This window comes from Bidens hawaiensis, unplaced genomic scaffold (assembly GCF_021521415.1).
Source record: "Bidens hawaiensis isolate Kalapana, Puna unplaced genomic scaffold, B.hawaiensis_p1.1 tig00056008_1, whole genome shotgun sequence".
NCBI classification, from domain to species: Eukaryota; Viridiplantae; Streptophyta; class Magnoliopsida; order Asterales; family Asteraceae; genus Bidens; species Bidens hawaiensis.
Genome location: NW_027500101.1, coordinates 1 through 67578, shown reverse-complemented (window position 1 = coordinate 67578; position 67578 = coordinate 1). Strand labels below are relative to the sequence as shown.

General features: G+C 38.3%; 4 pseudogenes; 3 read left to right on the top strand and 1 right to left on the bottom strand.

Moving 5' to 3' along the window:
- Window positions 1–7213: 7213 nt before the first annotated feature.
- On the bottom strand, window positions 7214–8923 carry LOC143601291 (anthocyanidin 3-O-glucosyltransferase 2 pseudogene; annotated as a pseudogene).
- A 19471-nt stretch (window positions 8924–28394) lies between these two features.
- LOC143601290 (anthocyanidin 3-O-glucosyltransferase 2 pseudogene) lies at window positions 28395–29892 on the top strand (annotated as a pseudogene).
- Window positions 29893–32071: 2179 nt separating this feature from the next.
- LOC143601289 (anthocyanidin 3-O-glucosyltransferase 2 pseudogene) lies at window positions 32072–33539 on the top strand (annotated as a pseudogene).
- A 15067-nt stretch (window positions 33540–48606) lies between these two features.
- LOC143601292 (anthocyanidin 3-O-glucosyltransferase 2-like) lies at window positions 48607–50356 on the top strand (annotated as a pseudogene).
- The last annotated feature ends 17222 nt before the right edge of the window (window positions 50357–67578 follow it).

The window sequence follows — 67578 nt, the reverse complement described above, 5'->3', positions numbered from 1 at the left end:
CGCGTTTGCTTTTTGTTATGACAAAAACTCAGTAACATACACAAACATGATTTTAGGTTACGCACAACACGGGATGGGTGAAAAAGCACTAGATTTGTTTAAATCAATGAGAGAAAATGGTATATGGCCCGATTCGGTAACAATAATTGCAGTTTTATGTGCTTGCAGTTATTCTGGTTTGGTGGATGAAGGTCTTAGGCTATTTGAATCAATGGAGGTTGAGTATAATATTTTTCCTTCTGTTGAACATTATTGTTGTGTTGTGGATATGTTGGGGAGAGTTGGTAGGGTGTCGGAAGCGTATGAGTTTGTTGAAAGATTGGGGGAAAATGGGAATGATTTGAGGATCTGGGGTTCAGTTTTGGGTTCTTGTAGAACGCATGGGGAGTTTCGGTTAGTGAAAGTTGTTGTGAATAAGTGGTTGAAATGGGTTTTGGAAATAAGAATGCGGGTTATCATGCATTGTTGTCTAATATATATGCAGAGGAAGGAAATTGGGAGTTCGTTGATAGATTGAGGAAAGAAATGTATGAAAAGGGGATAGTTAAGGGGGAAACCGGGTGCAGTTGGATTGATAATGACATGAAGAAGCAATGGTAAAAGAAACCTAAATGGGCCAAGTCAAGACGAGCTTATGACTAAGGGTGTAAATGAGTCGAGCGGAGCCGAGCTTATGACTAAGGTTATGCTTTTTTCTCAACTATTAGAGGTGACAATTTCATCCCATCTACTTATGACTAAGGGCATAAACTAGACTAGGCGAGCTGAGCCCCGTCTCGATAATGTTCAAGTTCGGCTTGTTTAACTTGCAGAGAGCTCAAGCTTGAGCCTGGCTTGTTTTGAGCTCTATTTCTCAAACTCGAGTTCGGCTTGTGAGTATTCTCTTTTTTTCAAGGTTGAGCTCAGGTTGTTTATTATTTTTTGCAACGTGCATGCGTCGTCTTTTTTAAAATAGTCTAATGAAAAGAAATCTGCAGTGAATACAAGAGCAATTTAGGTGGTCTTGTAAGTTTTATAAAGGTTTGGATACTCTGTGTATTTAATAAATGGGAATAAAATCCACAGTAAACACGAGAGCAGAAATCATGGGACACACAACAAGAGACATAACAGGTTTTTTTTATTACTTTGATGCAGATTGAAGATGCTCCAAACAACCATTATGATGACACATGTGGGCGTTACTTTTCATGTGATTTTCGCCAACAACGCGATGACATCAGTTAATTGGTACATAAATATAAGGTAAAAGACTCCAAAGAAACCATTCATGGACCAAAACAAACATGGCAAATAGAGTTGTAGAGCTAGTATTCATCCCGCCCCCGGGATTGGTCACATCATGTCAACCATCGAGATAGCAAAACTACTTGTGAATCGAGACCAGCGCCTCTTCATAATGATCCTTGTCATCAAGCCTCGTGGCCTGGATTCGGGCCGGGCTGTCGCCCCTTACATAGATTCATTAGCTAAAAACACCATCGGTGGTCACATTATCCTTTATTCAACTCCCTCAAGATGAAACCCACCGATTCATGACCCAAATATCCATTTACTTTCTCAAGTGAATATATCAGAAGTCATTGCAAGTATGTTAGATATGCTGTTGTTGACTTAAAAAGTCAACCGGGTTATGGTCGGGTTGTTGGGTTTGTTGTTGACATGTTTGTACCTCCATCTTTGATGTGGCTAATGAGTTTAATGTTCCGACCTATATGTTTTTCACTTCTAATGCTGGTGTCTTGGTTTTATATCTTATATCCAAGCACTTTGTGATGATCTGAATGAAGACGTTATTGAGCTGAGCAACTCAGATACTGAGGTGTCAGCTCCAGCTTTGTAAAACCGGTGCCTACCAAAGTGTTTTGGAGTCTGTCAATATCGGTGAACTGTTCGTGAACCGTTCGGCGGGAAGTTCGTTTATTTAATAAACGAACGAACATGAACAATAAATTTGTGTTCGTTTAATTAAACGAACGAACATGAACACATGTTCCGTTCGTTCATTTATGTTCGTGAACGTTCGTTTATTTGTATCTGTTTATTTATGTTCGTTTATGTATTAATAGAAAATAATTAAATATTATTTGGATAGGTCATCTGCTTAAAGGTTTTATATTTGTTAATTTTGTGTTCATTTAAGTCTTTTCCTTTAAGTTCATTTATGTTTGTTTGTGTTCATATATGTTCATTATGTTCGTTTATCTTTGTTCAGTTATGTTCGTTTGGATTTTAAACGAACGAACATAAATGTCCATTTTTAAATAAACGAACATGAACATAAATATTTGTTTCGATCAAGTGTCTGTGTTCTTTTAAAGTTAAATGAATGAACATGAACATGCCCTTGTTCGTGTTAATTTGATTTGTTTACATGCTTTTATTATTCATATTGATGAACGCATCGCTCTCAATCTCTAGGCTCTGCCGATTTTATTTATGTTCGTGAACACATTAATTTCCTTAATAAATGAACACGAACATAAAATCTCGTTCGGTAAGTGTTTGTGAACCGTTCGTGAAAATATTATTTTCTTAACGAACGAACATGAACGAGGCCTTGTTCATGTTCGTTCGGTTCGTTTACAGCCCCACCTGTCAAGACTAGAGAAGGATTGGATTTTGTTTTGCGGGTTGTTCAGGAACCTAGAAAGGTTAAACCAGTCATGGTTAATACAATCTTGGAATTGGAAACACACGTGATGGAGTCGTTTGCTGATGTCAGCATCCCGCCCAGGTGCGGATTTAGAGTGTAAACGGGTGGTTTCCCGGAAGCCACCCAAGTTTCGAAATAATAGTGTATTGATATATACCTTATAAATTAGAAAGGAACCACTCTGTTTGCCCTAAAAGCATTGGACTAGTTGGTAAGTTGCTTGTTTTGTAAATGGAAGGTCAAGGGTTCGATTCCATGCAGCAGCAGAATTTTTAAATTTTTTTAAAGTAAGCCTTATATCAATTTAAGATTTTATAAAGCACACACCTAATTCATTTGTTAAATATTTAATTGTTTTTGATGTTGTTATTGTTAAGTTATTTGTTAAATTTTAGTTTTAATAATTTGTTAGTTTGTTAGTTTTTGTTAGTTTTTAATTTGTTAGTTTGTAATGAACTTTGCCCGAACCATCGAACGGACCCGAACCTCGAACCGACCCAGAATTTTTAATACCCGATTCTATGAAATTAAAGCAGATAAAAGTAGTGCACCACTTGAAAAAAAATTTTGGATCCGTCACTGATCCTGCCAGTGTACCCCGTGGGACCTATACTCAACCCAGAAGGTCGTTCTTGGTGCCAAGAAACCGTCTGACGAAGATGTCATTTGATGTTGATGTCATTAGGTGGTTAGATGGTTAACCGCATTCATCGATTGTGTTTTTGTATTTTGGGAGTTTGGGAAGTTTTGATGAGGTCTAAGTGAAGGAGATAGCGAACAGTTTAGAGCAGAGTGGCCACCGGTTCGTATGGTCCCTATGTCGACCTCCTCCTGATCAAACATCAAGGGTCCGAGAGAGTATGAGGATTCGAATGAGGTACTTCCGTAAGGGTTTATGGAGTGAACACGTGGAATAGGAAAAGTGATTGGGTGGGCCCCACAGGCGGTGGTGCTGGCTCATGATGCGGTTGGAGGGTTCGTGTCGCAATGTGGATGGAGCTCATTGTTGGAGAGTTTATGGTTCGGTCTGCCATCAGCAACTTGGCCGATGTATGCTGAGCAGCATTTGAATGCATTTGAAATGGTGGAGTTGGGATTCATAGTTGTCAAAAGTGGATATAGCGGGCGCTATAGCGCGCTACGTAGCAATGCGGCTATAGGCTGCTATATGGTAAATATCGATCATTTAGCGGTGGTAGCGTTGTACGGAAATTTTTATTTTTTATTTATTTAATATACGATCATATAAAGTGGTCTTTTGGCTTTTTAGGGTTTTTTTAATTCAAACTTTCTCTCTCCTTTTTCAAACAACCATCGACGGCGATATCAGGCCCTCAATTGGTCTGCTTGCTCCACCAATTAACACAATTGGTCCTCAGTTCAGGTTTTCTTCTTCTTCTTAAATCTTCATCGATTAGGTCTTTAACATCTTAATTTCAAGTTTTTTGTTTTTTTGAAAGGAAACTGAATGAAAATCTAAACGCAAATTCGAAGTAGAGTCAACAAAAAAAAGGACGAACCTTAGGCTTTAATATAATTTGTGCGGGTATATTTAATAGGGTTCTTGACCTGTTCCATCTCACTGCTGAAGTTCGTTTTTACATGATTTTCTTCTAAATTTGGTAGGCTTTAATATAATTTCTGACGGTTTATTTAATGGGGGTTGGACCGTTGGTTTGGTTGGTTCAGTGATCAGAGTATTGAAATTCAATATTTACTGTACACTTTTAGCACTAGTTTAAGTAGTTATTATAACAATTAACAAGTAAAAATAAGAAATTATTTGAGTGTTTATTTAATGAACAAGCTGCTGATCGTTTAAGAGAATGAGATATACCGATCCCGGTTGGAATTACACGACTAAGGTAGATGGGACAAAAAATTCAGTAAGATGCAATGTTTGTCATTCTGTTTCAAGTGTTGGGATTACAAGGCACAAACATCACCCTGCACGGGATTCCTCGGACGTGGCAAGATGTACCAAAGTTCCCGCCGAAGTGAAAAATTTATTCCAAGAGATGTTTGAGAAGAAGAACAAGCAAAAGAAGCAATGAGTAAAATACCACATTTTGATGATGTGGTTGATTTAGAAGAAGATGAAGATAAAATTGAACTCCCTAGTAAATCAAAGGGAAAGAGGTCCGCTTCATCAACCGATGCGACTAATGCTTCTAATAAAAAAGCATAAGGCCCGTTATATTCGGTATTCAAGCCATCTACCACAACCACAACCAGGATATAGTTTCAGAAATGATTTTTTTTCCCTTTTTATTTGTTGTTTGATTTTTTTTATGTTCTTGGTTTTTTAATTTGAATTCGATTACGCCACCTATTCTTGGTTTCTGTATAATTACATGCTGGTTAGAATAAATTCCGTTTTTCATTTAATTTATAAAAACACTAGTTTTTATCTCCCGTATTATAGGAGTTGTTTAAAATTTTCGTTTATAATATTGTGATTGTATTTTTTTTGGATTTTAGCTTATTTATTGTAATAAGTTAATAATATACTTAAAACTATTTTGATTAATTTATGTTGGGTTATTTTCATTTTTTCAAAGAAACGTTGAATGAATTATCTACTTAATTTTTATATGTATTCGTTTATGTTCATTTGTTATAACTTGGATATTATTTTGTGAAACTTTTCATTTAAGTTAAACTTAAAAGAAAAAGAATCGCTAATGTAACTAAATCCATACTTAGAAATTAAATTAGGCTTTGATTACGGGGTTTGTTTTTACATTTTACGTTTCTAATATTTATATATTTTTTTTGTATTTTAATTTTATTTATTGTAAGGAAATTAATAATGTAATTAGGATTTGATAATTAAAGGGTTTCACAAATAAATGAGATGTTATAATCCGTTTAAAAGCTATCTGGGTTTGATGGGACTCATGACCCGCTTATTTGTTTTTATTATAAACTTGTTTCATAATTATAAATAATGTTTTTTTTTTAAATCGGATATTAATTTTTAGTATATCCCTATTATATAGGATTTTCATATCAAATATTTGGTGAGATTAATTTTTAATATAATGAGATGTTATAACTCATTTAATGGCTATCTGGATTTGGTGAGACCTATACCCTTGAATTCATATCAAATGCATGAGAATCCACCATTTACAAATAAAGCAATCTGGTGAATTGAGAGAAAATAGGGAGGTTTCGTTTATATATATTTAAGATGGAGAAAGTGAATATGGGGCTATTAAGCATCTAACCTTACATGTAAAACCATCAAAACTATCGAGTTTTAATTAAAAGTTTTCAAAAACCTGATTTTATTCTTTCTTAATTATGTTTTATCTCCATTAAACTAGCTAATTCAGAGCCACTAATTCTTAATTTAACCCTCATTTAAATTAACAGCCCCTAGTTCTTAATTCATCGAGATGAAAATGAGTAAAAAAAAGTACTTTAACAGCCTTTATCTAAATTGGAAAACAAAAAGTCAAGTCTCCTTTTACTTTTCAGATAAAAAAGTAGAAACCAAAAAATAGATTTGTGATCTCAAATTTCAATTACCACTCACATCATTTTATTATATTTTTAATTATCTTTTTATTCTCGTCATATTAATCTAGTGTTTTATTTCTATTTGTTTTCGTCAACAATGATGAATTAAGAATTGGTCAATTTGCTAATAATGAAGCAGATACATGATCTAGGAAAGGAATAAAAGTAGTTTTTTAGAAACTTTAATAAAACTACGTAGTTTTGATGGTTTCACATGTAAGGTTGGGTGCTTAACAACCCCATATTCACTTTCCACATTTAAGATATATAGGGAAAATTAACGTACAAATTAAATTAACGTGCTAAATGTGAGAACCAGACAATGCAATTATATTTTAAATAGTGTAATTATGTAATTACATCATGGTGTAATTACACTATGTTATCATTGCACTACATTATAATTACACCATGTTGTATATATAATTACATTGCTTGATCCTCACAGTTAGTACGTTAAGTTAATTTGTATTTGATCCAAACCCATTGAGCAAATTGATAATATGTAATGGATAAGATCTGTTCAATTATTATGATTTAGAAAATATATGAGCTTTATTGTAAAAACGTTCATGTCCTTATAAAGCTTCAGAATGCCTCGAGAGATACTGTAGGGGCTTCATCCACCCCTATAATACCCCGATACACTTGAGGTAATAGTAAACTTATTACATACCACAAGGAAGATGTCTCTTTAAACTACTTAGAATCACTTTAAAAAAAACAAATTATTTAAAATAAAAAGAAGCGTCAAGTAAGAAGCAAGAAGTTCAAAATATACAAAGAAAGCCAAAACAAATTACCACCACCAACTAAAGCGAACCGAGATTACACTTACAAAGAAAATTTAATTAAAATAAATTTGCACCTCGAATCCCAGACACCGCTCGCCCGTTCCCTTAGTTTTTAATTTTACAAATTTGTTACTTTTTTTTATTTTTGAAGTGTTAAGAAACGCTTTTGGCCCTTTTGTGTGTATTTGTTTTGTTTCGTGTTTATCCATAGGACAACAAAAATGTACCCAAAGCTCTTATTGGCATTTTTCTAAGTTACACATTCAAAATGGCTACAAGTGGCCACTCAAGGGTTTATCAGACGCAAAAACATCATACGTACATAAACCCAATCAAGAGTTTTCTCCTACAAATTCTTGAATAAGACGACCAACGGATGCATATGACGAACCACCCTCCACCACTGCAGATCTACTCTTCTCACTCATCTCTTTCACTTTTGTTCTAACCTCGTTATCCTCCATCACCCTTCTTATCCCACTTTCTATCTCCTCAGCAGTCACAATGACTGATTTAGCCTTTGGAAAATAAAAGTCGTTCATGTAATCCAACTTTATCTCCACCGCCAATCCTAACTCCACCACCATTTCAAATGCATTGATTTGTTGCTCAGCATACACTGGCCATGCTGCTGATGGCACACCAAACCATAAACTCTCTAACATTGAGTTCCATCCACAGTGCGACACAAACCCTCCAACTGCTTCATGAGCCAGCACTGCTGCCTGTGGGGCCCACCCAATCACTTTTCCTATTCCACGTGTTCGCTCCATAAACCCTTGCGGAAGTACCTCACTCGAATCCTCATACTCTCTCGGGACCCTTGATGTTTGATCTTGTGGCGGTCGGCGTATGGACCATACGAACCGGTAGCCACTCTGCTCTAAACCATGCGCTATTTCCTTCACTTGGATCTCATCAAAACTCCCTAAACTCCCAAAACACAAAAACACAACAGACGAAGTCGGTTGATGATCCAACCACCTAATGACATCATTGTCAAAAGGTTTCCTGGCACCTAAACGACCTTCGAGGTTGAGTATAGGTCCCACTGGATACACCCGCGGGATGCTGGTGTCAGTAGACAACGACTTCAGCGTGTGTGTTTCCAATTCCAAGAGCGTATTAACCATGATTGCTTTAACCTCTTTAAGTTCCCGAACAAACCGCAAAACAAAATCCAATCCTTTTCTAGTCTTGACAGGACTCCAAAACACTTTGGTAGGCACCGGTTTGTTAAAACTTGGAATCAACACCTCGGTATTCGAGTTGCTCAGCTCAATAACATCTTCATTCAAGTCATCATAAAGTGTTTGGATATAAGATATAAAACCAAGAAAACCAGCATTAGAAGTAAAAAACATATAAGCTGGAACATTAAACTCATTAGCCACATCAATCATGGAGGTACAAAACATGTCAACAACAAACCCAACAACCCGACCATAACCCGGTTGACTTTTCAAGTCAACAACAGCATTTCTAACATACTTGCCATGACTTTTGATATATTCATATGCGGAAGTAAATGGAGCTTCGGGGTCATGAACCGGTGGGGTTTCATCTTGAGGGAGTTGAATAAAGGATATGCGATCATTGATGGTGTTTTTAGCTAATGACTCTATGCAAGGGTCGATATCCTGGCCCGAATCCAGGCCAGGAGGCTTGATGACAAGGATAGTTATGAAGAGGCGTTGGTCTCGACTCACAAGTAGTTTTGCTATCTCGATGGTTGATATGATGTGACCAACCCCAGGGGACGGAATGAATATAAGCTCTGCAGCTCTATTAGCCATGTTTGTTTTGGTTCATGAATGGTTTTCTTTGGATTCTTATCATGCATCTATATACCAATTAGCTGATGTCATTGCATTGCTGGCGAAAATCACATGAAATGTAACGCCCATGTGTGTCATTAGAGGGGTTGTCTGTATCAAAGTAACACAAAAAAAATGTGTTACGTCTCTTACAAAATTTTGACTTTTAGAAAACGTAAATGATTTTATTCCCATTTGTTAAATTCACAAATTATCCAAACCTTTATAAAAAAGAAAATATTTCAATAATATAAATCTTCGAATAGAACAATTTACAAAATTCTATGCATTTAAAATATGTTTTGACCGACTTTTAACCCATTTGGGTTATTAACCTGTCTTTAGAAACACTTTTCTTTTGCATTTGATCGTTAAAAAAAACACAACCTAATTGACCCACTTATAAGTAAGACTGTAGACGAGCCAAGCTTTTCGTGAGCTACTTAAGATCGGCAATTGCAAAAAGTGTGACTTGATTACATTTAAATAAGGTTTTCCCTTTATTAACATAATGTCTGTTAGGGTTGATTTATTAAAACTTTTATATTTTAAATTTTTTGTAATCCCATCAATTAAGTAACGAACTGACAACATAACTACAAGGGCTATAAAGAATATATAGACGTGAAAACTACAAGAGAGCAAATTAAACAATGTAACTGCAGTGTTTATTTATTTTTTGGACCAAGGAATAAAGATCAGCTGCCCGGGGCAACCCAAGACAAGAGGCAACCCTATACGTCTGTGATCACAGACAGCACTGGGTATGCAAAGCCCATCATCTCCTGTTTTGGGAAAAACCCGCCGCCCGAAAGCCCACTGCGATTAAAACTTGGTTGGAATCGTGCGAATTCAAACTTGAGACATTGCAGGCTTGGCAGGCTCGCCCCAAGGGAGGGGCGGGGTGGGCTACAGCCCAAGGCCCACTCCTTGAAGGCCCAAAACGTTTAGGAAAAAATATATTATGTATATATAATATTTCTTTGGAGAAATGGTTCAATTAATTACAAATGGTGGAATGGAAAAAACCTTATTTTGTTTCCAGAGGTTCCAAATGCATGTTTGAGTCTTCACATTCACATTTCATTTTTGTAACTGATTGTTTGTTTATAAACTAAGAAAGACTAGGCTGCATTTTTAGCCTCAAAACACACATGCTTTGCCCAATAGATTTACTTATTTGTTCGATGTTGATTAACTAATATTTGCGTTTTCTTTTTGTTTATTGTATCGTATTTTTGTTATGTGACCGATCTGAACCGTTTGCCCATCTAGCTCATAATTTTACCATTAGCCATTTAATTCGTTATTGCTATTGAGAACGATATAGTAGAGAGTATGGATTACAAGGAATTGATTGAGAGCTTTGCTTTCAAAAATGCTATGAGGTTTATGATTCATTTAAGTGTTTAAATTAAATCATTTTGCTATAATACTTTTATTTTGTTTACTGCTATCACGATTATTTAAATTATATGGGAATTATTGAGTTTATATTTAGAGACTCTACTTTTTTACTAGCCCCGGGTCCAAAAAATTTAAGGAATTTTCGGAGACGGCCCTAGCCTCCGGCACAAATTTAATATTTTTATCCCCTCCATTAGCAGTTGAGCTGAAGCTCACTGGCGTAAGTGCATGACTGATGTTAAAAGACATTTATGCCATTATTTAAAAATATGATGTGAAATGATTAATAAAGAATGACCCCAGATGATGATATATTCCTCCATCAAGCACGCTGATATTCTTGGTCTCTATAGTGAGGTACAAAAATAAAATGGCACAACTTTCCACCTGATCTTCACCAGCAACAACCAATTGGTATCATCTACAAGAAATACTAGATAAGACTCACAAAGAAACCAATGATCAATAACCAAAACAAATATGGCAAGTCCAGTTTCTGAGCTAATATTCATCCCTGCCCCCGGGCTTGGTCATATCACGTCGACCATCGAGATTGCAAAATTACTAGTGAATCGTGATCAACGTCTCAGCATAACCGTCCTTGTCATGAAACCAGCCGACGTGAATTCTAGCTCGGCTGTCACCGCCTACATAGAATCATTAGCTAACAACACCTTGAATCACATATCCTTCATTCAACTCCCTCAATATGTAGCCCCAGCAACTCTTGACCCCAAATCTCCCATGTCTTTATGAATTGAATTTGGCAAATGTCACTGCACATATGTTAGAAACGTTGTTGCTGACTTGACAAGTCAACGGGGTTCGGGTTGGATCATCGGGTTTGTCATTGACATGTTTTGTGCCGGCATGATAGATGTGGCTAATGAGTTTAATGTTCCAACCTACATGTTATTCCCCAAGGTCCAATCCCATGTGGCATCTTACAAACTTGGAGGGAACCAAACTTCACCATTGTAGAGGATTTTGGATTGTTACAGGTTTGCCGCTAGGGGTGCAAACGAGCCGAGCTGCTCGCGAGCTACTCTAGATGAGCTCGTTAAAAAGCTCGATCGAGCTGAGCTTAATCAAGCCCGAGCCTAAAAGTAAGCTCGTTTAATAATCGAGCCCGAGCCCAAGCTTCACTTATCGAGCTCGAGCCGGCTCGCGAGCCTAAACGAGCCTGCCATTTATATAATTTTTTAGAATATATATTAAATAATAATTAATTAATATATATAATGTTATGAAAAAATAAATAAATATAACTAAATAATATATATTTTTATACATAAAATTATAATAGAAAAAAACGTATAAAAATAATTATAATTATATAAAAAAATAATTGATATATAATAAACGAGCCGAGTCCGAGCCGAGCTCGAGCTTGAGAATCTACTCACAAGCTCGAGCTCGAGCTTTGAAAATAGAGCTCGAAACGAGCCGAGCTCGAGCTCGAGCTTTGTGTAAGTTAAACAAACCGAGCTCGAGCCTAGTCGAGCTCGGGCTCGGCTTGGCTCGGCTCGTTTGCATCCCTATTTTCCGCTACAAACTTGTAGCAAACTTAGAGGATGGCCCCCTCTTTCTCATTCACACTCATTTCTACCTATTCTAATAAAGTAAAATAATTGTGAACGTATGTCACTTGAAGATTAATTACTAGCCAAAATTTCCCGCTCAAACTTTTCTTTTATTTTTAATGAAAACACATTTATGGCAATGAAATCAAAACTTATCAATCAATTTTTTAATCAAATAACTAATTATCTAAATTATAGGGATTAAAAATATGCAAATATTTATGTCAATATAGTCAAAATATTTATATTTTTAATGAAATAAGATCTATATATTTTTATTAAATAAATTTAAATACACTTTTGAGTGTAAGAGATGAATGTTGTAAAAATTTAACAAATGATATTTATAAGTTTAAGATGATAAAAACAAAAATAAATGATGAATGATGAATAAAAAATTTATTCTCACATATCTACTCAACCTCCATAGATACATGGGTTGTCATCAATCTCTTTTGAAACTATAATACAAAAAATGTGTTATTCATGCTAATTTTATTAACAAGGGTGTTCTTTGGGTTTGTTTTTCGGGTTTCGGGTTTTTCCGGTCTGGTTCTTCGGGTTTCAAAGTTTTAAATCTTGGCCCGAAACTCAACATAAATCTCTCACAGGTAATTCGAGTTCGGGTTTTTCGGGTTGGTTTAATCGGGTTTCGAGTATACTAGAAAACAAACTTTATTTTAAACACTAAGATGTTAAAATTGAAAATACATATTCTTCTTTGCTCGTAACGTAAATGACCAAATAATAAAACAATATAACTTGATAAAAAAATTCAAAAGAAGAGTAAAACAAACTTCAACCATAATCGTCTTCAGTCAATTGTGTTTTGGTTGTTTAATTATGATTACCATTAGTCATAAACGTAAATTATAAATTAATAATAAGCATTCGATATATAATAGGTGGAATGACGATAGTTGATTAAGGCCAGATTTTGATAACTTTAGTGGCTAAGGCTTAGCCTATTATACCTAAAAATATATTTGGCTTAAAACTTAAAGTTTATTCGGGTTTTTCAGGTTGACCGAAACCCATAAATAAGACCCAATAACCAACCTGAATTACTTCGGTCGGGGTTAGTCTTTTCTCGGGTTCGTTTTTCGAGTCGGGTTAGTTTGAGTTCGGTTACGAGTTTTCTTGGGTTGGGTTTCGGGTAAAACTGAGAGCCCTAATTTTATATATGATGCTATTTTTTATATCATTTATAAGAAACATTTTATCATCTTTTGTTAGATTCACTATTTCATTAAACAATATTACAACTTATAAAATCACCATATGAATCTTTTTCGTTTTCGTGATTATGAAGAAATTGTGTAAAAATACACCACGTATTCGTATGAAATGACCATTAGAAAATATAATTTCAACTTATAAAACCATTTAATTTGATAAATATAGGTGTTTTAAAAAAACAGTTAGTCATTTAATGTGTATATTTTAATCGTATTTCTTTTAATAATCCCGTGCATTACGCGGGTTCTAAAGCTAGTTATATAATATACGCATATGCATGCATATTTAATATTTTTAATAGGGTTTGTAAAGATTTGTTGTGAAAAAAGTGGGGTTTTTGAGAAAAGTTTAAATATGATGTGACGATGATGTGACGGTTTGAATGAGTTTGTTGTTGTTGATGCTCCAAGACTTGTTGCAAAAGGGTTGATAAGTTGCGCATTAAAAAAACAACTCAGTCACAAAAACTAACAATAAACAAACGAATGTGAACCTACAAGTTTAAGGAAAGTATGTTGAGGTCTAACTTCTCTACTATCATGGCATGGGAATAGAAAGGCTGCTATCGTTAAGACTCATGACACAAACATATCTACCTATATTATTAAAGCAACACATTCTTTTCATATGTCATTCAACTAGACCCTCCATATAGATGCCAGGTGTATAACTTTCCATTTTTACAATTTCCATTTAATGAATGATAAGATGAAAAATATGTTGTTGGTGGGAATTGAAGTCACTATCTTAGTTTTAAAATGTTTATGGCTTACCAACTCAAGTAGGATGAATTGATATTAATCTTCTCTTTTTCTTAATTTTTATAGATTCACAGCCTTTCATTTTGATTTCTTTTTTCTTTTTTAACGGCCAACAAACATAGAATGCCTAGGTACTCTGTACGGGGTGACCTATTGGCAAAAGGCCACAGCCAGCTGGCCCAACCCAGCCGTACGGAGCCCTTAAGCACCTCCAAGTTATCTCCAGTTCCGGGAAAAACCCACCGCCCGAAAGCCCACTGGTGGTAAAACCCGGTGCCCTCAGGATCGAACTGAAAATCACTAAGATCTCAGTCTTCCTTCATTGAGCCACCAATATCCCTCCAAAGTGTTGTAAGTGGGAATTGAACTTGAGTCTTCATTGAGAAACCCAAACTCCTTACCACTACATCACATTTTGATTTCTTTTAAAATACAAATACAAAATATTCTTACTAATCTATGTATTTTAGAAAAAAAAATTATTTATATCTTATAAATTCATAAGGTATGTTATTATTTATATTATTAAATTTAACCTTTTTGTTTACTTTTTAACCATCCGTGTATCACACGGACTATATCCTAGTTTTTAATATGAAGTATAACAATAGCCATAGAGACAGAATTACAGATACTTCATTTATGTTTTTACCAAATTTCCTCATTGTCCTTTATTTTCAAAATTAATCTTTTTTTATTCTTTATGTTTACAAATCCAAAACATCGTTTGTCCTTAGGCCATAACCCGTTAGTTTTTCGCGTTAGGTCAAGATTTGGTCATTTCATTAAATTAAAAATATTTTAATAGAAAAATACACCAGCGCCCCTACCCACCACCACAACTACCACCACCGCAAGGCCCCGCTAGTTCACCACCACACCCACCAACTTCTCCATCCCCAAATCTAAACCCTAATCCAAAACCCGATCCTAAAAAACCATCCACATCATCAGCAAGTTTAAAAGCCACTGCCGACTAAAAACCACATTCCAAAACCAGAAAATCTAGCAACCAACAATCACTACTAACCATCAACACAAACTTGGGTACATCCGCAAGCACAGACTCAAACCCTAGAAGAAAATAATCATGATTTGGAGATGAATTATCCACGGAAAATAGATAATTTCGCCTGCTCGACTAACAATCAAGACAACAGTGACAGGAATCGGCAACATAGCCTTCTGGATCGGCGATTTTAAATGGATGCCTCTCATTTATTTAACCCAAATTCATGGGTATGAGTCTTACCAAAACCAGATAGCTCTTAAATAGGTTATAACATCTCATTAAATTAAAAATTAATCTTACCAATTATTTGATATGAAAATCCTATAAAATAGGGATATACTAAAATTTTATATCCAATTTAAAAAGAAAAAGATATTATTTATAATTAATAAACAATTTTATAGTAAAAACATAAGCGGGGCATGGGTCACCAAATTCAGATAGCTTTTAAACGGGTTATAACATATCATTTATTTATGAACCTTTTTCATCATCAAACCCTAAGCATATTATTAACTTTCTTACAATAAAGAAAATTAAAATCCAAAAAAAAATATTAAAAAACCACTCTCTCAAGCCATCAAATTGTTTTATTTGTAAATGAAGGCTTATCACGCATTTGACACGAATTCACGGGTAAAGGTCTCACCAAAATCAGATAGCTCTTAAACGGGTTATAACATCTCATTATATTAAAAATTAATCTAATCAAATATTTGATATGAAAATCCTATAAAATAGGTATATACTAAAAATTAATATCCTATTTTATTTAAAAAAGATAGTATTTATAATTAGAAACAATTTTATAATAAAGAAAATAAACGGGTAATCTAGAACATAACTTAATTGATGTTTCTTCAGAACATTCATTCGAGTTAAAGCAAACTATATGGAACAAGTATAAAAAAAACTCTTTAGGGTATCCTTTATATTGTATCGAAATTTACACAACTCAATTAAATAAAAAATGAATAAAAAATTGAAATATCTCATAATCAACCATTTCTAACTTTCTTACAACAAATAAAATTAGAATTCGAAAAAATATATAAATATTAAAAACAAATAATGTAAAACAACCCCCGTAATACGGGGGATAAAATCTAGTATTAAATAAAGGGGCATTTACATCCACTCCCTAACTTACCTTATGACATATTTCCCTAATGCTAAATTTTAAATTACATATTTCCCTAAGAGCATTCTCATCTGGTTCCCTAAATTTTTGTGAGAGAAGTTTGTAAATTATAGGGTGGGGTTTTAAGTGTTTGTGAATGTAAATTATAGGGTGGAGAGAGAAAAGGTAGTGATTTTTTTTGTAAATTTTGAAAAAAGGTAGTGATTTTTGTAAATTATAGTAGAGAGAGAAAACTGTAATGATTAAAGTACAAAAAAAAGTTGTATTTAATTAAACAGAAAAGAGAAATATAGTGTTTTTTAGTATAATTATAGAGATAGGGATAGGAAACCGAATGAGAATGCTCTAAACCACATATATTACATATCTCCCCATTTTATCTAAATTAACTAACTAAATGACCATTTTACCCTTAATGAACTAATTTACATATATCCCCTTCTTAACAGTAACAATTACATATATCCCTAATTTAAACCTAAACCGAGTTGGTTTTAAGACGAACATATCGAAACTAATAAATTTAATTGGAGTCGATTTTTTAATCGCTAGCAAATATAAATGTATACATACACACACATAGTTTATAGATTCAACATTTCTATCATAAGAAATCAACAAATTATATTGCATAATATTGTACAAATGGATTTTTACATATATCTCCTCCCTTAATTATATCAAAAAATTACGTAGTAGTTATTTAGAAAATGCACTGATATGGTAATATATAAAATTTAAAGTGCTTTTCTGTATGTAGATTACGAAACAAGTTTATTTAAATTGATTTATTAATTACAATAAGAAAAAGGCACTATAAAAAAAGTATCAAAGTCAAAATGTCAAATTACAAAAAATTCAGTTGAGCTCAAATAAACATAGGGGCATTTACATATAACTGTAAAAGAGTAAAATGGTAACTAAATACTAGAAGGGGAAATATGTAATTTAAGGATTAGCATTGGGGAAATATGTAATAAAGAAAGTTAGGGAGGGGATATATGTAAACATCCCTTAAATAAATAGCTAAAATGTTTTGTTAATTATTATTATTATTTATTATTTATTTTTTAAATAATTAGATAAAATGATCAAATTGCCATCATGTGCAATGCATATGACTTAACTTAACGAGAAAAACTAACTGGATAAGGGCTAAAAGACAAATGTTGTTGGATTTGTAAATGTAAAGAATAAAACAGATCAATTTTGAATATAAAAAACAATGTATAAAATTTGGTACAGACATAAAGGAAAATATCTGTAATTTTATCCATTGATAACTATGCAAAGGATATTAGCATATAACTACAGTAGCTACAAAGAGAGAGTAAAAAGGCCGCTAAGACCACCCAAGACAAAAATATACACTAACCCCTTTGAAAATACCTATACAATCTTCTCTCTCTCTCTATATATATATGTATATGTCTGTGTGTCACAACAATCTTAATAGGCCAAGACTAAAACTAATGTAATAAATTAGGTATAAGAAGTCTCAAGACAAATCTTAGGCATATTTATACATTATTGTAAATTTAAAAGTTCATAACCTTAATCTAACTCCTTCAAAATTAATAACTTTTAAAGATGCAAAACATATTTAAAAAACCCAGTATTACCGATATATACCGATGAACCATTTTATATCCATGTTCAAATTTGATTTTTCATTTTTAAATCCTTATTATAACCTAGTGGGTTTCCAATTTTCATCGCTCTGTTTTAGTATATTATGATTATTAGTAACTAAAACTTCTTATTTTATTTTGTAGGAAATGAAAATGGTTATGTTTTTATTGATGAAGATGGTGATGATAGCGAATTCTATCTTTTAAACGATTGTAAACTTGATGGATTCAACACCCAAATAAAATAAACCCATTATAGAGTTTTATTTGAAAAAAAAAAAACTTTTTTGTTGGAAATTGATTTTTCTTACGAAATTATGTAGTTTTTTCAAAGAAATCACAATGATTCAGTTAATAATGAAAACTTGACTACTTTTAACTTGATATGAATCACCAATGCCTAATGTATACAAATTGTAATTTGGAAGGCAATTATTATTATTATTATTTTATTAAAGGATACAAACATTTCTACTAATATGAAGTTCATAGTTACTTTGGCTTCATCTTAGGTCAATATTTGTGACTTATGATATTAATATGGTGAAACTCGTTAAATATATTATGATCAAGTTAATAATTAAAGTGGGGGAGAAATCCGGACACGAAACGAGAGCTTCGGTGCTGGAGTTTAGCTTCAACGGGGAGGTGAATATGTGTTTTGCTATAAATATGTCTTTATTGTATACATTTTAGTGTGTGTTTTGTATGGGATAAATCACCCACCAAGGGAGCTCACCTTAGGTGGGATCGGGTCGTTCTTAATATTGTAAATCTTTTAACCGACTACAAAGTCCTTCACTATACTTATTACCTTTATTTGTTTTCATTCGATCGTTTGATTTACCGCACCCGTCTTGAACGTTATCAAGAACAAAATCCGTTTGTTGTCAGATTCGGTTTCCGGACCTACAAATGGTATCAGAGCAGGTTTGAATCAACGGATTCAACTTTGTTCTTGATATTCGGGTTCTATTTCCATGATTACCCGAACTGAGACGTTAATTTCTTGAAGACCCATTGAAGTTTTGAAAATAAAATTTGAAGATCTTGGAAATAATCGTGCTAGAAGTTCGTCTTGTAGATCTGGCAGACAGTGACCATGGGTGGTGGTGACGGACTGAACATGCAATAAGACCGTCGGATTACGTTTGTTGTCACAAGAGATCGGTTTTCCGGTGAAACATGGTTTTCCGGTGGAGTGAGGCGACGGCTTATGGAGGGTGAAGATGTGGACTCGTTTTCCCGACAAAGATGGAAGTGGTTGTTCTTAGGAGGTGGTGTTTTAATGGTTGCTGGAATAATTCCGGTGGCGGTGTAGTGCTCAAGTGGCTGTCATCATTTATCTCCGGCAGCTTTCCGGCGACCGGTTAGTAGGTCACCGGTGCTTCATTGTTGATTGGCGGCTGACATGTTACATCTAGGGTTTGTTTATTTTTCTCCAGGTGTTTTTTTTATTATTATTAAATGTGGGCTAGTAATTCTTCTCTTGGGCTTGATCAAAATAAATATGCGCTGAGGCTCTATGGGCTGCATTTTCATTAAATTCCACTATGGGCTGCTGCTTTTAATTATCTTTGGGTTGTATAAAGGTATGAAGAAATGAACATATGCTTTGGGCTGCTTGGATCTGGCTGTAAAGATTTTTTAAGGTGATTTTTATTCGAGTTGACCAAACTGAAGAAAGTCAAACTTGCTCAGGTTTTCGTCATTGTTTAACCGTGTTCAAAGCTTGTTATTTCTAAGGCGTTCGAGAAGTTGGATCCGAAAGGTGAACTTCGAACTAATTAATAAGCTTTGTCATTTGACCGTTGAATTCGGTAACTCGAAATCGATTTGTAGATATTCAAGCTCTTCTCAACCTATATTGCTCAAGATCCGAGAGAATGGATAAAGAAGCGGGAATTTCTTCATGAATGAATTAGGTGGGTCATACCTTGAGGGGGTGAATTGAAACGAAGAGGTTTCGGTTTATCGGGTGATTGTGAACATGCGCGACACGGTTTGACAAAGTTGATATCACAAGTCAAGGGGTGATTGTAAAGCCAATATTTGTGACTTGCAATATTAATATGGCGAAACTCGTTAAATATATTATGGTCAAGTTAATAATTAAAGTGGGGGAGAAATCCGGACACGAGTTGAGAGCTTCGGTGCACGAGTTTAGCTTCAACGGGGAGGGGATCTTCTAGAATATGTGTTTTGCTACAAATATGTCTTTATTGTCTACATTTTAGAGTGTGTTTCGTATGGGGTAAATCACCAACCCAAGGGGAGCTCACCTTGGGTGGGATCGGTTCGTTCTTAATATTGTAAATCTTTTAACCGATTACGGAGTCGCTCACTATACTTATTATCTTTATTTGTTTTTGTCCGATCGTTTGATTTACCGCACCCGTATTGAACGATTTCAAGAACAAAATCCATTCGTTGTCAGATCTGGTTTTGGGACCTACAAAAGGGTCCCGAAAAAACTTTACCCATTTTGTAAGTCTTTGAGAAATGAGGACTCTATAAAAGGGTCACTTTACCCATTTCTCCAAATAAGAGTCAAGACACAACTCTTTTGAAAATAAAACTTTCTTCTACTCAAAAAACAAAGGAAAGAAACTTGTAGGTCCTCTAGATGGATCTCACAACTTCACTCGGATCAATCCGTGTTATTAGTTAGTGGAAATCTCCAACATTCGGATCTCGTGTAACACCTCGGCTTAATCGGAAACGCCTGAGTGTGACGTACAGGTTGCTTAAAACACATGTGACACTATTAAGTAGCAGTATTATCATTAATCAATTTAAAACAACACATACACAAGTTTGAAAATATGAAAACACAAGGAAATAAAAAAAACAACTAGCAACTTGCATCTTGATCCATTATTTTGATAACCTAATAATTTTACTTGTAGCATGTATAAGAATAAAGTCAACTACAAGTAATTGGTGAGTATCACATAAGTTTAAATATATACGTAATAGAAAATCGTACAATTCCATGAACTAGTGTAAATCGCGTAAGTAATTGAAAGAGTCGTGGGAAGTTCTTACAAAATATCGTGTTCTTGATCCAATTATTCCAACAAATACGATCTATTAAATTTTAAAAATCAATAATATTTTCATTTATTTTTTTGAACGACCAACGAATAAAGCCCGGCTACCTAGGGTAACCCAGTGGCAAAAGACGACCCTATATACCTGTGATCACATACAATAGTTTAAATATATAATTTTATCTTTTTGTTAAAGAATAAAGATTATTACAATTGTATATACTCTATATAATTGACTACTAAAATATCCTAGGTGTCGTTATCTGATCGCTCCCTCCCACATGGGTCCACCAGATTGCTTCAATTTTAAATGGTGAAATTCTATGCGTTTAACCTGTTTAAGTTTTAAAAAAATGAGCGGGTCATGGGTCTTACCAAACTCGGATAACCCTCGAGTGGGTTAGAACATCTCATTTATTTGTGAAATTTTTTCATCATCAAACAATAAGTTTCGAGGTCATGGGTCTCACCAAACCCTAATAGCCCTCAAACGGATTATAACATCTTATTTATTTGTAAAACCCTTTTATCTCTGTTGCTATTCTATCCTCTTCATCAATGGTTAACTTTCGATAATTACCACCCACCATCGTCAACTCCCCCCCCCCCCCCCTAATGCATCAACCACCACTGTCACCTACATCAACCGCCCCTTCTTTGTTGGATTTCTCTTGATTCACCAAATAACACCGGTTAATCAGCCACCGGTTCAGATCTGGTCGCCTCTTACCTCCTCTTTTATTTATAAAACTCTATCCGGTCAACCTGTTTTCATCTTCATCAACCACCACCACCACGCCAACCTTGATTACAGGCCTACAACGATTGTTATTGGTGGTTGACTACTAACATACTATGATATCTTAAATTTATAAAAGCATGTCTGATTTAGTTCTTGATATTAATGCTCTATGATACAAACTCGGGTTAATGTTCGTACATTTAAAATTTAAATGAACAATTCGTGAACATAAATGAATGTAAACGAACATAATTGAACAAAGGTGAACGAACTAAATGAGCATATATGAATAAACGTAAACAAACACAAACAAACATAAACGAATATAAATAAACACATTTAAATTAACACAAGCTAACAAGTATAAAGCATTAAGTAGATGATTCATTCAACGTTTTCATCTAAAAATGAGCATAACCAAACATAAATGTATCAACATAGGTACAAGGTTATTACAAACATCCTTAAAATAAATTAAATTAAAATTCAAAAAAATATATTCACAGTATTAAATATGACAAATGTAAAAAAAGAAGAAAAAACAACTGAATAATGGGGCTAAAAGCTAATTACGTATATAAAGTATATGTGTATAAATTCAACCTAGGATCGGTTCAACAATTTTAGGAGCCTCAACGAATTCTAAAATTGGGATCCTAGCTTCACTTTTGATGTTTCTAAAATCCTTCATGTGCATCTCACGTCAATGATCAATTTGCCTTTCTTCCCTTTTTTCCTACTCATTACTAAACATTATCTTTTATAATCTAGTCAAATGTATCAGGTACCTAACTTGTAGACCGCTCATTTTGATGATATCATGTGAAAACAACAGGCAAGTTTTGAATGATATTCTTTGTTCACTCCTAGACTATCTTTAGTGGGGCGTTTCTTACATTCATAGCGACCCATAGCGTCGGGAACACCACCCCCGGGACGCTATGGGCGCCAGGGGGAAGGGGGGCTTCTCACACAGCACCGGGTGAGAGGAAGGGTTGGTTTTGATTGATGGGTTTTTTATTTGTTATTTTTTTTTGATAAATAATAATAATAAAATAATAAATAGTTAATGATTGTTGGGTCTTCATCTACTACATCCATTTTAGCCATAAAGCCTCTATAGTAACGTGACACCACATGACGCATAACGCCCCCATAGGGGCTCCATCCACTACACATGGTTTTATGTCTTATATAAAACTAGCATTCACACCCCCTCACGCTGCTATTGGGGTTGTAAAAAACTGTTAACTTTCATGAACCATATTATAAACATAAATTGTGGCGGTGGTGTAAAATCGTTTATTTAAGCGTCCACTTCACTCGAAAACATGAAGTCAGCATCGCCACCGCTTTGGTCACTATCCCATCTTCTGCGGCAACTTTCGTGAACCATTAAGAAAACCCTCGCGTTGTGGCGGGGCGTAAACCATGCCAAGTAGCGCCAATGCCACGCCACTGCCATTGCCATCTACCACCAACACCGAAAACGTTTGTATAAAAAAAGAAATAATAAATGAAAAAAGTAAAATCGAAAGAAAAGTAAGCGTAAATATGTTGAACCACGCACCCGAAACGTAAATGTAGAAAAAAATAATTAAGTTAATCTAGGAACTGTGCATTATGACGGTGTTGTTAAACGAAGAAAAAAATAGGCGTAAAAACGTTAAATCACACATGCACGTTGTGACGTGCTAACTTGCAAAATTTAGATCAAAACGTAAAACGGAAAAATTGTAAAAGATGAAAAGTATAAGAGATCAAAGTTGAAAATTAAAAGGTGTTAGAAGTTGTAAAAATATGAGAGTTAAAAGTAAAAAAATTGAGTTAAGAAAAAGATATAAAAATGAGTACAGCCACTTAAGCCTATAAGTTCGTACATTTAAAATTTAAATGAACAATTCGTGAACATAAATGAATGTTAACGAACATAATTGAACAAAGGTGAACGAACTAAATGAGCATATATGAATAAACGTAAACAAACACAAACAAACATAAACGAATATAAATAAACACATTTAAATTAACACAAGCTAACAAGTATAAAGCATTAAGTAGATGATTCATTCAACGTTTTCATCTAAAAATGAGCATAACCAAACATAAATGTATCAACATAGGTACAAGGTTATTACAAACATCCTTAAAATAAATTAAATTAAAATTCAAAAAAATATATTCACAGTATTAAATATGACAAATGTAAAAAAAGAAGAAAAAACAACTGAATAATGGGGCTAAAAGCTAATTACGTATATAAAGTATATGTGTATAAATTCAACCTAGGATCGGTTCAACAATTTTAGGAGCCTCAACGAATTCTAAAATTGGGATCCTAGCTTCACTTTTGATGTTTCTAAAATCCTTCATGTGCATCTCACGTCAATGATCAATTTGCCTTTCTTCCCTTTTTTCCTACTTATTACTAAACATTATCTTTTATAATCTAGTCAAATGTATCAGGTACCTAACTTGTAGACCGCTCATTTTGATGATATCATGTGAAAACAACAGGCAAGTTTTGAATGATATTCTTTGTTCACTCCTAGACTATCTTTAGTGGGGCGTTTCTTACATTCATAGCGACCCATAGCGTCGGGAACACCACCCCCGGGACGCTATGGGCGCCAGGGGGAAGGGGGGCTTCTCACACAGCACCGGGTGAGAGGAAGGGTTGGTTTTGATTGATGGGTTTTTTATTTGTTATTTTTTTTTGATAAATAATAATAATAAAATAATAAATAGTTAATGATTGTTGGGTCTTCATCTACTACATCCATTTTAGCCATAAAGCCTCTATAGTAACGTGACACCACATGACGCATAACGCCCCCATAGGGGCTCCATCCACTACACATGGTTTTATGTCTTATATAAAACTAGCATTCACACCCCCTCACGCTGCTATTGGGGTTGTAAAAAACTGTTAACTTTCATGAACCATATTATAAACATAAATTGTGGCGGTGGTGTAAAATCGTTTATTTAAGCGTCCACTTCACTCGAAAACATGAAGTCAGCATCGCCACCGCTTTGGTCACTATCCCATCTTCTGCGGCAACTTTCGTGAACCATTAAGAAAACCCTCGCGTTGTGGCGGGGCGTAAACCATGCCAAGTAGCGCCAATGCCACGCCACTGCCATTGCCATCAACCACCAACACCGAAAACGTTTGTATAAAAAAAGAAATAATAAATGAAAAAAGTAAAATCGAAAGAAAAGTAAGCGTAAATATGTTGAACCACGCACCCGAAACGTAAACGTAGAAAAAAATAATTAAGTTAATCTAGGAACTGTGCATTATGACGGTGTTGTTAAACGAAGAAAAAAATAGGCGTAAAAACGTTAAATCACACATGCACGTTGTGACGTGCTAACTTGCAAAATTTAGATCAAAACGTAAAACGGAAAAATTGTAAAAGATGAAAAGTATAAGAGATCAAAGTTGAAAATTAAAAGGTGTTAGAAGTTGTAAAAATATGAGAGTTAAAAGTAAAAAAATTGAGTTAAGAAAAAGATATAAAAATGAGTACAGCCACTTAAGCCTATAAGTTCGTACATTTAAAATTTAAATGAACAATTCGTGAACATAAATGAATGTAAACGAACATAATTGAACAAAGGTGAACGAACTAAATGAGCATATATGAATAAACGTAAACAAACACAAACAAACATAAACGAATATAAATAAACACATTTAAATTAACACAAGCTAACAAGTATAAAGCATTAAGTAGATGATTCATTCAACGTTTTTATCTAAAAATGAGCATAACCAAACATAAATGTATCAACATAGGTACAAGGTTATTACAAACATCCTTAAAATAAATTAAATTAAAATTCAAAAAAATATATTCACAGTATTAAATATGACAAATGTAAAAAAAGAAGAAAAAACAACTGAATAATGGGGCTAAAAGCTAATTACGTATATAAAGTATATGTGTATAAATTCAACCTAGGATCGGTTCAACAATTTTAGGAGCCTCAACGAATTCTAAAATTGGGATCCTAGCTTCACTTTTGATGTTTCTAAAATCCTTCATGTGCATCTCACGTCAATGATCAATTTGCCTTTCTTCCCTTTTTTCCTACTCATTACTAAACATTATCTTTTATAATCTAGTCAAATGTATCAGGTACCTAACTTGTAGACCGCTCATTTTGATGATATCATGTGAAAACAACAGGCAAGTTTTGAATGATATTCTTTGTTCACTCCTAGACTATCTTTAGTGGGGCGTTTCTTACATTCATAGCGACCCATAGCGTCGGGAACACCACCCCCGGGACGCTATGGGCGCCAGGGGGAAGGGGGCTTCTCACACAGCACCGGGTGAGAGGAAGGGTTGGTTTTGATTGATGGGTTTTTTATTTGTTATTTTTTTTGATAAATAATAATAATAAAATAATAAATAGTTAATGATTGTTGGGTCTTCATCTACTACATCCATTTTAGCCATAAAGCCTCTATAGTAACGTGACACCACATGACGCATAACGCCCCCTTAGGGGCTCCATCCACTACACATGGTTTTATGTCTTATATAAAACTAGCATTCACACCCCCTCACGCTGCTATTGGGGTTGTAAAAAACTGTTAACTTTCATGAACCATATTATAAACATAAATTGTGGCGGTGGTGTAAAATCGTTTATTTAAGCGTCCACTTCACTCGAAAACATGAAGTCAGCATCGCCACCGCTTTGGTCACTATCCCATCTTCTGCGGCAACTTTCGTGAACCATTAAGAAAACCCTCGCGTTGTGGCGGGGCGTAAACCATGCCAAGTAGCGCCAATGCCACGCCACTGCCATTGCCATCTACCACCAACACCGAAAACGTTTGTATAAAAAAAGAAATAATAAATGAAAAAAGTAAAATCGAAAGAAAAGTAAGCGTAAATATGTTGAACCACGCACCCGAAACGTAAACGTAGAAAAAAATAATTAAGTTAATCTAGGAACTGTGCATTATGACGGTGTTGTTAAACGAAGAAAAAAATAGGCGTAAAAACGTTAAATCACACATGCACGTTGTGACGTGCTAACTTGCAAAATTTAGATCAAAACGTAAAACGGAAAAATTGTAAAAGATGAAAAGTATAAGAGATCAAAGTTGAAAATTAAAAGGTGTTAGAAGTTGTAAAATTATGAGAGTTAAAAGTAAAAAAATTGAGTTAAGAAAAAGATATAAAAATGAGTACAGCCACTTAAGCCTAAGTTACAACCATGTATGAAACTCTAATTGTATATAGAGAAAATTATTGTTTTTATCCCTGTGGTTGCAGGGCAGAGTCACATTGAGTCCCTGAAAATTTTTTTGGACTGGTTGAATCTCTGTGATACCAAAAATGACCCAAACTAGTCCTTCCGTTATCTTTCTGTTAACAACACTGTTAAAATATGCAATAATGTAGCCCTTCCAACCTATAACACAATAATAATATTTATTTAAAATTACAATAATAGTTAAAATAATAAATTTGGGTCCACACTACCAACTCATTTTCCATCTCCACCATAGCCCCTGTTACCACTACCACCGTCACCACCCACAAGCCACAAACAATTTATCTTCCATTTCCATCAATTGAAACTCATCTTCCATCTCCATCAACCGAAGAGAAGATGGAAAAATTGATAAACGCAAAGAAGTTAGGGTTCCATCACTTCCTCCCCCGTCATTTGAGCATGGAGCCTCACCATTCGCCACCTGAGAATCGAGGTTACTCGCCGGAACCTGGTTATGGGCGGAACCCTAGTTCAGTCATCGTCGTTGCTGCTTCTTTCTCTGAAAACCGTCTTCTGAACCGGCGAGTAAGGCGGAACCCTAGCCGCCGCCGTTACTTATGTTGTCGCCATACTTCGTTCACTGCCACAGAAGTTAACCATACTCCGTTCGCTGTCGCCACCATATAGCGGTTGGATTTCCGGTCAAGTCTAGAAACGACAACCACCACAAAAGGCCGGTTTTGTTCTGGTTTAAAAGTGAGCACCGGTTGAAGGAGCGAGGATTACCTGTTCTAAGCTTTCATGACCATTTTATGCCTTTACTAGATGTGTCGCCTGAAAGCCAATGGTCACCGGAATTCAGGCATGTCATCTTCATCTGTTAGATGTAAATACTGATCTATTTTTGCATTTTAAATATGTATTATTATTGTGTTATAGGTTGAAAATACTACATTACCCCTCATTTTAACAGTGTTGTTAACATAAAAATAACGGAATGACTCATTTGGGTCACTTTTGGTACCACAGGGATTCAACCAGTTCAATTTCACTTTTGGGTCACTTTTGGTAATTTTCTCTTGTATGTATGTGTGTATATCAGTGTTTTAAAAACCGGTTTAAACCGGCCGGTTGAACCGGTTAAACCGGATTTCGCACAGCATGCCGGTATTTTGAGCCCGGTATTTTTAGCGGGTTTGCTAGAACATCGTACCGGCGGTTTTTTCTAAAATACCGGTTTTTACCGGCAAACCGGTTTTATATCCAAGAAATTTTATATTTGCAGCCCATATTTTATCCAAATTACTTTTAACCCAACAATTAATATTCAAACGTGTAAACTATAGGATTGTTTTTTTTAAATTGAGTGCTTTTGTATTATTATTTTAATATGGATTAACTTTTGGATCATTTTTTGTTATGAAATCATTTATTTTTGGGTTATTTTTGGAGTTAAAGTTGTATTTATAGAAAATTTTAAGGTAAACTAACCTCCCGGTTGAACCGGTTATACCATTTTTTGGCCTAATCCGATACGAGTAAAAAACCGGTTTTTAAAACATTGGTGTGTGTGTATATATATATATGTGTGTGTGAAATGAAGGATGGCCCCAGCTGAATTTTTTGTTTTTGTCCTTTATTTTGTTTTATTTATTTTTTAGATTGAAGATGATGCTAATTCTCTTTGATTGGTCTCTATTGTTAGGTAATAAAATAAAATGGACATAACTTTCAGCGTGACATCAGCTGATTGGTATCGTCTACAAGAAATGGTGTATAAAATATAAGTGAAAACTCCAAATAAACCAAAACAAATATGGAGACTACAGTTGCAAAGCTGATATTCATCCCTTCCCCGGGGCTTGGACATATCATGTCAACCGTAGAGATCGCAAAATTACTTGTGAATCGTGATCAACATCTCGCCATAACCGTCCTTGTCATCAAACCTCCTGGTCCAAATTCTGGCTCTGCTATCACTGCCTACATAGAATCATTAGCTAAAAACACCATGGATGATCGCATATCCTTCATTCAACTCCCTCAGGACGAAACCCCATCATTTCTTGATCCCAAATCGCCCACGTCTTTCTTCACTGAATTCATCCCTAGTCACTGCAAATATGTCAGAAAAGTTGTGGCTGACATGACAAGTGCATCGGGTTCGGGTCGGATTGTTGGGTTTGTCGTTGACATGTTTTGCACTAGCATGATAGATGTGGCTAATGAGTTTAATGTTCCAACCTATGTGTTCTTCACTTCTAATGCTACTTTTCTTGGTTTTGTATTTTATATCCAGACACTTGGTGATGATCTAAACAAAGACTTTATTGAGCTTCGCAACTCAGATACTGAGATATTGGTCCCAAGCTTTGTCAAACCGGTGCCCACCAAAGTGTTCTGGAGTTGTGTCAGGACTAGAGACGAACTGGACTTTCTTTTAGGGACGCTGCGGAAACTTAGAGAGGTCAAAGCAATCATGGTTAATACATTCTTGGAACTAGAAACACATGCGGTGGAGTCGTTGTCCTCTGACATCAGCATCCCGCCGGTGTATCCGGTGGGACCTATACTCAACCTAGAAGGTGGGTCCGGTGTCAGGAAACCGTTTGATGATCATGAGGTCCTTAAGTGGTTGGATAATCAGCCGCCTTCCACGGTTGTCTTTTTGTGTTTCGGAAGTATGGGAAGTTTTAATGAGGTCCAAGTGAAGGAGATAGCACGTGGTTTAGAGCAGAGTGGCTACCATTTCGTGTGGTCCCTACGCCGACCTCCGTCAGATCAAACATCAAGGGTCCCGAGCGACTACGAGGATCCAAGTGAGGTACTACCAGAAGGGTTTTTGGAGCGAACACGTGGAATAGGAAAAGTGATTGGGTGGGCCCCACAAACAGCGGTGTTGGGTCATGGTGCAGTGGGAGGGTTTGTGTCACACTGTGGGTGGAACTCATTGTTGGAGAGTTTATGGTTCGGGGGTACCGTCAGCAACATGGCCGTTGTATGCAGAGCAACATATGAATGCGTTTAAAATGGTGGTGGAGTTGGGATTAGCGGTGGAGATAAAGTTGGATTATATGCTAGATTTGTCAAATCCAAAAGCTAATACAGTAATTGTGACAGGTGAGGAGATAGAAAGTGGGATAAGGCGAGTGATGGAGAATAAAGAAGTTAGAGCAAAAGTGAATGAGATGAGTGAGATGAGTAGATCCGTAGTGGTGGAAGGCGGTTCCTCATATGCATCTGTTTGTCATCTTATACAGGATTTTATAACTGACAACTCTTGATATGGACGTAATTTTTTTGTTTTCTTTCCCTTTTGCTAATGTTGAAGTCTAGTTTTCTTTTCCTATAGCAATGTGCGGTTATCTTATCAATCATAGCCTGATGAGCATAGACTAAGACTTACATGTGGTTCTAGAAGTAGAAGCAAAGACAAGAATAGTAACAAAAAAAGAGTTGGTAGATTATAGTTTAAAAATAGATACATGAGATAAGAATTACTTACACCTGCCAAAACGCGCGATTGGGTGGGTAACGTATTAGAATGGGGCACCAAGTTTGCCCTTATGTTTTCAATTCTACTTGACGGGTGCCCACATGATACAGCGGGAAATACAGACATTGGTAATCACGTTATAGATTCACGGGTGCTCGTTGTTTCGTATGTAACCATGAAGCCATTAATGTTGATGTACAAACGAAAACGGAACCTAACCATTGTTAATTGTTTGGTTTTGTTGGATTTCAATTTTCAACGGTCTAGTTTCAGTTTTCGATGACCAAAAACCAATGTTTTCATAACCGGACCGGACACCGAACTGGACAGCCAACCGGTTCAACCGGTCGGACCGGCCTAACAAATTCGGCGGTTGAACCGGTCTGACCGGCCTAACAAATTCGGTCAAAAAAAGACGGGTCATGCTTGAAATATGATTTTTCAAATAAAAAAATATTTTTTTCATTGAAAACCGGTTCAACCGGTCCGGTTTTCCGGTCCGACCGGTCAAAACCGGTTTGGACCGGACGGTTCCCTTGTAGGCGAGCGAATATATAGCACCGGACCAGTCGGTGGACCGAATCCCGGTCGGACCGGTTCGACCGGCCGGTCCGGTCCAGTCTCAACAACAATGCCAAAAACCGTTACTAATAGCTTGGCTCATGGTTTAATTTAAAACCATCAAAACCGAACGACAACTGCCTATACGTAAAATTTTGTTTTTTTAACTAAAAAGAAACTATGACAATATCATACTCAAATTAAAGAAAATTAAATGCTCGTTTTTATGATGCATTTTTTTTTTAAAAAAAAATATTAACGTATGAAAAAGTTATGACCGTTAAAAAATCGTATGGGTATTTGGGTTGAAAGTGAAATTATAAAGAATAGATGATTAAAATTATTAACAACTTTACATGCATCAAACTCCTTGACTCGAGTAATTAGAGGTGAGCTAATCACATGTAACCTGAACATAATCGAAAGCCTGAACCGAGAAAACTTGAAACCTTGAGCAATTTGAACCTAATCGGGTGGTCTTTGGTCCCGGTAACAACTTATATTCTTTGTCAGCAAAATGTTGATATGGTAGTCATTGTCTTATATACAGCAGTGTGTAGGAGTGAGCTTAAGAATCTATACCGAAAATACAATAACATATCAATATGTCACCACAAACACACAATAACAAGAATTAGAATTCGCCGCTGTTTAGAGATTCGATTGGATGTAAATCTTTAATTAACATTTAACAGTTAACACGCATCAAAAGTGTATCACAATGATTATATACCTCTGGAAATTAATGATTCCAGTTGGGTTTTTATACGTTAAACGCTCTCACTTGGAGATTCTCATTACATAAAACTCTTTCATTAAATTGGAGATTATTGAAGTTTAACCATTTTGAAAAATAAATTACACGCACATCGTCAATCATACGAAGAGGTACAACACACTATCAATTTGTAAAGTTATAAAAATAGGCATATAAAGTATATATATGTGCATCAATTCGACCCAAGGTCCACTCAACAAATTTGGGGGGGCGTCAAACGAATTCCAAAATTGGAACCTTTCTCATAAAAACAGTTTTACTATACAACCAAGAATGGCTCTAACTTATTTTAGTGGTACAAAAATAAGCAAAAGCTTACGAACAGTTATAACATACACACCAAAGGTTATACTTTTGATGTTTCTAAAATCTTTCATGTGCTTCTGACATCAATGATCAATTGGCCTCTTATATAAAACATGTGAAATGAAGAATGGTCCCAGCTGGCTTTTTGTTTTTTTTGTTGGTGCAGATTGAAGATGATCCTGATCTCTTGGTCTCTATTTTTAGGCGCTAATATGAAATGGTCAACTTGATTCACGCCAACAACACAATGACATCAGTAAATTGGTATCATCTACAAGAAATGGTTTATAAATATAAGAGACTGACCGAAACAATTAAACAAATATGGAGACTGCAGTTGCAAAACTGATATTCACCCCTTGCCCAGGGCTTGGTCATATCATGTCGACCGTCGAGATCGCAAAATTACTTGTGAATCGTGATCAGCGTCTCGCCATAACCGTCCTTGTCATCAAACCTCCCGGCCCGAATTATGACTCGGCTATCACTGCCTACATAGAATCATTAGCTAAAAATACCATGGATGATCGCATATCCTTCATTCAACTCCCTCAAGATGAAACCCATCAATTTTTGACCCCAAATCTCCCATGTCTTTCTTTACAAAATTCATCCCAAGTCACTGCACATATGTCAGAAATATTGTGGCGGACATGACAAGTGCATCAGGTTCGGGTCGGATTGTTGGGTTTGTCATTGACATGTTTTGCACCAGCATGATAGATGTGGCTAATGAGTTTAATGTTCCAACCTACGTGTTCTTCACTTCTAATGCTTCTTTTCTTGCTTTTCTATTTTATATCGGGACAATTAATGATGATCTAAGCAAAGACTTTTTTATTGAGCTGAGCAACTCGGATACTGAGGTATCGGTTCCAGGTTTTGTGAAGCCGGTTCCCACCAAAGTGTTCTGGAGTCGTGTCAAGACTAGAGAGGGACTGGACGTTCTTTTGGGGGTGGTGCGGAAACTTAGAGAGGTCAAAGCAATCATGGTTAATACATTCTTGGAACTAGAAACACACGCTATGGAGTCGTTGTCTGCTGACATCAGCATCTCGCCAGTGTATCCGGTAGGACCTATACTCAACCTAGAAGGTGGGTCTGGTGTCGGGAAACCATTTGATGGTGATGTCCTTAAGTGGTTGGATAATCAACCGCCTTTGTCGGTTGTGTTATTGTGTTTCGGGAGTATGGGAAGTTTTAATGAGGTCCAAGTGAAGGAGATAGCACGTGGTTTAGAGCAGAGTGGCTACCGTTTCGTGTGGTCCCTACGTCGACCTCCGTCAGATCAAACATCAAGGGTCCCGAGCGATTACAAGGATCCGAGTGAGGTACTACCAGAAGGGTTTTTGGAGCGAACACGTGGAATAGGAAAAGTGATTGGGTGGGCCCCACAAACGGCGGTGTTAGGTCATGGTGCAGTGGGAGGGTTTGTGTCACACTGTGGGTGGAACTCATTGTTGGAGAGTTTATGGTTCGGCGTACCGTCAGCAACTTGGCCGATGTATGCCGAACAACATATGAATGCGTTTAAAATGGTGGTGGAGTTAGGCTTAGCGGTGGAGATAAAGTTGGATTATGTGGTGGATTTGTCTAATCCTATAGCTAATACAGTTATTGTGACAAGTGAGGAGATAGAAAGTGGTATAAGACGGTTGATGGAGAATAAAGAGGTTAGAGCAAAAGTGAACGCAATGAGTGAGAAGAGCATATCCGTAGTGGTGAAAGGGGGTTCGTCATATGCTTCAGTTGGCCATCTTATTCAAGATTTTGTAAGTGGCAACTCTTGATTTGTACTTCTTTTTGTTTTTTTTTCTTTTGACTAATTTGAAGTCTCGTTTTCAGTATTGTCCATGTACCCTTATAATAAGGATCGTCTTAATGAAAATCTAACCATCGAAAGTGCGGTTATATCTTATCAAACGTAGCCTGATGATCATAGAATAAAGTTTCCCTGCGGTTCTAGAAATATAAGCAAAGGATACTTGTAACGAAAAAGAGTAGGTAGATCACGGTTTAAAAATCGAAGGATTATTATTTAAAACTAGCAAAACAAGCATGTTGGGTCGGGCGTGTCACGGGTTAGAACGGGGCACCAAGTTTGCGCTTATGTTTTCAGTACTATAAACTTCCTAGTTACCACATCAAACCATCTACAAGCAATGATCTCCAACACAAACATCGCCTGCCACCTAATATCATACTGCATTAGATGAAATCAAAATTAACAACTTTATATATGCATTAGACTCCTTGACTGTCATTAACAGGTAACCCAAACATAATCAAAAACCTGAACTGGAAAAATCCGAAACCTGGACCAATTTGAAATAAACCGGGTGGTCTTTGGTCCCAGTACTCAACTTAGATTCTTTGTCAGCAAAATCTCGATATATTCAGTCATGGTCTTATATGCAGTAGTATGTAGGAGTGAGCTTAAGAAATTATACCCAAAATACTATCACATATCAATATGTCACCACAAACACACGATAACAATGACAATGCACAAATATATCAATATGTAAATTAACACAGATCAAAGTCCCAAAATAAAATAACCTCACATATATACTCAATTACTCACACAGGCATTTAATCGAGCAGATGGTGTGCACATAATATTTCCAATGTTAGAAAGATCGAATTTTAATCGATTCAGCCCAAAAACACAGGTTTTGGCATGAATCATCTACCGTTAAAAATCAATGGACCTTATTGCATTGAACAGTATCAAAAGTTGTCGCTTTGCCATTTTTTAAAGATTTTGTCTTTTTTCGTCATATGTCCTTTCAATCATATTTTTCATTTATTATTTTGGTATTTTATCTAAATTATAATTTATAAACAGTTTTAAATTAATAGTTTTGTCTTTCTATAATATTAATGAATATAGATTATTATAATTGTATATATAGTTACTAATTTCTTAGTTTTGATTTATGGGTATACTAGTTTTTGAACTTGTGTATTACACAAGATTTTAAATAATAAAAATAAATAAGGACCAATATTCGAAAAAAAATGAACAAAATTAAAGATAAAAAGAAAATAAATATATAGTACAAATAATAAGAAATCTAGAATCACAAATATACAAATTCTAAAAAAAACTCTTTATATAAAACATTTGTCAAAATTGTCTTGACCTATTAAACAGATAGTTATGATAAACGAGATGAGAGATTAAAGAATTAGAAGTGAAATTATAATTCATTTGTCAATATTAATTTGACCAATGACTCATGAATAAATAGGATAAATAAGACGAGAAATTAGAGAATTAGAAAGAAAATTATAACCCATTTGACAAAATTATTTGGCCCATGACCCATGGATAGTTACAACGAATGAGATTAGAGAATTATAAAGAAAATGATAACTCATTTGCCAAAATAGTTTTGCTCCATAACCCATAGATAGCTATGATGAATGAGAAAGAGATTTTTCCAAGAATGAATGTGAGACTGCCACATGATCCTTATTATTTTCTTTTATTAGTATAAGTTAGAAATTAGATTCTTTTTCGTACATATTTTCTATATTTGTAAAAGTACTACACTGATTTTAATGTTATTCGATTTCTAAAACGATTTAATTGGTCAAACAACATACTCGTAAAGCGGTCAGTTTATTATTAATTGATCTAGTTTAAAAACACATTAGGGGTGGACAAAAGACTTTGATGGAACTTAGGCCATCAGGTGTACCCTCCTTAGTGTGAGGGGGAACCCTCCGGATTGATACGTGCAGAACTAGAGAGAAAGAAAGAAACAAGAAAGCTCAACTGATCGATGATCTCATTAACTGTCACTAGCCCATTAACAGATTAACAAAAACACTATAGCAGCTGATACAATATTGACACATCTAGTCCTGCTTTTGAAAATTATAGCTAAGACCCTTGGACTTTATTGACTCATAACAGGGACGGTGCTATGACAAAAGGACTTAGGGCCGTCAGAAATAGCAGTCCTATAGAAAACTTAAAAGATTGGACCAAGTCAGAAAATAGCGGCCTGCATCGTGGCGCATCAGGATAGGTTGGCAAATTCGTCAGATCAGGAACGGTTTATGTCGGATCCAACGGAATAGTTATGCTACTTTTGGGATTTGGTTTGGTCTTAGGATATAATAAGAAAAAACTTGGTCAAAATAGGCTCGTTTGGGAAATTTCCCTTTAAAATGTAATTCCCTTTTTCAAGTTGTGGGCTAATTCTCTTTTTGTTTTAACTTCATCACTTGGGTTACATTTATATGGTGGGAAAATCATGTGATGTGAAATGATGATGGTCCATCCGTGCATAAAGCTAGAACTTTATTTTTCTCCAGTTTTTTCAAACTTCTACAAAGATGGTTAGAGAAATTCCGGTAACCACAACCCCAGCTACTGGGATGAACACCGGCAACACAGTTTTTACGAACACTACCCCGACTACCGGAGCCGGGGCAAGTGAAGTAAATTTTACGAACACTACCCCACTTACCAAAGCTGGGGCAAGTGCAGTAAATGATCGCCTACTGGGATCCACCGATACCCAGTTTGAGAAACGAAGACTCCCCCGCCAGACTCTCGATAAAGTTAAGGCATGGGCGGAGGCACGACAAAAGGAATTCCAGGCTGAGTTGGACGAACGCTTGCGTTCCGTGCAACAGGCCGATGAATTCGAATACTGGGAGGATGATTCGGAGGAATCCGACTCCGACGCGAACCCTCGCCATAGGGCAAAAGGGAAGCGTAAGGAAACGGAATCCCAACCGAAAAGGCATTTTGGACAAGCCTTCAAACCAAAAAGCACAGGTGGAAGTCTACGAGACTTCTCTAAAACGTTCAGACCAAACGTTGCAAATGCAGGAACGTCCAAATTTGCAAGGGACATTGCTGAAGCAATCGCCCCAAAGAGTGCCAAACAAATGCCCAACATAGGCACATATGACGGTATATCTGATCCAGACGATCATTTGAACAGGTTCATAGCAGGGGCAACCGTCAGCAATTGGACGGAACCCACGTGGTGTTACATGTTCCAAATGACGCTGGTTGGGGCTGCTAGAGCATGGTTCGATCGTCTACCGGTCAACCACATCTACGACTGGGCAGACTTCCAACAGAAGTTTAGCCAACACTTCAGCTAGCAACGAAAGTATACCGAGGAGCAATGGACAATCCTCAAATGCATACGAGAGGAAGATGAATCTCTGCCAAACTTCATCACTCGCTTCAACTCAAAGAAGCTAAGTTTGGGCAATATCAGCGAAGATCTTGTTCGCGCTGCCTTCATCCAGGGCGCACATGACCCAGAGCTCATCCGCACCCTAACGGGTAAAGATGGCATCATGACAGCAGCAAAACGCTATGCGGAAACAGAGAAGCAACTGGGTAGAGATCTCCCACAGAGCACAAACCTCTACACCCAGATGACGAGAGAAGACAACGTCCTCACCGCCCGACTAAATAAAAAACGAAAGCTAGGCATTTGGCAGTCAAGGGTAAACTTTGACACCTCATCCGGCTTGCAACATCGGTTGGGCGGAAGGGATAATGTACAGTCGCACCGGAACTCCAGATGGACGCCACTCACCAAAAGCGTCACTGAGATATTCGCCACTGAAGAGCTCCCATGGCCAAAGCCTCCAATAATCCGACATCGTCACGATGCTGATCGGAGCAAATACTGTGACTTTCACAAGACAAAGGGCCACAACACTGAAGAATGCATAGATGTAAAAGATATGGTCGAAGCATTTGTCAGAGATGGGACGCTCGCGCACCTCGTGGCATAATAAAGGCTGAGCAGGCGGGTGCGTGTAGAACCCCAGCTGGGGAAAACACGAATCAATTCCAGCTTCAAAATCGAGACTACATGCTGCGTAAAGAACGAGATCCCGAACCAGGTGCGTATCGGCTCGATGGCACTCCCATCCCAACATGGAAGGGAGCTCATTTACACAGTCTGCATGTAAATCAATTCCAATTTGTAAAGAAAAGGCCAAGAGCCACTTCTAATGGAAATGATTCTCTTTAAGAACATCGAAGCTGATGATTTTACATTCATACTTTTCTGAACACTAATATGCCGGTTTTCACCGCATAATTACGTGAAGTCATTGCATGGGAAGGCGGTCCTACCCGCACGAACCCAATAACGTGACAAACCTTCACGCAGGTTAGTTTGGGAAAAAGTTCAGCACCCAAAAATGAAAGTGCCGGTCTATCCGCATGAATCATTAAAGGAAACTGAATAATAACCTATCAACAACCGCGCGTCGAACGGTTAAACTATGCAACACTGGTAACGGCATTCACATTACGTGAAGTCGTTGCGTGGGAAGGCGGTCTTACCCGCACGAACCCAATAACGTGGCAAACCTTCACGCAGGTCAGTTGAAGGAGGAGTTCAATTATCCCATTAAATGAAAGTGCCGGTCTATCCGCATGAATCATGAAAGGAAAATGAACACTAACCTATCGACAACCGCGCGTCGAACGGTTCAAAACAAAATTCTTAAAAAGGATAAGGAAAACCTACACGCAGGTCAGATATGGGTAAAGTTTTGCCATCCTACTAAGTGCAAGTGACGGTTCTACCCGCACAATCACGAAAGAGGAAGCAAAACTTCACACCTACTATCAACCACGTTCAAAGGTTCACTTATCCTCAAAAGATGAGAAAAACCTACACGCAGGTCAGATAAGGGTAAAGTTTTGCCATCCTGCTAAGTGCAAGTGACGGTTCTACCCGCACAATCACGAAAGAGGAAGCAAAACTTCCTGTTATCAACCACGTTCAAAGGTTAACTTATCCTCAAAAGGTGAGGAAAACCTACACGCAGGTCAGATAAGGGTAAAGTTTTGCCATCCTGCTAAGTGCAAGTGACGGTTCTACCCGCACAATCACGAAAGAGGAAGCGAAAACTTTAGTCCATTATCAACCACGTTCAAAGGTTAACTTATCTTAATGCCTTAGAAATTTCGAAAAGGAAAACCTACACGCAGGTCAGATAAAAGTTGAAGTTTAGCCATCCTACCAAGTGCAAGTGACGGTTCTACCCGCACAATCACGAAGGAGGAAGCGAAACTTTAACCCATTATCAACCACGTTCAAAGGTTCTTATTCTAAACACTTGGAAAATTGCTAATTTAAACTAAGTATGCAAGTCATAAGTTTATAAAGCAAGGAACCCAAAGAAGGAAATAACAATCTTATACGCAAAAAGATTAATATTTCAAGAATATATTACAAGAATGGCCGGGTAACTACCCGCCTAAAAGAATAAAACTATACAAGTCTCTTAGCAATGGGAAGGGATCTTCAGGATCAAGCTTCAGGGCCGCTTCCACTTGGACCCGCTCCGTCAGAAGAACGGGGTGGTTCGAGGAACGCTTTGAGGACAGCTAACCCATCATCAGCCGCAGCTACTTCGTCCACCTTTTCCACTACTGGATGCGGGAAGGCGGCGTATTGGTTCAATGCTTGGTCATAAATGGCTTCGGTATCCGCATCGAACAAAGGGAAGTTGGAAGGCGGGACGCCTTTCTCAACAAACCCTAGACCAAGCAGGAAGCCGGCCTTTTCCCCATCCTCATGAGAAGCGTTGAGGGCTGCGGTCATAGCATCATCGTAAGAGGTCTCTGAAAAGACCCGACGCACAACCTACAAAGAAAACACAAGTATTAGAACCTTACAAAAGAAAAGCGTGAAGATAAAACTAAACATACCTGAGGCAACGCTTCTCGAAGAAGCCATTGGAGGGCAGCTTGAGCTTCGTTATGGGCGCGTTCGGCTTCGCTCTTGTTAAGGTTGGCAAGTAAAACTTCCTTTGCGGCAGCCTCTTCGACGCCCTTAAGTTTCCGCTCGGTGTGGTCAAGCACCCCCCTCTGGTCCAGGATTTCCTGGAGTTTCTTGGCATCTTCCATTGCCAAGGCATCATGAGCGCGTTGGAGAGCCTCTAATTTGGCCTTGAGCTCCTCATTCTCCACACGCAAATGCTCAGCAACGGCTTCAGCCTTGGCAGCCCTCTCGGTTGCGTTTCGCGCAGTCTCCCTGGCCAGCCGAAGCTGTTCATTCACAGCTTGGGCAGCCTTGGAGCGGGCCTCGAGTCGCGCCTGAACTTCAACCTCGAGGGCCTTGAAGGCCTTCTCCTTGTCGGCGGCAGCTGCCGCCAGCTGTTGGTTCTCCTCCCGAAGAGCACGCGCCTCAGATACGTCCTTGGCACGAGCTGCTTTCAACTTGTCGTTTTCACGACAAAGCAGCTCGACGCGCGGCTGCATCCGGGCTTGGAGAACCCGAAGCTCATTGGTTAGCCTACCCTCCTGGTAGCTAGCCATGGCTTCCCCCAACGCACCATGAGGAGCAGCGTGGCGAGCCCAGTCCACGCACTCCACAGGGGTACGAAGGGTTGTTCCTCGGCGTATGTTCCATCGCGGAACATACACTTCATTGGAATCCGACACTGCAAAAGAAACTAAGGCAGTAAGGAAAAGATGATACAAAACAAGGGAAAAAGAAAGGAACCCTACGCACCTGTAGGGTCAATGACAGGCCGATAGCCGCCAAACCCATCACCTGAACCTAAAGGAAATCCATCCAACAGGTCAGGCAGACGGGAAGGTGGCAAAGATCGGCGGGAAGCCCTGCGCGTACCTGATGGTCCGGCCATCGATGCCGGTGGCGCGGGCATGGTGGCAGCCGCCGTGGTCACCGTTGTGGTCGCCGCCGTGGTCGCCGCCTTGTAAGCAGCAGCAGTAACCGCCGGCTCTGTGAAGGATGCTGTAAAAATCGCACTCACAGCCGGCGGTGACGTCATCACTGCCGGAACAGTTGGCTCAAAGGAATGAGCAACTGGACCAGCGGATGCAGGCGCAGGCGCCTGGGTCGACGCCTCAGGAAGGCTGACCGAGCCTACCGTCATTGGCGGGGAGATACTCCCCTGCGGTTCACCCCGGAATGCGTCAACATCCACGCCTGCACAAAGAAGAAAGTGTTAAGATAAATTTATGAAGTAATAAATCCACAAAGACAACTATGATTGTACTTACGGGTTTTCTTGACCCTGAACGTACGGACGGGCGGGGAGGAACCCGATGGAGCCGGCCTCTTGGTACCGGTCACCGTCGTCTTCGTTGGTTCTCCGGAGGTAACGGTCGTAGCCTCCGGAACAGTGGTCTTCTCACCACCGGGCTTCCCCGCCACCTCTTCACTATCTGACTCCGAGTCAGATAGAACCACTGGATCAGCTGTGGAGGCCTTCTCCTTCCCCTTCACGCCGGCAGCAGCCTTCTTCTTCCGCACCAATGGAGGAGCATCTGAGGATTCCTCAGAAGACAGGTCAAGAATTCCAACAGCGGGTACAGCATTAAGGGGTTGAGGAAAGAATATCGCCTTACCTGGCCGCCGGTGGCTCAGGATCTCGTGGCCCAGCGGATAGACCTCCACAAAACGATCCGCCGTTTGCTCCAGGATGGGCAACTCGCCCTCGTCCAGAGCACGAGTACCCATCCGCGCGGGACCGTCGGTTTCCCGCGGGAACAGAAGCGACTCCAAATTATTTCCCTCTGAAAGAAAAGAAACAGTTAGAAGACAAACTTGTATCAAAAAGAAAGACAAGACATACCATAGGGAATAGAGTTCAAACCGTATTCGAGAAGGATGGGAACCTGAGACGCATCTTTCCACACCCGGCTCATCCCTAACATAACCATCCCGGATTCCGCAAACCGGTAAACCGGAGATTGGACCCGGGATATTTTCGAAAACCATTCCGCCTCCTGGTAATTGGGGGCGTGAAGGCTCGGTATCGCTTGGCCATTTTTAAACTTCATGGCAAGGGGGATGGCGCGGGCAGAAATATAGAAGAATTCCTGCTTCCACGTGCGAAGACTGCGCTCGGTGTCGCAAATCTTCAGACCCTTAATATGGGTCGTCAGGGTGTACCACCCCTGGATGCACCTCCAGGTATAGAAGGTCATCAGGCGGTCCACATGGGGCTCGATGCCCAAAATCCGGCACACCCACTCAAAATGGCGAATCTTGGCGATCGCCATGGGGTGCAGCTCGGTCAAATGTACACCGTGCCTCTCAAGGACACGGTAAACAAATTTAGTCAATGGAAATCTAAGATTCCCATAGACAAAAAATGCAGCATAAACCCCGATCTTGCCTCTGGGGGCATCGTACACGGTCTGGTGGGATTCAGGAAACTCAGGCTCGAGATGATCGAGCATGAACTTCCTGACAACATACCGGTACTGATCGCCGGGCAGAGCACACTGGCACTCGCCAGCAGTACCCCTGTCGTCAGCTATAGCCTCAGCATCACGAGAAGACATCTTGAAGAGGAAGAAGAGAACGATTTCGAGAGAATGCTCGATTGAATAAAAGAGTATTCGCCGGAAATCGCCTTAAAGATGAAGAGAAGAGTGAAAAGTATGGATTACAAATAACCCTCTCCCCCTTTATATAGTAATCGCAATTAATGCGGTGAATTTAATGCGGAGGAGAGAGAAATCGAAGGTGCAATGAAACTATGACACGTGGCAAAAAGCAAGCTGGCAACAGCTGTTGAAAGGACGTGTGCCAGTAATTTCGCGGCCACGCGCCCAAAAAATCACGCCCACGCGCCTGAAAAAGCGTCTGGAATGACCATGTTCTGTCACGTCACCATAACTTCCTGCACGTCCTGACACAGTCAGAAGAAACCGTCGCACGACGTTTCAGAGGTTTGGACTGTTCTTATCTTTTCACCAACTCTTCGAATTTCAAAATTCAAAATTCGAAAATATTAAAAAGCGGGAAAATACCCCTTACCTTGGCAAACAAGTAACCATAAGCCGGGCGCGGGTACAGTGTAAAGGCAAAACCCTTCACATACCTAGCACCCGCAGGGAATTGAAGCCAAGTACCTTGGCAAACAAGTAACCATAAGCCGGGTGCGGGTACAGTGTAAAGGCAAAACCCTTCACATACCTAGCACCCGCAGGGAACTGAAGCCAAGAAAATCTTGGCGAACAAGTAACCGTAAGACGGCCGCGGGTACAGTGTTAAGGCAAAACCCTTCACATACCTAGCACCCGCAGGGAATTGAAGCCAAGTATTCCTCGGCAACCAAGTAACTACAAGACGGGTGCGGGTACAGTGTAAAGGCAAAACCCTCCACATACCTAGCACCCGCAGGGAATTGACGCCAGGAATACCTTGGAAGTAAAGTAACCGTAAGACGAGCGCAGGTACAGTGTCAAGGCAAAACCCTTCACATACCTAGCGCTCCGCTGGGAATTGAAACCAAGAAGGATCTTCTGGGCAATGCTTGCGGAAACGGAAATAACATCCCCGCATAGCGGGAACGTCGAGAACTACGTTGTTGGAAGTTCCAAGATGGAATTGATGGTTTTAACATAATTGATCACTATGTTCAAAACTACCAAAACCTCATGGAAAATACATACAACTGGGACTCAATGCTCCTGACTTGCGAGGAGGTTACAGACCTACCCGCATCATACCCAAAGACCAAGCAGGAAACTCGGGCATTTCTGCAAGTGACAAGGACTTCCGCGGAAAGAATCCCCATGGAAAACCTTACAAAACCCTTTTCAAAACCCTTTGCTCAAGTCCAAAAGTTCACCTCACTTTATTAAACACGCATGAGAAGAACATTGGACTGGGGGGACTTGAAGAGGTAGGTCCCAGCAGAGCCCAGTTGGTCCCGCAAGACTCACCTTAAACAGGGACGTCTGCGCAGAGACCAACTGGATCCGCAGGACCAACCATGCTCAGAGACGTGATGTCCTTACGCGCAGTACGCAAGCTGTTCCCGCAGGAAATGCCTCCCATGGTGAAGGACTCCGCCTGTTCCCGCAGCCTCGGATACAAGCCATGAGGGAAGGCCACCCGCGCAGCATGGCTACACGCACTAGGTACTTAGCTCTCGATCATTCAGTGTCACCTGAAGGAATGAGCAAAGCCGGGAGCAATCCCGCACAGAGGCGGGAGGGGGAATACTCCCGCCCAAATAAGCCAGTCTGTATACTGAATGACCTTTTACTGTACCTGACGAGGTATGGGCGAAAGATCTGATCAGAGATACGACAGCTCACTGATACAGTATGGCGAGCAGCATGCTCCTGTACTGTATCACTATTAGCCGCTGCCTACTCACCAACTACTGTCATACCACGTGCGTAGCCGGCAGTTGGTGGAAAGGGAATAGTATACAGCAGGCATGGTCACTATCAGCCGCTGCCTACCCACCAACTACCAGCAGGGCACGTGCGTAGGCTACTGTTGATGAACAGGAACACTGTTGCAGCCGGCCATACCTCCTTGGAAACCTACCTTCGGCTATAAATACCCCAAATGGTATGATCATCTCAACACATTACATTATCATATTATCATCATAATATACCTGATATCTGCTCTAGCAATCTCTTAATATACTTTTATATTTAAAGAGCAATCTAGTCTGATTCTCACGCCGGAGGGTGGTCACAAGGAGGAACCCCCCCCCCTTCTCAGTGACGAGCTCACGGTGTCTGTTTTACAGGTTATCAGAAGAACCATCTTCCAAGGGTCTAACCCCTCGTGGGAAACAGCTATCCAACCCCCAGGTTACCAGTAATCTGCCCGGGGTCCGGTTAGTGTTTCTTCAAGTAGTGAGGTATGTGACCATTCATGACCTATATTTGGACGCCATTAATGTGATGTACAAAATGGTCCTTGAGGTAGATAAGCATAAGACTCGATTCCAAAGAAACCATTCATGAACCAAAACATGGCAAATACAGTTGTAGAGCTAATATTCATCCCTTCCCCCGGGATTGGTCATATCATGTCCTGTCACACCCCGCCTTCGAGTCTAGGCGTGTGACTCATAATTGGTACCAATTATGTCAATTTATCAAAGTTTGCAGCGGAAAATGTTAATTTAAAATATCCACTTTTATAACACAGGGAATTAAATACCCTTGTTTATTTTTCAAAATTTCTTGTTTAAAAACAAGTTTTAAATATGCATCATTGCAAAATTAGCTGAGCCACCAGCTGCATTCTATACCTAGTGATATTCTATCTCCACTGGCATGTTCACCACTATACCTTAATCCTGATTACCTGAAAACAATTTAAAAATACGCCAGCTATATGCTAGTGAACACGCTGACTCGATAAAATGTTTTCACAAATCGTTATGACACAACACCAATAGCATTCAACAACTCAGTGGGTCTCAATCCCATCTCATCAGAACTAAACATACGCACAAACCACATAATTGGACTTCACTCGCCCTAGAGATAGTCACTTGCCTCATGGTTAGTATGTCTGTAGTATGCCCACTACAGTACATATATGTAAGGATCTATACACATGTATATTTTAGCCTGAGTGTTTTGTACTACCTTGTATCAAAACGTTTTAGAGGATTTGAGCCAACCCTCATGCAAATACTTTCATAACTCTTTTACATATGGATAACAGTCCACAGTTTAAATAGTAAATATCTTTAAAAGGATAATATATTTAGACGTATTCACGTCGTAAAAAATATTCCAAAAAAGGTTAGACGTATTCACCTTTTGTTGTATTCAATATATCTCACTGAAAAATGCTTGACCTGTATCTCGGACCTATAATACGAGAATAACATTTTATAAATAACTAGATCTATGATTTAGCTTTAGACCTTTAGTCTATTTGCATAATCTTTACCTTGATATTCATTTCTTTTATAAAACATACGCGACGTTTCTTCTTCATGAAGAAACATTTATAACAAATTTCTTTTTTCATAAGAAATATCTTTATATAAAATAAAGAATAATATTTCATCTATAATCTTATGTTATGAAAGGTATATTTCACTTATTTATATGATCAAGGTACATAGACTATACCCCCCGACTAGGGTCCATGTGACATTCGTCAATTTCGGGTCTTGTTTGTATTCGTTTTTGTATTTGTTTATTATGTAAACCGACCCGATTTGTAAACCGAAGCTTATGTTATGATCAAAATGATGGATTTATATTACAATATTGTTTCACACTTGTTGGGTCTTGAAAACATCCTACCTTTATTTTTATTTATTTATTTATTTTTTTTATTATTATTATTTTTTTTTGTTTTGTGTTTTTGTCTTGATCCATTTTGCATGAAAACTCTTGTGTCTCACACCCATATTTGACCACCAACATTACCCTATATATACACCACCTTTCCTCTTCATTTTCCCTTGCTACAACTCCAAAAAAAAAAAAAACTCTCTCAAACATCAAAGATTCAAGGTTATCTTCTTAAGTGTTCTTGAAGGTTTTTAGTCTTTCATCTTAATTAGTTTATGTAGCCTTATTAATACTTGTTTATGGTTGTGCAACACATATATAATATACACCCCTTGTTTACCTTTGGTAGTTACTTCTCCGATTCCGGTCGGTGAGGTTTCGGACCTCATAAGGCAAGGCTTCATGGAGGACTTCGTGTCCTTGATATATATACATCTATATAACTTGTTCATACATATTAATCTTGCTTATTTTAGTTTGTTGGTCATGTTTACAAGTTCCATGGTTATGGGTTTTTAAGAGTCTATGCTTCGGTTTAACCGTAAATAGCTCTAAACCGTAAACCGAACTTTGTTACTAGTTTTGTTAAATAATTGTTTATACATGCTTATTGTTAGATCTAAGTTTCTAAAATCATTTTTACAAATTCTATGGTTATGGGTGGTAAGAATCTTACCTCGGTCTTAACCCGAAACACGATCCGAACCGAAAACCGAACATTTGTTTAAAGACTTTATTGTTAACTTTTGGTTGCAAAACTTAAAGTATTTTTTTTATTTGTACATTATTATACAAGTTCTTTAGTGGTTGGACATGTGGAAACCAAACTGATTCTTACTCGCTTAAGACACACAAGTGTGTTTTTTTAGCCATCAAGACTTGTATATTTCTTTAAAAATAGTTACAAATTGATTTTTGAATATTTTCTTAAGTACTTGGAAATGTTGGATCCAACTTGATCTCATAACAAAGTTTGGACCGACAAAACCGAACACTCGCTTAACGTGCGTTGTTAGTTCTAAAACAATGGAACTACATACTTGGTTATAGTCTTATTAAATTTTATTGAGTTATCTCATAACATTCAATATTTTGGAAAGTTGACTTTGGGTTTGACCAATTATCAAGACCCGAATCGACAACCCGAACACTCGATAAAAAAAACCAGTTTTAGTATCTTTATTCCAAAGGGATTTGCATTCTTGCATTTTATCCACCTTATTACTTAACATAGATTGAGTAAATATTAAGGTTAGATACTTTAACCCGGTTTCGAGCAAACTTACATTTTTAAAGGGTTATTATTATAAATTCTTAAATAGTTACATTTTAAAACCTTGAACTTTAATTATTTACATTTCTCAACATTTATTTTGTTTAAAGACCTTCAAGACAACCTTTCTAAATTCAAGACTTCTTTTCTTTTTAGGCATTGTGCGTTAAACTCGTCGTTCCAACAAATCTCCAAATTATCATCTTTCAAGTTTACTACTTGAAGGTGAGTACTTCATACCCCATTTTCCATCTTTTATTTTGGGGGTGACATTTCATACTTATTCAACAAAATGCTTTATATTTGAATCTTAAACCACAAACGTAGTTGTATACTTTACCTAAATAATTGCTCGATTTGGTGTTCTATGCTTATATGCCTATGTGTTTATCGCTTTTGGTTGGTGGAACTATAAAATCCTAGACTATTTGGCATCCCCTTATAGCAAGGTGTCGTTAACGTAATGCAATTAACGATAACTATAAAATCCTAGACTATTTGGCATCCCCTTATAGCTAGGTGTCGCTAATGTGTTTAGCGATATCTATTTATCAAAATTACCACTTTTATTTATCGTTTCGTATGCAAGTTTTGTGGCTATCTTTATTATATACTAATATGATTAAACTTATGAATTGCTCACCAACCTTTGTGTTGACAAACTTTATTTTATGAAATGTTGCAGGTTTGCATCTTGGTTGAATTATGATTGTGAAGAAAACGAGATCAAAGACCTTAGGATATTAGTAAAAATGAACAATATCAAATTTGCCATATTTTGTGATATCTTGTTTATGGTTATTTTATGTGACATTTTCGATGTTGTGAAATGAAATGAGTTTATTAAATATTGTCACTTTAATTAGTGTCATGTGCTTATGGACAATCGTTACACCTCGGCATATTCCGCCGCCTTTGGTCGGGGTGTGACAGTCCAAGCCATATATAATAAAATAATCGGGCAGAACCCCTACCTTGTATGGCTTGTCTATATGAAATGCTTAAACTTCACGTGGGCAGCACTTCTACTTGCACGTACTTCTAGACAACTAACGTAAATCGAGGTTATGTGAGTGTGATGTGTGATTGAGACTTCATCCCATGGCTGCCTATTTATAGACAAAAATCGTGCTTCTTCGCGTCGCACGAAAGACAAACTTAACCGCCATTAATATTTAATTGTTTTGCGTCGCGCGAAGTAGACTCATAGGTTTGCTGAGTGACCCACCAGACATGCCACGTGTTGACACATGGTGACACGTGTCAGCACCGGACGGAGTTACTTTACAGCTACTTCGCGTAGCGCGAAGTTTCATTATCCGTTTTCTTCGCGTCGCGCGAAGAAACTAAATTTTCATTTCAGTCCTTGGTCTTTGGTAGCTCGTCACATCTCGATCATAGTTCAAAAATACTAAAGCGACCCTTATGCGGCTCGCGGCGATGCAAGCGTGCGAAGTGCAAAGTGCGCCATCAAAACGCCAGATTACGCCCATCGCCCGAGTCTGAGTCCGTGTCCTAGTTCATGTCAGTACGTGTGCGCGTCGGGTGCTTCGCACCCTCCTCTAAGACTAGTGTGAGTGGTTAGCCGCATGAGAACATTTCCATGGAAATCTCCTCCTTATAAAGTGCTTTCATTTCTTTCCTACTTTCCATGTGGGATGAAGTTTCCTTATTTCCTTAATATAATATGCTTTTGTTTTCTTTCTCACATTTCTTCCCATTACTTATCTCATAAATATTTTTATTCCTTTATCTTTATAAACTTGTCAAATTTGGACCGAAATTTTGTGGGTGTTACATGCCCACCATCCAGATCGCGAAATTACTTGTGAATCGCGCGATCAGCATATCGCCATAACTGTCCTTGTCATAAAACCACCCGGCTCGAATTCTGGCCGGGTTATCACCACCTACATCGATTCATTAGCTAAAAACACCATGGATGATCGCATATCTTTCATTCAACTCCCTCAAGATGAAACCCCATCAATTGATCCAAAATCTCCCTTATCTTTCTTTAGTGAATTCATCCCTAGTCAATGCAAATATGTTAAAAATGTTGTGGCTGACATGATAAGTCAATCGGGTTCGAGACTGGTTATGGGGTTTGTCATTGACATGTTTTGCACTTGAATGATAGATGTGGCCAAAGAGTTTAATGTTCCAACCTATATGTTCTTCACTTCTGATGCTGCTTTTCTTGGATTTAAATTTTATATTCAAACACTCTGTGATGATATGAATGAAGACGTTCTTGAGCTGAGCAACTTGGATACCGTGATATCGATTCCAAGTTTTGCCAACCCTCGGCCAACCAAAACCTTTTGGTGTCTAGTACATACTAAAGAAGGACTGGATTTTGTTTTGAGGTCTATCCGGAAACTTAGAGAGGTCAAAGCAATCATGGTTAATACATTCTTGGAACTGGAAATACACGCGATGGAGTCATTGCCTGCTGACATCAGCATCCCGCTAGTTAATCCGGTGGGGCCCATACTCAACCTAGAAGGTGATTCTAATGCCAGAAAGTCCTTTGGAAATGACGTCATTAGGTGGTTGGATAGTCAACCGCCTTCATCAGTTGTGTTTTTGTGTTTTGGGAGTATGGGAAGTTTTGATGAGGTCCAAGTGAAAGAGATAACACGTGGATTATAGTAAAGTGGACACCAGTTTATATGGTCCCTACGTCAACCTCCGTCAGATCAAACGTCAAGGGTCCCTGGCGAGTATGAGGATCCGAGTGTGGTGCTGCCAGAAGGGTTTATGGAACAAACACGTGGAATAGGGAAAGTGATAGGGTGGGCCCCACAGACAGCGGTGTTGGCTCACAATGCAGTGGGAGGGTTCGTCTCCTGCTGTGGGTGGAACTCTTTGTTGGAAAGTATATGGTTCGGCGTATCGTCAGCAACATGGCCGGTGTATGCCGAACAACAGATGAATGCATTTCAATTGGTGGTGGAGTTGGGATTGGCGGTGGAGATAAAGTTGGATTATAGAAAGGACATGTGTACTCCTAAGGCTAATATAGTTGGTGTTGTGGCAGCTGAGGAGATAGAAAGTGGGATAAGACGAGTGATGGAGGATAATGAAGTTACAAAATAAAGTGAAAGAAATGAGTGTGAAGAGTAGATCCACATTGATGGAGGGTGGCTCGTCATATGCGTCTGTTGGTTGTATTATTCAAGAATTTTTAAGAAACCTAATCTCGTGAATTGGACTTTTGCTAAGTTAATTTTATTGTGCCATTTTCGATCGTTGATGTAAGAAGGTGAACAACAAATGTCGTAAACTTTGAGTTTATCTTTATTGGTTTGATATTTTATCTTGATGTTCCAAAATACCTTGTTTTTCTTCTTATTGCGTGGTTTAGACAAGAAATGGTCCCTTGTATGTTACACTTGACCCGTGAGTACATTGATGTTTTGTCCATTTAATCTGCATATAATAAAATAAAATTTACATATGTATTTCGAATACGAATTTCAAATCGAATCAAATTGAAAATCATAAAAATCAAATTCAATTTGAAGTCCGAAAGTTCAAAAACTGAAATCGAAATTAAAACTTGGAATCTTAATTTACTTAATAAATCTTAATTTACTATAAGGTAATAGCTTAAGATTCTGATATTTCGACTCATTCGCAATACCTTCTCAATTGAAATTGTATCATGCAAAGATCAATGAATTCTTTTATTTAACTAATTCTATGGAGTCGGGCATTCATATATTTTCGAAGACTTAACTGGTTTTATTCCATATTTGTTAATAAATATTTGTAAATAAATTTAATCTTATAATTGTGTAATGAAAATCAAAGTACAATTAATTGGACCCGTACCATGGACATACAAGCATGTGAATGTGTAGAATAACTTTTTAGTCATGAAAATTTGTATTTTTTAATTAATTACAATATAATTCTTATTCTTAATCTCAGCTGATTAGTATTATACATACTTAATTGAGTCAGCATGATCATAGTTAATTTTTTCACTAGTCATCAAATTGGCCGACTTACGTTGTTGGACCGGTTTAAAAACGAGTAACATAAGACATAACTTTTATGTTTTGGGGTGAATTTACAATTTTAATAAAGGGAAAATTCTCAAAATAAGTATTTATAAAAACAACTTTCTAGTTTTAGGTATTATTTGCAAAAAATTCCAGAAATATGTATTATAAACTAGTCGTGACGAGTAGTTTGTAGAACCAATTAAAACTTGCCGCGTGTCCTTAAACTAACCGTAACGAGCACGTTCACTAATCATTTACTCGCAACGACTAAGTAAGTTTCATGCCTTGTAATCAACACTCACGAGTAATTCATAAGTCCTTTAGTCGTGACGACTAGTTTATCCTGTTTACATTTCCTACACAAGTAGTTTATTAGTAGCGAACTCGTCACGACTAGTTTAACCTTATGATCTACTCGTCGCGATTAAAGGACTCATAAATTACTCGTGGGTGTTGATTACGAGGCATGAAACTTATTAAGTCGTGACGAGTAATTGATTAGTGAACGTGCTCGTTACGGTTAGTTTAGGATATGTGGCAAGTTCTAATTGGTTTCTACAAACTACTCGTCACGACTAATTTATAATACCTATTTCTAGAATTTTTTACAAATGGTACCTAAAACTAGAAATTTGTTTTCACAAATACCTATTTTAGGAATTTTCCCTTTAATAAAATATCAATCAAGTTTGATATAACAAACTATGGAACCTTTTAATACTAAGTGAATCAGTAAATTAAATTTTACAAGAAAAAAAATATAAATTGGATCCAACTACGGATTTGGTTCGCCAATTCAACCAGTCCGATCCATAACTGGGGAGCCAATATGAAGACGTTTCTAGAGGATTCAGTCAAACCGGTGTATATTAAAAACCAACATACTTTCTGCTTTTGCACGTACATTAAAGTTCCTTAATTAACAATTTTTTGAACGTTAAAGTTAGTGGCGAAGCTTGGACTAAGACACCGGGGGAGCCGGACTCAAAATGTATAAAAAATTCACAAATGATGGGGGGCCGGACTCAAATTTTTGGCCGAAAACACCTAAATTTACACTACGCATAAAAAATTTCAGACAAAAACGGTTAAATTTACACTACTACACGAAAAAGCCGGGGGGGGGGGGGGGGGCTCCCCTGGCCGTAAGTAAGCTTCTCCAATGGTTAAAGTCATTCCATTTGTTAAATTTGAACAAAAAGTGACATAACTTATAAACATAGTATGAAACTGACTTTTTTCTTTTATGAAATTGCATTAACTTATGTAATAATAAAACTATACATAAAAATGTATGTAACTCTAAAAGTAATGCCGTTCATTTCATGAATAAGAATATTAGTCAAAGAATGAAGCAATTATAACACAACTATTTAATGCAAAATCAAAAGTGGTGTCTAGATTTGCATAGAGATAGAATGCTCATAACTTAATACAGTTTTGATTTTGAGTTGCTAAGTAGCGATTGGAAAAAGAAAAGGGAAAACTTAATTGATTCAAAACATATGAAAACTGAAAACCACAAGGGCAGTGGGTGCCGGAATTGGAATAATTTGGCTACTTTAGCTGCAATAAATGGATAATTTATATATGTATATTATCCATTGACCTTTAGATGGATTAAAAAAAAATAATTTCATGTACCAATAGTTAAAAAAATATATCAATAGTAAGCGACGAAGAGAAATGCGAATTATTTTGAAGAAAGACGAGCATATATGGTGAAATAGATGAAAAAATATATACGTAAACAAAAAAAGAATCTATTTCATATTGTTTTTATAAGTTATGTCATTTTTTTGTTCAAATGTCACATGTGAAGGGACTTTAACATGCAAAAAATTTTGAAGGGACTTTAACATATAAACACATATTGTATATTGATTTTTTTATGATATTTACCCTGTATAATATATAGAGAAGAGTGTTTATTAGTTACTGTTGGATTTATATACCTTCGTATTTTCAATCAATTATATATACATGGAACCATCATTCATTCCAAGTGCATTTTTTGTGAACTATCGGCTAAACTTTTGGTTCAAGTGTTTGGTACCATAATTCTCACATGAGCTTGATATAAGGTAGCATATTTTCAAGGATAATCTACGCTTTAAAATACAATCTCTACAAGCAAATCTCTACACAAGTCGTATACACTTTCTAGTGTTACTTCTTAGTTTAGTTATATCATCCTCCAACCCTTCCTTGGCTAATCTTTTCCCACCAATCTATCACCGTCCACAAGCTTTGCACCTCCAAGTTAGACAACCCCTATTTCCGGTTATGTCGTCGTCATTGTCGCCATTACATAATCTTGTCAGTATACCGCCATCAGTTGATCAACAACCACCTATAATAGATCCGATTGACGATCCACCTTTTGAGGAGGAACCAATTGACATGTCACCACCACCATTTGATGATCAAACTCCCGTTGACACGCCATCACCAAGTGACGATCAACTGCCACAACCTTCCATTGACATGACACCACTAGATGATCAACAACCACCTATAGTAGATCCGATTGACGATCCACCTTTTGAGGAAGAACCAATTGACATGTCACCACCACCAATTGATGATCAACCACCACAAACTTTCGTTGCCATGCCACCACCAAGTGACGATCGATTACCACAACCTCCCATTGACATAACACCACCAGACGATCAACAACCACCTATAGTAGATCCGATTAACGATCCACCCATGAAGGATGATGAACACAAGAAACTCCAACTGATATGCAGCCATCAAGTGACGACCAATCATCACAAATTCCTGTTGACACGCCCACACCAAGTGACGATCAATTTCCACAACCTCTAGTTGACGTAGCACCACCAGTTGATCAACCACCACCTATCATAGATCCGATTGACGATCCACCATTCGAGGATGAACCACCACTAAGTCCAGTTGACATGCCACTACCAAGTGACGACCAGCCGTCAGAAACTCCTACTGACATGCCACCACCAAGTGACTACCAATCGTCACAAACTCCCATTGATGATCAACAACTGCCAAATCCCGTTGACATGCCACCCGTAAGTGATGATCAACCACCACAAACTTCCGTAGACATGCCACCATCAAATGACGATCAACCGCCACAAACTGTCGTTGACATGCCTCCACCGACTAGCAATGAACCACCACAAACTTCTATTTATATGTCACCGCCAAATGACTATCAATCGTTACCTACTCCTGTTGACATGCCCCCATCAAATGATGATTAACCGCCACAAACTCCCACTGACGTGCCACCACCAGGTGACGATCAACCACCACAAACTCCCATCGACATGCCACCACCAGGTGATGATGATCAACCGCCACAAACTCCCATTGGCATGTCACCACCAGGAGATGATGATCAACCGCCACAAACTCCCACTGACATGCCACCACCGAGTGATGATCAACCGCCACAAACTCCTGCAGACATGCTACCACCAACTGACCATCAAGTGCCACAAACGCCCGCCAACATGATACCACCAAATAACAATCAACCACCACAAACTCCCGGCAACATGCCACCATCAAATGACGATGAACCCCCACAAACTCCGGTTGACGTGCCATCACCAAACAACGATCAACCGCCACAACCTCATGTTGAGGTGCCACCAACAAGTGGCAATCAACCGTCACAAACTCCAACTGCCATGCCACCAACTAATAAACAACCACCTCAAACTCCCGTTCAAATTCCACCATCCAACAAAGATCAACCCCCTAATACTCCGAGCTTTATACCACCACACATTAAGAAACATCGACCGACAACTATTCCACACAAACCAATACCACGTGCTTGGAAACGATTTCCACCTCGGAGTCGTTTCCCGCGTTACCCTTCACGCAAGTGGTATCCACCAAACACAAATGGTGACTGGTCTGATGATGAACCAACAGACTAAAAGTGGCGATGCATGCTTTTTTTTCTTTTTCATTTAAATAACGATAACTTAATTAATGTGCAAGAAAGACATATGTTTTACGCATATATATATAGCAAGGTTTTGTTTTCAGATAATGTGTGTATTAAAGTTATATTGTACGATTCAACTAACGTTTGGACTTCAGTGAGTGATTAATAACATTATTATTCTCTTTTCTTATAAACTACTATATTCTCTCTTCTTCAAGTGATAATTTAATGGCATTCACGCATGAATGCAAGAAACAGTGACACCAAAATATTAAAATAACAAATCTATTTATCTTTCTCATATTGTATAAGGGGCTGTTTGTTTGTGTCTGAATGGGGTCATTCAGACACTTTTTGCTGAACCGATCAGCTAAATAGGTGTTTGGTTCGCAAAAAAAGTTGCTGAATGGGACCATTAAGATATGAATGGTCCAGCTTTTTTTTTAGCTGAATGAAAAAGATCTTTGTTTCCCACTTTTACCCCAAATCACCTGAGAAACCAAATCCTCTTCAAACTCTAACCTCTCCTTCCACCACCATCGCTTCTCCAGCCACCACCATCAGTCGATCGGCGCCTCCACCACCGCTTCTCCGGCCACCACCATCGTCTCTCCCAATCCGACCACCGTCGTTCCCAACCCGACCACCACCGCTCCGTTCTTACGAGGTAAATCGATCTTCTGCTCTTGTATTTGCATCCATGTTTATAATATGCGGACTACATGGGATTTGAAATAGAATACTTGTATATGAAAATATGTGATTTAAAATGAAAATTTGGATGATTTGACTATAGAATTCATATGAATATTGTTGAGTTAAATATATGCACATAAGGTGTTTGATGAAATGTCTCAAAGAGAATAAAATTCATAAAATGGGGGTATAATCGGGATTAAAGTTTTCGGTGGGTTAACATATAACAATTTTATTTATATGTTGATTTGCTTTTATTGTTCAAAGAAATGGTTAGGATTAATTGGAAACAAGAAGGTGTGGAGAAAACTTTTCTTGAAGCATGTATTCACGAGGTAACCGTTAATGGGCGTGAGGGAGGTAACCTTAAAACATTGTCATGGAATAATATTTCGGAAAAATAAAAAATGCAACATAACTTCATAGTGGAACAAAAACAAATGAGGAACCGTTATGACTATCTAAAAGGAAAATTTTCAGTTTGGAGAAAGCTTAAAAACAAAACAGGCAATATTTATAATGCTGTGACAAACATGTTTAATTTGTCGGAAGAAGAGTGACAACTAGAGATGAAGGTATTTTTTAAACAATAATATCTTTTCTCTCTGAATAGTAGTTCTTAATATATTTCAAGAATCTTATAGAATTTTATAATATTGTTTTCCAAACAGTCTAACAAGTATGTAGAAGCCTTAAGAACCGTGTCACTTGCTTACCCCGAACTATGTACTCAATTGTTTGAGGGTGTGGTTACTTCTTAATCTGCAAGCTTGTGAGCCATGGGTGAAAAACGCAGGAGCGAAATACGGATTATTTTGAATGTTTTTTGTTTAAAGTTATGTTATGAACTTTTTGAATGTTTGTTTGTTGAAGGTTATGTTATGAATTTTTTGGATGTTTGTTTGTTGAAGGTTATGTTATGAATTCTCTTTATTTTAATTATCCGTCATTCAGTATAGTCATTCAGATTTTTGATCAAACAAATAAATTTCATTCAGTACATAATTCTGCAGAGGGGAAAGTAGTAATTCTGCACAGTCATTCAGATGTCTAACCAAACAGCTCTTATTGGTTCAGATGTCTAACTGGTTCAGATTATCTTACCCATTCAGACAGCTTAATGGTTCAGACTTACTAATTCAGATGTTGCCAAACAACCCCTAAATAAAAGCATTAGACAAAAAACATTAAACTAAGAAAACCAAGATTTAAGGAATAACAAATGAATCAGAACTCAAAAACACATATAAAAATTTATGCCATGTGAACATAAGAAATTATTATAAAAGTTGCGATTCATATTATATACCTGCTTAACATAATTCATTGTTATATGAACACAGCCCATTATTATAATAAAATCTATTTCAAAGTGCTTGATACATTCTTATTTTCTATGGCCGTTCTTCAAATACTTAAAGCAACTGATGAAGACCATGTGCTCCTTGGATTCAAGTAATTCCTACTGTAAAGTTAAAAAAACCAAAAAACAAATATCATCGACTAACACCAAATTCAATCGATTTCAACATATAATCCCTTTTGATAACAGAATTATTCTCCATTACTATTACTCTAGTCTCTAATATCATATTTTATAATAGAAACAATTAATCGGAATGAAAAGGCAACGTAATTTGAGGAGCTTACCAACAAAGATGACAAAGAAGTCGATTACTGAAGCTGAGAGAAACCACACAAATTAGGGTTTAGTTTGCTTTAGACAAGAGGAATAATAACTGGATTGAATTATTGTAGATTACGTCACACGCCAACCTAAGGCGGAAATGCCGGGACGTGATCCGATTGCTCACAGCTTGAAGATACTATCATTGAATATAAGTGACAATATCTAATTTGTAACACCCCGACCAAAGGCGGATTATACATCGGGGCGCCACATATTGCTTCATTACTCGCGACACTATTGGTGTCAATATTTATTAATACACATTTTATCGCGCACGCGCAGCGGGGAAAATAAAGAACATAAATCAAACATAAATCAATATATTATAAATTATAACATTCAAACAACATTAACTTGTCTTGATACATTTTAATTCTAGGTCCAAAAGTAAAAACGTCCTACGTGTCCACAAGCTCCAAAACAGCTACTGCAAACCTGAACATGTGTTAAAATAAACGTCAAACACTTGCGTGTTGGTGAGAAATCAAGTTTAATAGATAATCATAGATAATCACAGTAAATCTGCGCGCAACACGTGTATGTCTAGAGTTTAACAAGGGTGTAATCAGATTGTGATCAAGCCTAAGATAGTTCATAGATCATAGTTCAATCCATGCTCCCAATTGAGCATAAAAACGAGAAAACATCTGTGCAAGTGTAAACAAAGAAAACCGTAAACGATAGGTCTCCCGTGTTCAACTAATGGTACCAACGGAACTGCGGAATAGGCCGAACAAAGCGGTTAATGATACACACATACAAATAAACAGCCAAGTAAACGTCCTCAACACATGGGATACTGCGCGACTAAAGTTCATAAACAAGTTTAAGACTCAAGTTTTGTATGAACACATGAACATCCCAAAGCATTTAAAATAAAAAGGGATTAGATACGAGATAACTCACATGATAAACGGTGCGGTGATAGATAAAGCAAGAACCAACTTTAAACAAGCACAAGTTAACCTATAAATAAGATTATTGTTTTAACGATTTGTTTTAAGTCTTGATTATAAGTTAGCATAATTAATAAGTAAATTATAATATATATTACCGGAAAAGCAGGAAGAACAAGGAGGAAGACGGAGGCAGAGAGGAAGACGGCAGAGAGAGCAAGGAGCAAGAGAGCAGGAGAGATTAAGTGTTTTGTGTGTGATGTGTTATGAAAAATAATGTTATTATTTATAGAGAAACCCTAGGGAACACAATCCCTAGAAAAAGGGGAAAAGATCTCAAAAAGTAAAAGATTCCAAAAGCAAAAGATATCAAAAGATATGGCAGCTGCAGGGGGCAAGATAAAGCTGTCAGGGAAACGGTAACAGGCATGGGCGGTTCAGATAAAGGTACTGGATAAAGCTTGGCAAAAGCAGATCTCAAAAGATAATGTCAGTCACTTTTTCTACCAACCAATGGGGGTTGGTACGCATGCTGCGCCGAAAGTAACTATTCAGACATTAGATAGGTTAGGTCAACAGCACAGAAGATAAGACAACACAAAAGCAAACGGCTAGATTTAAACAGAAGATACAAGGGTTAAGCGCGGGAAGGCTGAGTGCGCGAGCGCGAAGGCTGGCACAACAATCCTTAGCGCACTGCGGGAAGAATCACAAATCCTTAGCGTGCTGCGTGAAGAACAAGAATTCTAAGCGCATCGCGGGAAGAACATACATTCTTAGCGCATTGCGGGAAGAACATGCATTCTTAGCGCGCTGCGAGAAGAGTTCTCTTCACGCATCGCAGGAACAAGATGTCTTCACGCAGGCTTCCATGTAAGGAGTCTGGCGCGTGGAGCTGCAGACATCCTTAGGCGGGAAGAACCAAAGGACAAGCAAAGAGGAGGGAAACAAGGCGTAAGGGCGGGACGGCGACAAGAGGGAAAAGAAGGCGGAAAGAGAGAAGGAAGAGGGACGGGACGGCGGAAAGAAAGAGAGAGAGAGGCGGGAAGGAAAATATATATTATTATTAAAAGTAAAATATAAGTATAAATATTAAATAATAAAAGAGAGATCGGGTCAGAGAAACGGGTACCTGGGTCGGGTCGGATCGGGGCAGATGTCACAGTCTCCCCTACTTTAAGAAATTTCGTCCCGAAATTTATCTCGAAGTAGGTTGCGCAGAGAACAGGTGCGGGTACTTGATCTTCATTTGATCTTCCCTTTCCCATGTAAACTCGGCTCCGCGCTTGGACTCCCAGCGAACTTTCACGATAGGGATACGACTGCGCTTGGTTTGCTTAACCTCGCGATCCATAATCTCAACAGGCTTCTCAACGAAATGCATAGATTCATCAACTTGAACTTCATCAAGTGGAATGTGAAGGTTCTCGTCAGCTAAACACTTCTTGAGATTGGAAACATGGAACGTTGGATGCACATTACTGAGCTGCGAGCGGCAGGTCAAGTCTGTAGGCAACTTTTCCCACACGCGCGAGAATCTTGAATGGACCAACATAACGAGGAGCAAGCTTACCCTTCTTCCCAAAGCGGACAACACCTTTCCAAGGCGACACTTTGAGGAGAACAAGATCACCAACTTGAAATTCGAGAGGCTTTCGCCTACGATCTGCGTAACTCTTCTGTCGGCTTCTGGCAGTCAGCAAATGATCACGGATCTTGGCGATTTTATCGGTTGTCTCTTGAACAAGTTCGGGTCCTGTGATTTGAGTTTCACCCACTTCGCTCCAACAAATCGGGGAGCGGCATTTACGACCGTAAAGTGCTTCAAATGGGGCCATACCGATACTGGAATGATAGCTGTTGTTATAAGAAAACTCGATCAAAGGCAGGTGTGAATCCCAATTACCTCCAAAATCCAGAACACAAGATCGGAGCATATCCTCAAGAGTTTGAATAGTTCGCTCAGACTGACCGTCAGTCTGAGGATGATATGCCGTACTCATGTCCAAGCGAGTTCCTAGCGCAGATTGGAGAGATTTCCAAAAGCGAGATATAAAACGGCCATCGCGATCGGATATGATGCTCAAAGGAGTACCATGGCGGCAGACAATTTCCTTGACATAAAGCTGCGCGAGATGCTCAACATGGTAGGTTTCACGAATGGGCAGAAAATGAGCAGATTTAGTCAATCGATCCACTATTACCCAAATGCTATCATGTTTGCTTGCTGTCAAAGGTAACTTGGTAATAAAGTCCATCGCTATACCTTCCCATTTCCACGTGGGAATTTCTGGTTGTTCGAGCAAACCAGATGGGCGTTGGTGTTCAGCTTTCACTTTAGAACAAGTCAGGCACTTAGCTATGAACACAGCAATATCCTTTTTCATGCCAGGCCACCAATAAGTAATGCGCAAATCCTTGTACATCTTATCAGCGCCAGGGTGAATAGAATATCGAGATTTGTGCGCTTCACTCAGGATATCAGCGCGAAGATTCTCATCACAAGGGATCCAGATGCGATTGAGATAGCAGAGAATTCCACTCAGATTAGGGACAAAGAGTGCTTCCGCGCCACACGCTAACTCGGCGCGAAGGTTACCAATACTGATGGATGCGCGCTGCGCGTCACGAATACGCGATTCAAGGTTGCTTTGAATCGGCGCGAAGTGAAGCTGGGTGCGCGGCAAGATACAGTTAAGTTGGCAGGGTTTTCGGCTGAGCGCATCGGCTACCACATTAGCCTTACCAGGATGATACCGGATCTCACAATCGTAATCGCTGATGAGTTCGTTCCATCGGCGTTGCCTCATGTTAAGTTCCTTTTGATCAAAGATATGCTGAAGGCTTTTATGGTCAGTGTAGAGGATACACTTAGTACCATAAAGGTAGTGTCTCCAGATCTTCAAGGCAAAAACAACTGCACCAAGCTCGAGGTCGTGAGTTGTATAATTCTTTTCATGAACCTTGAGTTGCCTTGATGCGTAAGCGATAACCTTGCCTCGTTGCATAAGAACACAACCGAGACCTTGGTTGGATGCATCGCAATACACGACAAAATCATCATTACCCTCAGGTAGCGCAAGAACAGGAGCTTCACACAACAAACGCTTGAGTGTCAGAAAGGCTTCTTCTTGCTTCGAGCCCCAAATATACGGTTTACCTTTGTGCGTTAGAGCTGTTAAAGGCAAAGCGATCTTTGAGAAGTTCGAAATGAAACGCCGGTAATAACCAGCTAAGCCCAGAAAGGAACGGATCTCAGAAGGAGAGGATGGCGTAATCCAGTTCTTGATTGCTTCAATTTTGGATGGGTCGACATGAATTCCCATCTTGTTTACAACATGACCAAGAAACTGTACTTCATCAGACCAAAATTCACACTTGGAAAGCTTAGCATAGAGTTGCTCGGCTCTAAGCTTTTGCAATACCAATCGGAGATGTTGCTCATGCTCGGCCTTGGTCTTAGAATACACCAGAACATCATCGATAAACACGATCACGAATTTATCCAAGAAAGGCCTACACACCCGATTCATAAGATCCATGAAAACGGCGGGTGCGTTGGTTAAACCGAAGGACATGACCAAGAATTCAAAATGGCCATAACGAGTACGAAAAGCAGTCTTCGGAACATCTTCATCGCGGATACGCAACTGATGATAACCAGAACGGAGATCGATCTTCGAAAAACAGGAGGCACCTTGGAGTTGATCAAAGAGGTCGTCAATACGCGGTAAGGGATACCGTTCTTAATGGTGAGTTTGTTCAACTCGCGGTAATCAATACACATGCGAAACGATCCATCTTTCTTTTTAACGAACAACACCGGAGCACCCCAGGGCGAAGAGCTAGGGCGAATGAATCCTTTAGCAGTCAACTCTTGAAGTTGGCTGGCCAATTCTTGCATCTCAGCGGGTGCAAGACGGTAAGGAGATTTAGCAACGGGGGAAGCACCAGGGACAAGATCAACACGAAACTCGACTTCACGAGCGGGAGGGATACCAGGAAGATCATCAGGAAAAACTTCAGGGAAATCACGCACAACAGGGATATCGCGAAGCTTCTTTCCTTCATCTGGTTTAACCACATGGGCTAGAAATGCAATACACTTCTTCCGCATGAGTCTTTGGGCTTCGGCGCAAGACATAAGCTTAAGACCACTGGAGGGTTTTTCGCCGTAGATATGAAGATCACCATTTTCTCGAGGTATGCGAATCAATTTCTTGGCGCAAATAACTTCGGCGCGATTCCTCGAGAGCCAGTCCATACCAATGATAACATCAAAGCTTCCAAGAGGCATAGGGATGAGGTCGATCAGAAAATTGTTTTCGTTAAGGTTAAGCGTGCAATATTTAATTACCGAGTTTATTAAAACAGTTTCGCCATTAGCCAATTCAACTGAAAAATCTTCTTTTAAGTCATCGCGCGGTCGCGCAAGCTTCTGCTCGAAGGCGCGAGAGATAAAACTTCGATCGGCGCCAGTATCAAAAAGTATAGAAGCATAAAATCCGTTAAGCAAAAATGTACCATTAACTACGTCGTTATTCGCTTGCGCTTGGTGCGCGGTTATGTTAAAAGCTCGGCCACGCGTCACTTGGTTCGAAATTTGGTTCACCGGATTCGCTTGTGTAATCTGAACTTGTAGCCTTGGGCACGCGTTCCGGAAATGACTTGGATCACCGCAGTTAAAGCACGATCTGGGTCGTGGGTTTTGGTAAGTTGGCTGTGGGTTCTGCGGGTAGGCTGGTGGTGTTGGCGCAATCGGATTGGAGGGAGGGGTTCTACAGTACTCAACGGAGTGACCTACGCGGCCACATCGGTTACATTGTCGACACGGGACTTGAGGTGGGTGATGAAGTCTACAGGTTGGGCAAAAGGTTGGTTTCCTGTGTAAGGCTTCTTAGTTGGCGGGGCAGGAAGTGCTGGATTGGTTAAGGCATAGTTGTGGACTACAGGAGGTGCTGGGTAGGTTGACAGTGGGTTAGGCGCGTAAACTGGAGGTTGGTAAGCGGGTTGCTGGACAATGGGCGGGTTGGTAAGCGCATAGGCTTGTCTGCGCCTACGTTTCTGGTTATGGTTTGAGGGTTCTGGTTTGGTTTCTGTTGGTTCAGGGACAGTCTTGGTGGGTTTGGTCTTCTCAGTTCCCCGCAGGAACAGGGTTCCTGCTTTGACATGGTTGTCGCTGAGCACAGCGGCCAATTCGATGGCGTCAGAGAGGGTAACTGGGTTTCTGGCCCATACAGAATCTTGAATTTCCATGGGGAGACCCCCAAGGAATTTCTCGATGGCTCGGCGGGAAGGGGTAACAAGGTGAGGGACCAGTAAGCTTAGCTCGTGGAAGCGCGTCGCGTACTCGCGCGCTTCACCGCTGTATTGCTTCAAGTTCCAGAATTCTTCCTCCAGGCGCTTAACTTCGTTGGGAGGGCAGAATTCTCGCGTAAGAATTTCCTTGAATTCCTCCCATGTCATGCTAGAAGCAGCCTCTGCGCCACGCGCATGAGCTACTCCATTCCACCATGTAAGCGCTCTGGATTCCAGGACACTGGAAGCATATAGGGTTCGTCTTTCTGAGGGGCATTGGGTATGGAGGAAAGCGTTTTCAATCTTCTCAAGCCATTGGAGCATCACGGTGGCTCCTTCAAGACCTGTGAACTTCGGAGGGTTACCCGCATTAAAGGACTTAATGTTATAACTGGTGGTGTTGGTATTGTTTTGGCTCAAAGCTTGGGCTATTGCGGCGGCCATTTCCTGGGAACGTTGCTGTCTACGCATGCGCGAGGCTTCTCTTCTCTGAAATCGGCGAGATAGCGGAGGCATTCTATAAAAGTTTTAATTTTAGTTAATATCTTGGTTTTTATCGCAAAGTTTAACTTTATAAAGCTTGGTTTCGCAGAGTTAGATACTATCAAAAGTTAAAGTAAAATAAATGACTTTAAATGCAGACTTAATAAGGGTAACAAATTCGAATCAAGAACCGACAATTCACGTATCACCGTGACTTTCCGAGTTCTCAATTTAAAATAGCTAGTAAACGAGTATTGGAGATTGACGATTCATGTATCACCATGACTTTCCAATCTTCAATATAAAATATACAAGAAAATGAGTATTGGAGGTTGACAATTCATGTATCACCATGACTTTTCAAGTCTCCAACCTCAGAACATAATCGTAAATGGAAATTGAAAATCAACTATTCATGTATCACCATGACTTTTCGGATTTTCAAATTCAACAAACGAATATGTAAGTAAAATCAATAAAAATCGAAATTCAACAAAAATCGAAATATCGCGAAATAAAACATAAAATCATATACTGCGCAAGCGCGAGCATATTCATAAATAACGAGTAATTAACAATGAGCGCGCAAACATGAGATTTCTCTCATGCGCGAGAAGGGACTCTTAGGTATTCTAGGCCGTTACGTCTAACCACCTATCCTAAAGTCAACGAGCTCTGATACCAATCTGTAACACCCCGACCAAAGGCGGATTATACATCGGGGCGCCACATATTGCTTCATTACTCGCGACACTATTGGTGTCAATATTTATTAATACACATTTTATCGCGCACGCGCAGCGGGGAAAATAAAGAACATAAATCAAACATAAATCAATATATTATAAATTATAACATTCAAACAACATTAACTTGTCTTGATACATTTTAATTCTAGGTCCAAAAGTAAAAACGTCCTACGTGTCCACAAGCTCCAAAACAGCTACTGCAAACCTGAACATGTGTTAAAATAAACGTCAAACACTTGCGTGTTGGTGAGAAATCAAGTTTAATAGATAATCATAGATAATCACAGTAAATCTGCGCGCAACACGTGTATGTCTAGAGTTTAACAAGGGTGTAATCAGATTGTGATCAAGCCTAAGATAGTTCATAGATCATAGTTCAATCCATGCTCCCAATTGAGCATAAAAACGAGAAAACATCTGTGCAAGTGTAAACAAAGAAAACCGTAAACGATAGGTCTCCCGTGTTCAACTAATGGTACCAACGGAACTGCGGAATAGGCCGAACAAAGCGGTTAATGATACACACATACAAATAAACAGCCAAGTAAACGTCCTCAACACATGGGATACTGCGCGACTAAAGTTCATAAACAAGTTTAAGACTCAAGTTTTGTATGAACACATGAACATCCCAAAGCATTTAAAATAAAAAGGGATTAGATACGAGATAACTCACATGATAAACGGTGCGGTGATAGATAAAGCAAGAACCAACTTTAAACAAGCACAAGTTAACCTATAAATAAGATTATTGTTTTAACGATTGGTTTTAAGTCTTGATTATAAGTTAGCATAATTAATAAGTAAATTATAATATATATTACCGGAAAAGCAGGAAGAACAAGGAGGAAGACGGAGGCAGAGAGGAAGACGGCAGAGAGAGCAAGGAGCAAGAGAGCAGGAGAGATTAAGTGTTTTGTGTGTGATGTGTTATGAAAAATAATGTTATTATTTATAGAGAAACCTAGGGAACACAATCCCTAGAAAAAGGGGAAAAGATCTCAAAAAGTAAAAGATTCCAAAAGCAAAAGATATCAAAAGATATGGCAGCTGCAGGGGGCAAGATAAAGCTGTCAGGGAAACAGTAACAGGCATGGGCGGTTCAGATAAAGGTACTGGATAAAGCTTGGCAAAAGCAGATCTCAAAAGATAATGTCAGTCACTTTTTCTACCAACCAATGGGGGTTGTACGCATGCTGCGCCGAAAGTAACTATTCAGACATTAGATAGGTTAGGTCAACAGCACAGAAGATAAGACAACACAAAAGCAAACGGCTAGATTTAAACAGAAGATACAAGGGTTAAGCGCGGAAGGCTGAGTGCGCGAGCGCGAAGGCTGCACAACAATCCTTAGCGCACTGCGGAAGAATCACAAATCCTTAGCGTGCTGCGTGAAGAACAAGAATTCTAAGCGCATCGCGGGAAGAACATACATTCTTAGCGCATTGCGGGAAGAACATGCATTCTTAGGCGCCTGCGAGAAGAGTTCTCTTCACGCATCGCAGGAACAAGATGTCTTCACGCAGGCTTCCATGTAAGGAGTCTGGCGCGTGGAGCTGCAGACATCCTTAGGCGGGAAGAACCAAAGGACAAGCAAAGAGGAGGGAAACAAGGCGTAAGGCGGGACGGCGACAAGAGGGAAAGAAGGCGGAAAGAGAGAAGGAAGAGGGACGGACGCGGAAAGAAAGAGAGAGAGAGGCGGAAGGAAAATATATATTATTATTAAAAGTAAAATATAAGTATAAATATTAAATAATAAAAGAGAGATCGGTCAGAGAAACGGGTACCTGGGTCGGGTCGGATCGGGGCAGATGTCACATAATTAATTATTTTATTTAAGTATACACACATTATTCAATTACAACAAACAATTTAAATTACATGAATATAAGCTCAATTAACGATTATCTTGATTATAACCTAAGGCCTTATCTACGTGTCCAAACTTCAATCTTCACTACAAGCAGCCTGCATGTGCGTAGAAAATGGAGTTTTGTCAACATAAAGGTGAGTGAGAATATCACCAGTTTCGACACAACAATATAAATAAGCATGACGTGATAAGTGCGGTAAATATAATCAAAACACAAACAAGTATGTGACCGTTGCCAAGTGAATCAGGCGGTTGGTCACCAGCAGGAACACCCACTATATGATTGATTGAATAGTAATCCCATAAACGATTGATTGAATGCTAACACAAGTAAGCAAGTAGGAGTATGTTTGATTAAATCACTCACAATAACACGTATGCATTCGTTTGAATATATATATATATATAGTATGAAAATACGAATACGTAGCCATATGTCCCCAAAACGATTAAAAAAGTTGTAAAATAGGGGATGATAAAACTCACCTGGTCGATTAAGCCAAACGAGAATGATTACGACAAGAAAGTGAAAATCATGCTCTTCGAGAATTACCGATAAGAATCCTAATTAAATAATATAATATTATGAATGAATTATAAATGATATAATACGTATAATGAATTTAGGATTTCAATGTGGATTAAGTTACAATTATGTTTGGTACGTTATGGATTGAACGATTGATCTCTACGGATCATTGTTATCATTTAATTATAAATATCATTGTTTATCGTATAATCGAACTTACAAATAATTAGTTTGAATAAATATGAGTTGTGATATTCTATAATGATAAACTCTTAATTAATAATTATCATAAAATTTATATTTTGGAATCTTAAC